General features: G+C 37.3%; 1 protein-coding gene across 3 annotated transcripts; it reads left to right on the forward strand.

The window, feature by feature from the left end:
* The first annotated feature begins 4894 nt into the window (after nucleotides 1–4894).
* PLCXD2 (phosphatidylinositol specific phospholipase C X domain containing 2) lies at nucleotides 4895–25445 on the forward strand. Of its 3 annotated transcripts, none has more exons than XM_007423802.4 (5): nucleotides 4895–5374; nucleotides 14682–15142; nucleotides 17263–17504; nucleotides 20477–20641; nucleotides 20736–25445. In XM_007423802.4, the coding sequence occupies exons 1-4, from the start codon at nucleotides 5287–5289 to the stop codon at nucleotides 20625–20627; spliced, it is 942 nt and encodes a 313-aa protein (XP_007423864.1). In that variant the 5' UTR covers nucleotides 4895–5286; the 3' UTR covers nucleotides 20628–20641; nucleotides 20736–25445. The 3 variants fall into 3 exon arrangements, with proteins under 3 accessions (XP_007423864.1, XP_088000633.1, XP_025019596.1); XM_088144507.1 differs by having other exon boundaries at nucleotides 20477–20564; nucleotides 20736–25444; XM_025163828.2 differs by having other exon boundaries at nucleotides 20477–25445.
* Nucleotides 25446–65124: the final 39679 nt, after the last annotated feature.

Here is a 65124-nt window from a genome sequence, read left to right on the forward strand (position 1 = left end):
TTGATAAAGTACATGCATCCTTTAGTTCTGCAGAGAGTGGGCTTTTGTCCAAAGCATTGTGTCTGTCTATTAGTAAACTCTATTATCAGGTTACTGAGTTGGGAATGCAAGAGGATTTTCTGGAAGTGACTATGAAACTATGTGGTAATCCTATGATGAAAAAGGTTACGAGTATCAAATAAAGCCACCAGAGAATTCTCTGGATATTTCAGAATGTGGAATTTTCTAAATGCTTCCATAAATATAATGTAGCTTTGCTGCAGTGGCAAGAAAATGAGTGGGATTATACTTCATGTTATGCCATGGTTCATGCTTTGTTGAATTAAATATAATCAATACGTTCACACATGTTAAGCCATTAAGAAAGGATTAAAACCACATTGGCTGAGTTCATATAACACATTTTGCCAAAACCATGACCATGTTTTGATTGAGTATGTACTGTGAAGTGGGCCCATATCAGAAAGTATTTAAGCAAGATGTTGGTTCCTAGTCACAACATTATTTCATCTGCAGAACTTCAATCCTGACAGTTTTCAAATCTTCAAAGCAATATTGGGTACCACCCAAAAATCCATGTCCCTCCTTCCTTCCTTCCTTCCTTCCTTCCTTCCTTCCTTCCTTCCTTCCTTCCTTCCTTCCTTCCTTCCTTCCTCCCTCCCTCCCTCCCTCCCTCCCTCCCTCCCTCCCTCCCTTCCTTCCTTCCTTCCTTCCTTCCTTCCTTCCTTCCTTCCTTCCTTCCTTCCTTCCTTCCTTCCTTCCTTCCAATGGTTGGAAGAAAGCTAGAATATTGTCTCCAGTTCGCCTAAACTTAGCTGTGACTGAAGTCCACTGAAACTTACAGAACATATTGATTGCAATTAACTTTTATTGCTTTTAATGAAATATTACAGAATCATAGAGTTGGAACCTGCTCAGTGCAAGATCTACTACGGCATCTCTGACAAATGACCATCCAGCTTTTGGGTGTAGAACTCTTGTGAAGGACATTTTAGCACTTCATATGGCGGCCTGTTCCACTGGCTGACAGCTTATACTGTCAGGAAGCTCCTCCTGATGTCTACCCTGAAAAACTTTCCTTATAAATTCAACCCACTGGTTCTTATCCCACCCTCTGGGGCAATAAAGAATTCCACTCCTTCTGTGTGACAACACTTCAGATATTTGAAGCTGTAACTCATAGTTTCACATCTCATTATACTGAATGGCAAACTTATCTACCTCTAAACAGAGATACATATGATTGCACTATTAGACACACCAAACTTTAGTGGATTTAAAGCCTTAATGGTAGTGGTTGTCTTAGTGACTGTAGAAAAACATAAATTTATCTTTTGAAAGTGATACTCAGGACTTGGAATAACAAGAACCAATAATTCTGAAGGCTAGACCTTTATAACATAACATGCATACATAACATGCATAAAACTCCTAAATAGAAGGGAAAGCAGCACAATCTCGTTATCTGTCATATTTACAGTATGTTCTGCCAATTCTAAAAGCTCAAGACGGCATACACAGCCCCATCTCATTTTTTTTCACCAAATTGACCCAATGGGGTGGGTGGGGCTGAAAAAGAACTCGTGTCAACCCCTGAGCTTCCATGCTGAGGGTGGACTGATACCTGGTTTCTCCGATCTAACACCTTCACCAGCTCACCACACTGGCTCTGCAACTGAATGTATGTGTTCTGCTTGATTACAGCCTCAAAAAAGAAGGCACAATCAAGTGTACCAGTTCAATATTCATTTCGAAGCAGACTTGCAACTAAATTCGTCTGCTAACAAAACTTCAAAGCTCTGCCATTTAGAATATGGCTTTAGAGTAATTATAGTAGCCCCTATCTGAGCTACTTTCCAGGAAAAAAAAAGAGGTGGGGGAGGAAAGAGTTAAGGCTGAAAATGACTAGGATAGTTGAAATCAAATTATTGGAAAAATATTTTTTTAAAAAAAGTGGTTCCCTTCACTGCCAAAAAAATTTACATAACATCTTATCACCTTTCAGAATATACTTTTGACTGCTAACTCCTAAATGGATTTCACGTACAGAATTTGTTGTGAAACAACTACCTTATAAATTCACATATAAGCCCATCCGCATATAACCCATCCACGAAATTGCACCCAAAGTATCAGGAAAAACAGAATTGGTTCTGGAAAACAACATTTACGAACCTGTTTTTCATGTATCTCATATTCTCCGGCAGCAGCAGAATTGTGTGTCTCCTTTGCTCTACTAATAACTTTTAGCTTGAAAGCTGCATCATATGATAACCGTTGGCAATTTCCAGACATGGTGATTTCCTACCTACCAGAAATGTGTGCAGCAAAAGATGGGAAACTGCAAACTTTCATATATTCATTGAAAGCCTGCGATTTTTTCAAAAAAATCTGAGCTGTGGTCTGCGGATAAGCAGAACCCAGTTTGGGGGGTGTATTTTGGAGCCAAAAATTCTTGGTTCATACGCAAGTATATATGGTAATCCATATACAATCAATGGTGCCCTGGAGCTGGACCTTCAGACCATAGTTCTGGTTCTGCAATTTATTCTACTCCTTTTCCTGCCCCACCCAGTTGGAAAGTGGCAGGTGACAGGCAGTTGCAGACTGAGCAGTGGCAAACACTAGACAACCAAGGAATGTCACCGTATTATTCACCTCTTATTTTAAGTATTTTTCAATCAAGGACTGGCAAACTTGCTCTTTTCCCTTAAAACATAATACTTCCATGCAAACACACACACAGCCTGATTATTTTAAGCAGCATGGAACATATGCTAAGTAGTATTCACAGCAGAAAAAAAAAATCACGCACATAGCTACACCACTAGGAAAATATACTGTATAGACAGTTCAATTGCTAGCAAATTATAATTTTAGACATATTATGGGCATTCTTGTATTTTTCTACAGAAACAATTCTCTGTCACCAGTCCAGGATGCTGCAGGAATAGAACACTTAAAGCAACATCCTAGGATTCTAAGAAAACATTTTAATAACTTATAAACAAGCATGTGTAGAAATAATGCTGTGGCACTTTGATAATTGTGGCTTTTGTAGATTAGAACCAGTTTCATTAAATATTATGTATATGTATGAATATTTGGATTGAGCTTTCTAGATTTCTGCCTTCTCGTTTGCAAATGATGTTTTCATTATTATTATTCAAAGAAATCAGTAAGAGCATCTCCACTCAAGAGTTTTGTATTGCTCTGGAACTAGCTTTAGATTTGGCTATGTGCATAATGTCAGCTTACATGAAAAGCTTAAGTGTTTTTTTCTGTCTCCGCTACAGTTTATTTTGAAGAGGACCAAAGTGATTTTTTTTTTCTTTTCAACATTGCAGCTCAGTTGACTTGGTGGATCATTTTTTCCTCCACTAGCAGGAATTCTTAGCTCATCCCCCTGCTTCTCAGAGCTTAGGATGAAGGCAACCTCCCCTAGCACCTACTCTCCTGTTCATTTAGAAAAGTGCTTTTCAAACTTGGCAACTTTAAGTTGTGTGGACTTCAACTCCCAGAATTCCCCAGCCAGCCATTCCCAGCTGGGGAATTCTGGGAGTTGAAGTCCACACATCTTAAAGTTGCCAAGTTTGAACACTGATGTAGAATCGATGTCATCTCCTCCAGCCTCCAGATCTGTTTGAACTACTGAGGAAAGTGCCTGGTTGCAAAGCTGCTGGCTGCTCCCCCATTCTCTGTTACACTTCCCAAGTGCTGTGGAATGCTTCAGAGGATAGGTCGCGTGACAACAGGAAGGCTCAGCCGCTTAGCAATCACTCAGATATTTGGATGGTGGACAAAAGCATGCAGTATGAACACCAGCCACGGGGTGGAATGTCAGCAATTCATTTTACTTCTGTTTTGGGCGGCAGGATGGCCAGGCTATGTTTTCTAGTTCCAGGAGCTTGGCTGAATGCTGCTTTATTTTTTCCAGCCCCACAGAATATTGGAAGGAAATTAGATAAAGGGGCTTAGGACTCCACCGGTCTATACATCAGCAGGAAAACTCTCCAAAAACTGAACCGAGGGGGACCACGTTTAGGAGGGTGGGAGAAACTCGCAAAAGGCTACCATAGACTAATAACTTTTCATTTACCATCTATTCCTTGGAATACGTTCTTTAATTAAGAACACTGTTTTCTTGTAATTTAATTAGTATTTATTCTTGTTTCTGTTGTCAGCTGCCCAGAGTCGCTCTTTGAGTGAGATGGGCGGTGACTAAATCTGAAATATAAAGAAATAAAAGAAACAGAAGAAAGATTGAGTTTGAAAAATGGTCCTGTCTGGTTGGGGCTGGGGAGAAAAACGTTCCAGAAAACATCTCCCCGGTGCATCCCTTGTTCCATTCCAGCCCGCTCCTCCTTGCTTCCTTCCCCCTTGCCTCTCCTGTCCGAGAGGGTTGGGAAGAATCCCCAACGCCGAACTCAGCCGCTTTCCCCCCCTTGTTTGTACTCTCCAGAGGTCAGCTGGGGAGAGCGCAAACTGGTTCACGGTATTCTCTGCAGCTCCCAGGATCTTGTGGCTAACAGAAGAGAGCGCGATCGCGGGCCAGCTCCAAACTGCTTTGGAGGGATGGAGTCAAACAGTGCCAGCGTGGACGCGGCTCCAAATCATGATTTAACAATTTCGATTTTCAGGACTTGCTGTTTTTAAAACGTCACATTCCGATGAACCACTCTACACTCGTGTTTAGGTCAGAAAACTATCATTAATCGACAGTGGCGGCTATCTTATCATTTTGGACCATTCTCCGTCTTACAAGCGTGTGGCACAAAACCAACTTCAGAGTTTCCGGAGGAATCAAGCACGCAGACGTTGAGAGCTCAGCCGGCTCAGCTGCCCGCCAGGCAAAACCGCCGCCCGCCGCTGCTGTCACGAAAGCACTGACCAATCCCGGCGCCCGGGTCTGGAGGTGCGCGCTGGACCCGCGGCTGTTTCGTGAGGCGAGAGGGCGGCCGGGAGGGGCTCCTGGCGGCCTGGCGGCTCTTCCCGCCGCCGGTGTCCTCATCAGCCCCCTTTGCCTTCCCCAGAGGGAGGCAGGGGACTTTAAGAGCCCAGGCAGGCGCGGCGTGGTTTAGCTTCCGCGGCAGGGCGGGGGCGCGGCAGCCGCTCTCCCGGCTTGGCGAGTTTCCCGGAGGATGGGCGAAGAGGAGCCGCTGCCGGCAGTTGCTCCAACGCGCTGCAGCTAGGAGTGCGAGCCGCCGCGGACGGGAGAGGCACTGCTTGGCGGATCCGCGCAGCCCGCGGCGTTTCCGGAGCCGGAGCCGGAGCTGAAGGCGACGAATGGAAGCCCAACGCAGCAACGCAGACTGGATGGGCTCCCTGCCGCCCGTCCTCAGCGCCCTGCCGCTTTCCAGGCTGGCCATCCCAGGTAATTGACGACCGAACGGACCTCGCCTGCCTTTGCTCCCTGGAAGGCGCCTGGCAAGCCCGCGTTTGGGGGAGGCTGCACATCTGGCGGGCGCACCCTACATCACCCGAATACTGAATATGCTTGGCAGTTTCTGGCAAAAATTTAGCAAACAGCACCTCCCTCAAGAGAATACCCTCCAGCTGTGCTGGACTGCAATACCCATGATGGACAGGGCCTATAGGAATTGGAGTCTGATACATCTGGAGGACAACACATTGAGGAAGAAGGCCAACTGAGTTTAAGAATGAGGAAACCAGGGAATTCTGGGAGTTGTAGTTTGAACACATCTGGAGGGGAGGAGGTTACAATATTTATGTGAACGTAAGTCCCACTGATCTCAGTGAGATCCAGAAGTCAGGATGAGGGGTTGGGCAGGTTAAAGACCTAGTTATTATCTTGAATTTTGGGCATTTTTACACTTAATAAAAAATAATTAAATAATTGGAAAATTAAATGCCATTAGTGATTTGCATCTATAAAATGGGTGTCTTTGAAACAGAGTACAGTAGTTAAAACATTTTACAAATATTTCTTTCCTTGATAAAATAAGAGTATATGCATTTTATATATCATTAATAGTCTCTGGTATACAAAGATTATAGGATACAGCAGGGGCATTTAAGATGCTTTCCCCCAGAATAAAGAAGTTGATAAATTTCATTGAATGAATGAATGAAAATGTTTATTACAGTCAAAGGACCCAAGAACAAACATAATAACAAAGAAAGAAAACAGCATACATTTTGACATTTTATAGAAAACAAATAATTCAGGAATCTAAACAGGACAGCCAGAAATTTGGCTACAGCCAGAGTCACATTAGGCCTAAAGCTGGACAACAGAAAATATTCATATACATGGTTTAAATGCCCTGGTTGAAAAATAAAGATGATATTTAATTTATTTTTCCCAAATTTAGAAACCAGCAAAAAGATCAAGTTTCACTGTCATGTTTAATCACTGAATATAGCAAGCTGCCTTATTCTGATTTCCTAGCCCAAAAGAGGAGGTGCTCAAGAATGAAGGTGGGGGGGGGGGGGGCTTTTTCATACAAAACCGTTTCACTACCAAGTGATGGTGTTTCCTAATTTTTTCTATGATTATGAAGTTTTGTCTCTAGTACTTTATATTGGGATAAAGGCAGCAATTAATTGAGACCTCAGTATGAATTTTTTAGAAATGGATTGGTTTCGTTCAGACAATAATCTCCTTTTGCTCCAATTTGTGTAGGACAAGTTCCTCCCTGATTATGCAACACATTTCTTTTGCCTGTTAGATCACGAGATGGACATATGCAGGCATAATTTGAACAAAGCACAAACATTCAGACCTGAACAGCATAGTAAATATACCAAATAAAACCTGTCAATGGACTATTAACCCTTAATCTACCCTAAAACAGCTTATAAATGTTTTTAAGGAAACAGTAAATTTATCTTGCAGTTACACTGTCCATAGGATGTTTCAGAATGATACACAAAAAGAACAAGACTGGGGAAATTGAAATACTAGTTTCAAAAAAGAATTCTAGGTCTTAGTTCTAATTTACCAGAATCCAGTGATCCAAATTACTCTTTCTTATATAAATAAACCAGGACTGGGGAACACATAGATCTCTAGATAATGATGTGCCACAACTCCCAAGAGCCCCAACCAAGTGAGAGAGCTTTGGAACTGTAAATAAGCAACATCTGGAAATAGTCAATTTAGTGACTTCATAGACTTAAATTTCTGATTAATGCTACCCTATTGAATGACTGATTTGGTAAAGATGTCAGTAGGATTTGACCGTAGGATAGTTATCCTTTATGGGGTATCCCAGTCTCTGTTGCCTTTTTTTGTGCCTGGTGTACAATGCATAAAACATTCTTTTCATCTCATTCTTACTTAGCTGTATTAGCTAGCTGATTAAAACATAAGCTATTCACTAAGTGAATATTCTTTACTGTCATACCAGTTAAAATTAGGATGTCTTTTATACATGATTATGCTGGAGACACAATGCTGATATATTCACATATTTGTAGATAGTGGAAAGTTTCTCAGCTCAATGATTAAAACTCATGTTTTGCATGAATAAGGGCCCAGGTTCAATCTGCATCTTCAACTAAAAAATAGCTGGCACATGGTGATCTTTTACTTGTTGTGTTTTTCATTTGCACTTAACAAAGATAGCAAGCCTGGAACAGATCTCTACTTGGGACAACAAGCATTTCTTTCTAATTGGAGTACAGATAATATTGGGGCTGATTGATTGATTTTACTGGATCCCAAGGAACATCAAGAAAAAAATGTTGGTTATTTCAGGGGCCTTCTGGACAAAAGTTTTGTCCATTGCATCCAAAGTCTGCTAATTGGGAGTCTGTTAAATCTAGGCTTTACTGTATTTAAATATTCAGTTACATATAGATATTATTAAAGATGGAAAATACATTTTCTACGTCTTAAAATAAATAGATGTGGTTTTATAAAGCTATAAAGAAGTATGGTTAACCAGGATAAAGTATTCAGTAACACTTGTAGCTTTTTGGCGAAAGCTGATCATTAGCTGAGGTCAAACAACATTTCCACATTAGATGAGATTGAGAGTATATAATTGCAGATATAAGGTTATTATTTAGGAGGGCTGACCTTTACTTAGCAATAACCATAGCTGACTTCAACTAATCTCAGAATACCAGACTAGATGAATCATTTGTTCTTCTTTACGCCCAGTCACCTTAAACAACTGGAAAATCCATAGCTGGCACATGGTGATCTTTTACTTGTTGTGTTTTTCATTTGCACTTAACAAAGAAAATGTCTCTGTTAGCAGAACCAGCCCTTTGGTCTTGCTGCTAAAGATATAAACTAGGAAATGTGCTAGTGAGTCATAACAGTAGCTAATGCAAATGCTTTGGCTCAAAAGTCCCATTTCAAGTATTTTTGATAAAGAATGGGGCTAGAGTGTATTACTGCTAAAAGTAATCTGTATTGTTACTATAGAAAGTCTACACTACAGAGAGTGGAGAGAGAGAAAAGATTGCTTTTAATTAACATATCAGCTTCTCCAGATATAAATCCTATTATTTTATTTTTCTCCCGAAGCCTTCTCATTTGAAATGGAATGTAAAGCTATTTTTTCTGCAGAATTTCAAGAAAGAGTATTTATCTTTATCACATATTCCAAGGATCTCATCATTCTAGTTCATGTGGCTATAAAGTCATGCAGACTGTTAGAGAAAGCTGCACATGGATGAAACGGATAAAATGAGTATTAAGAGACTGTATATAGAATAAGCCAATTAGAATAAACCCTTCTGTTTCACTCCTATAAGCATCTACTTATATTTAATAACTACCACAACACAAGAAGAATATTTAAGTACTTGACACCAATTAATAAAAGTAATGCAAATTTTAACCATTGCAAGTCAAACATCTTACTGAAAAGCTATTGCTCCAAAATAACTCAGCTGACAATGAAGCATTTTAATGAAGGCAGAATTTACTGAATTTTGTGTTTCTCTTTTTCAAAAGAGATATTTCTTAGGCAGAGCTGAAAGTGGATATGGCTTGTTATTGGTTTATGCTTATATTGTACCTAGTCATGTGTGGTGGCTTTATACATAATAAGCAAAGTTCAGATGAGTTGTATACTAATAATACTCATCAGAGTAAAGTGCCTTAATAAGATAAGATAACATCTATACTAGTAAAACTCTCATGTCTGTAACCTTCAGCTGGGTGAAATTATGCATCATAGGGGAACAATTTTTGAACCAAGGTACCTCAAATGGGCTAACTTACAGAATGTGTCCAAAATCCAGGATCCATTACTCCCATGGGATTGAAATTTGTGGGTGCTTCAGCACTGCTGTGCTGCTGTGCCATGGTGGTCAGTCCAGGTCATGTGATTGCCATGGGCATACCCCCGACCTCTTTCACACCTTCCTCTGTCCCGTGCACCCAATCAGCTGGCGGCAAGGCCCAACAGGGGAGTGGTGATTGGATGCTTTGGAAACGAGGAAGAAATTTGAAATCTCTTAATAGCTGTGGGCATTGAGGGAATGATGAGGGAATGACTTGGATGCCTGCTGGCAAGGTAGGGCTGGCTGGGGGGGCACCATTGGCCATTGGGTGAACGTTCTTCCTCCCTCAAGGGAGGGGGCCCTTGGGGACATGCTGGAATGGGGACCATGGGTGCAGTATTCCTCATGGTCTGTGGCTTCACCCATTGAAGTGGCAGGCAGTTCTGCAGGTCAGTTGAGGAAGAGGAGAAGCCTTTACTGGGGCTCTCCAAAGGGTTGTGAGGGGAGGGCAAATGGTGCAAGCCTATATTATATGAAGGGAGGGAGGAAGGAAGGGAGAGAGGAAGATTTCTGATGCTCCCTGCCAGCTTCCCACAAGCAGAATCAATGGGGAAGCCGTCAGGAAGTTGCAAGTCTCTCACTCTCCCACTGCTTTTTTGCTCTTGGTCATTCTGTTTCTCTGTTTAGGTAAGGAAATATCTCTGAAATGATGACCCAATGGGTCACAGGTTGTCTAGTAGCATCTAAATTGTCCACGTTCAAACTATCAAAGGGATGAAATTGATAGGACACTACAATCTGTTTTAAAAGTTATTGGAAAACCCCAACACTTGGCTTTTTAAAGAGTAATTTGTCTATCTATTTCAAATTCAGATGTAATTTTTGAAGATATTTAAAGGACTCAAAATAGGCCAACTGTATGAAGTATATCCATTGCTGGTAAATAATGTTTTTAATAAGCAGTACCTCTTTTTAAAAAAATGTATTTTATTAACAAATCCAATGGTAGAAAGCATGCATAAAATATAAATACAAATTCTCCCATCCCATATTCTCTATGTACTCTTTTCTTCCTTTAGTTAGGAACAATAGTCCTTATTGGTTGTTCTGTGCCACTAACCTAAAGGGAGGCTGATGGTATCCACTACTTTGCCTTTTTTTCCCCTTTTCTTCTAGTAAGGGTAGTATACTAATTATATATGTAATTCTATATATTTTTAAGAAACACTGTACACATGTGTTCTTCACATTACATCATGCAGATTTATTTCTGTTTTGAGTCCATTATAATTTACTTCACGTGCTGTAGTTTACCTTGCCTGTGATGCCATAGGAAATTACATTAGGGCATAATATACTTATATAATTGAATGTGACTAAACTGCATATTAATTTCTGTTGAATGTTAAGAATGAATCATAGTACATGTGGAAGATATCTATCAAATGTTAATTACTTTGCTATATGATAGTTATGTATCATTTGCTTGCTCATAGATACATTTTTGTGTAGTGTTGGTACAACGAAAAAGTTGAAATATTGTGACAGTTGGCTTCCTTGGTACCCCAAATTACAGAATATCAATAGCAAACTGAAGGCAAGGAAAAGGAAAAGCTGATATGTTATATTGGTTTCAGTTTTACCGTTTTGTGAATATTTTTAGCTTGATGGACTGATTAATTGTGAAATATTGTGCTTTGACACTTATAAAATGAGAGTTCCCATGAATTTTCAGTTTCCAAGAAATGCATTCTTTTCTAAAGCACATTTTTTAAAGTGTTATTTCTGTCATAGCCACGATAAAGAGAGTTGATGGCCATGCACCAGTGGCAGGGCCACTACCCCCTGCTGTGCTAATTGTGCACTGCACAAGAGAGCCACACAAGGGAGAGCACCAGTTGCAACTTTAAAAAAAATACTCAAAAGCTGCATGGCACAGTTATATAGAAAGAGACTGTCTGAGAAAGAGATACAATATTTTAAATGCTAAAAAAAATGGTTGGGGGTGGGGGGTGCCACCAACAACCCTGACTGGTTGTATGCAAAACATTTCAAATGTTTTTATTATTTTATTTATTTTATTTTACGTGTGCAGTGCCCCATTTCATGTTCAAAACATTTATTTTCAAGGGTGAAACATTTCTGTCACATTCAAAATAGGCAGTTTCAATCATCCTGAAAGTGTTCCAAGGTCAGACAGCTGTTTCAAGTTTGAAAAATCCTGCTTTGTGCTCAAAATACCCCCCACACAAAATGATTAAAACAGCCCATTTTGAATGTGGATCAGACTATGATGAACTTCTTCCACTACACTTTAAACTGAAATAAATATTTTTAAAGTTGTCTTAAATATGTTAATTTTTGTTGTTCAAAAAAAATACTAGTAAGCTGATTCCATAGCTTAGAAATTGGCTCATTTGTTTAATTTTTTGTACAAGTTTTAAAAGAATTGGTAGCAACACAGACTTCAGTTCTTACTTCTTTCCCTTGACAAAATTGCCCATTGCTTTCTTGATTTTAGCCAGTGACAGCCTATCAAAGATCTTCTTATAACAGATCCTTTCATCTCAAGAACTTTTGATGAGGAATGTTGCCAAATGCCTTTGAAAATCCTGGTAAAGAGCGTGGATAAGGATCACCCCCATCCACATGCCCATAGAAACCTTAAAAAATCTCCCAAAGGTTGGTGAGGAAGGGCTTCCCAAGGCAGAATCTACGCTGATTGTTCTTCAGCAAGGCCTGTTCCTCTCTCTGCCTAGCTCCATCCCACCTGACCCCACCCTCCGGCACCTTTGATTACTGTTTCTATCAGTTTCTTTGGAACAAATATGAAAATGATTGGCCTATAATTTCCTGTACCTTCCCCAGAGTTCCTTTTTAACATTTGGCTCTGCATTAGCTACCATTTCCTGACTCTGGCTGGAGTGACAAGTTACTTATTTTGGCTTAGAGTCAGCAATTACATCTTTGACTTTTTAAAGAACTCTTGAATAGATGCTGTCAGGACCCAGCCATTCATTATTGAGAAACGCCTTCTCATGTTACCTAAGTTTGCTTTAGTTCTTTCAGATCTCATCCTTAGAAGGTTAATACAGACTGTTTTTTTTAATTCCCTTTTTCCAATGTAACTATGTTGAGCTTTGCTGCCATTTTCCCCCTGGCAAATATGTTAAATACAATAACATAATGATCATTTTTGTTTCCTATTGGTTCCACGACAGTTACATTGCGCACCAGATTTAGGATTTCTTTCTGGCTGATTCCTGGACCAACAGTTCTAAGGCACAATTATTTAAGCATCTAGAAATGTGGTTTCTTTGTTATAGTCTAAGTCTTAATCTCCCCAGTCTATGTGAAGATTATTGAAGTCCTGCATTATTACTAAATCTTCCCCTTTGAATGTCCTCCTGATTTATTTCTTAAGATCTCCCTCAGTACTTTGATAGTATATACCTATCTCTAATTTATATTTGAGGCTAGATAATGTCACACATAATTATTCTATGGAGGGATCTGGTCTTTCAATGTTTTCTAGTATGCTAGATTTTATATCCTCCTTGATGTATAAAGCAACATCTCCACCAGTGAACTGTTCCTTGTTCTTTCTATAAGGTTTATATTGAAGATTACTGTAACCCGCTGATTCTTTCCATTCCACTGGGTTTCTGTTAATACCTACCATATAATTCACAAATACTCTAATTCCCCCATCTTGCCTTAGAGACTACTAGCACTGGTATAGAAACACCTGTACTCCATTGCTCATTTTGGTTGCATAAACACAACAGAGCTTTAACAAAAACACTTAAGTGAACTGAAATGTAGTCTTTAGAAATAGAAGTAAAATTGCAAATAAGTATTACGGTTCACTGCTATCATAAATAGGAGTCTTGTTAAAAAAAAGGAGAAAAAAACATCCAGTCTCTTTTGTTATTTTTCTCATTTTCTGTCTTCCTCTATAGTAATCAGTCACAAATTATAGATGAATCTGAAAGCTGTGTTATCACAGGTAGTCCTTGCTTAATGACAATAGGGACTGGAAAATTGGTTGTTAAGTGGGGTGGTTGTTAAGCGAATCGGACTCAATTTTATGACCTTTTCTGTGGTGATTAAGTGAATAACTGTGGTTGTTAAGTAAATCATGCAGTCGTTAAGCAAATGTAGCTTCTCCCATTGACTTTGCTTGATGGACACCCCCTGGGAAGGTCGCAAATGGCAATCATATGACTCTGGAACACTGCAACCGTCATGTGCAAGCTGGTTGCCAAGCACCCAGATTGCGATCACATGATTGCAGGGGTGCTGGGACAGTTGTAACTTTGGGCACCGATCATAAGTCACTTTTTAAAGCACCCTGGTAACTTCAAATGGTCACTAAACAAATGGTTGTTCAGTGAGGACTATCTGTACTTCATTTATTTGCCAACTGCATCAATTATTTTGGTGTTCTAACAGAGATCTATGCTGCCCAGAAAACAAGTAACACCTTCCTCTTTGTTTTTCTGTTAAACCACTAGATGAATCTAAAACATGTATGAAATTATGACTTTCTGAAACTGTGGTAATATTGAATCTGAATGTTCATTAATTCATCAATTCAACAAGATCTTTTACCATTACACCCTTAAAAAGGTTATATCCTGGCAGCAAATAACAAGGTTAACAAACAACTCTGTATGTGAAATTATTCTTTATGGTGATATGATGAAGATGATGAAGATGATGATGATGATGCCACCCAATGATCTTAGGGCACTGGTCTGTCTTCATCCTTTTTTTTTTTGCACAGAAGTGACAGTTTATTGAAATAAAATTGCAAATTAATTATCCTCCAGAGATGTTGCTTGGTATTTCCCTTATTTAACTATATTATGTGATTCTAAAGAAATATTGTTTAGTAATGAATGAAGCCGTAATTGCTAGGATTTAAAGGTTTGCCCTACTAGCCAAATGCATGCAATCTATGAAATTGCATTCCTGTTGGTTTCATTAGTATACCTGGCAAATTGAACAATTTACATATACTTGAATATAATACTAAAAATGGCATTTTGGTGATACAGTATAAATTGTAATAATAAACTACTTCTGGTATAGTATTGTAGTGTTTCTTTGCAAATACTTTGTAAAAGAGGTTTTTAAACGATCAGTGTGTACGTGTTCATGCATGTGTGTAATGATTCTAATTACTGCTGATATTCGTCAAATATGCCCCACTGATATCTGATTTGTACAGAGTTTGAGTATCCAGATAGGTTCAAGATTTGTAATAAGCCAGTTCAGAGATTTAAATTCAATCTCCAAATGCATGGGAGTGTGACATAGCTCTATTTGCTAAGTTTTGAGCCAAATTTATGTTAGGCTTTCTTCATTTGATCTTGACAGTGTGGCAGATTTTTTTTAGAATTTAGCTGGACAAAGTCCCTGAAAAAGGAAGATTTGTAAGAATAATAAATTGCCTTTCTCCAATATAGGTTCACATGACTCCTTCAGCTACTGGGTGGATGAGAAATCTCCTGTGGGACCAGATCAAGCCACAGCAGTTAAGCGGTTAGCTAGAATTTCTTTGATAAAAAAGCTGATGAAGAAATGGTCAGTAACACAAAGTCTGACATTCAAGGAGCAGCTTGACAGTGGAATCCGCTATTTTGATCTCCGTGTATCTTCCAAACCAGGAGAAGCTGGACAGGAAATCTACTTCATACATGGCTTGTTTGGAACCAGAGTATGGGATGGACTTGTGGAGATAAACACCTTCCTAGCCCATCATTCTAAAGAAGTAATCTTCCTGGATTTCAATCATTTCTATGCTATGGATAGCAACCATCACATGTACCTTATCAGCAGGATTCAAGAAATATTTGGATCAAAACTCTGCACAAAAGAATGTGTAGAAAATGTGACACTGCAAAATCTTTGGGAAAAGCAACAGCAGGTAGAGGATTTTTTCCCTATTTAATTAGATCTGAATTTCTGTAATTCAAACTATCATTAAGTGGCTTTTGGGAAAGCATCTTCAGAGGTCATAGGATTCAATGGATTCCTGACTCTGAAGTCAATGTTTGGAGGAAGAAATCTGAAATTGGTGCAGATACTAGTTTTCTAGGATCTAGAAACTCACTGGGCTATCTTACTTGCATCTTAGCATAGAATGTCTCTGTAACACTTCTTCCATTCTATAATATCTGTGAGCTCTTGTCTTTCTGGTACAGCTGAACTCCTTTTCAGGTAAATGTTTAACTGAGTAGAAATTACCTTGACTCTGCCCATCACCGTGTATTAACATTTTTTTAAAATTCTGGTGACTTGAATGAAAATTGATTTTTCTCATGGTAAAACTAATAGAAAATTCTTCTCTATATCAGCCCTACAGGGTAGACCAAATCAATAAAAAGACCACTGGAAGAAGTATAGTTTATTGAAATAGGCTATAATGACAGAATCTTACAAGCCTGATTGTGCTTTACCTCCCCTCCCTCTTATATCCCAATGAATCAGGGAAGAGCCTGACTGAATCTCTTCTAAATACTACCTTGTTTCCCAGGCCTTAAGAAATGTTTCAGCCTTCTTTGCTTATATAATGGTTCTTGCTTATTTCCCTCAAGGGATCTTCTTAATTCTCTACATTCTAGCTAAACACAGACCACCTTCTAAGAATTGCTTGTCTATCTGTCTTAGCAATCAGTTTGAAATGGATCCATTTTCAATCCTGCTTCCCTAATACCTCATAAAAGCTACATCACCACAATGTTATTGTCTTTCCTATGAACTATGTGTCTCACCCAATTCTGCTACACTTTCTGTTCCTCCTAGATTATCCTAGCCTTAATTTCTCCAATTATTTTAGTTCTGTGAGGTAGTTCCTGGATTGATCCTTCCTCCTGTATTAATACATTCTGAACAAATAAGGATCTCCAGAGGCTTGGTCATCTGCGCCACCTCTTTCTCACCTTTAGCCATGTCGATAGCTTTGTTCAGCTATCTTTCAAAAAGAAATCAGACAAACAGCAGGATATGTCAAAGTTGCCCCCCTGGTGGCAGTATTTGAATATAGATGCTGGTGGTAGAAGTTTATTTATTCAGTTTGATGCTGCCCAACTCCAAATGACAATACACCAACACAATATAAAAACAATTTTATAAAACAATCAACAGAACCAGACTTGGACAAAAAGAAAAAAGAAAAAGAGAAAGGTGGTGAATCTGGCAAACCTCAACAAGTTAGAAATTTGCGGGATTTGCTTCTAATGTGATGTATTGATTCATATTTATAACCAAGTGTCTTATTTATGGGGGATCATTCAACAAACATCCCAGCCACATATAGGCATAGCCTTGTTGTGTGACTGCCTTTATGTTCCTGAAAAAGAAGAAAGGGATACCCAAATGGGGGGAAACCTATATTTAAATAAAGTGTTTACAAGGCCCTAAAGCATAGAAGATGTTATTGTTTCTCCCCTTGTGGATTTAAAAGGAGAGTTAGTGGAATCTAATGGCAAGAAGTGGAAGAAATAATGAGAACCTTAATGTAACCCCCACCTATTGCATGAGATCTCAGCAGATAGGTGATATTCTTTCCCTTCATTTCCCTTAATCTATGATGAAGCTAACTCTGCTTGCTAGTATAGGTATAGGTATATGAAGGCAGATAGCGCTGTCTGATTATTCGTGGACTAAAATGGAACAGAGTGGCAACTCATGCAATCCAAGTCAGTATCACTTTGTTTCAAATATAATAGGATTACTGTATATAGCAAGTTTTATTAAGTACTGAAAGCCCTTCAAATTACTTCCACAATTTTTACAACAACCATGCAACATTTACTAGATGATAGTGGTACTCACCAGGTTGTGAGTTTCTCTAGTAACACTTGACCTGAAATTGCCCAGACTTTACTTTTACCCACTTCTGTGCTGTCTCAAAGACAATCTTTTCCATATTGTTATGCTCCTTGCCCATTGTTTATAAAGTAATTTTAGAGAATAATATGAATCTAAATGAATTTAGCCCAGGAAGAGATTTCAATTGCTTTATTTCTACCTCTGTTTTTTCAGGCTCTTGTTTTCTACCATCATCCTATCTGTGAAATATACCCCTTTCTGTGGTCAGGGAATAAAATGCCAGCACCCTGGGCAAACACAACCAATGTACATAAACTACTGCAGTTCTTGGAGACCACCCTGAACGAGCGAGCAAAATATGGAACTTTCCATGTTTCTCAAGCTATTCTCACACCAAGAGTCAAAACTGTCGCAAGGCATCTCAGCCGTGGTCTGAAAAACACTCTTGTTCACAGGTAAGTGTCTGCTTAAGTTTTCTGTAGGTCTTGATTAGTTTGCAGACTTTGCTAGACAATGCATATAGTGATACCCATGAAGCATTTCCTAGATCTCCTGTCCAATTGTTGACAATTAACTAAATAAATTGACCTACCTTGTAAAGTCATTAAGAATACAATCCTTTGGTTCCTGGGGGATCGTTGTAAGGGCCATAAGGAACTGTTCCCTGGACATGCCTGCAAATTGAGGTTGGGCAGAGAAAATATGCCACCTGTTTTCCTCTTCCATTAGAACCAATTAAAAGAAACCAAGGGGAAAAAAAAGGACAGGGAAAAATGACTGATTTTCATTCTTAAATTTCAGAAGAATATGTTAGAACAATCTCCTTTTGTACCCCTCAAGGAAAATGGTGGCTGGATAGAAAGGAAAAGCTGATAAATGTATTCCAGGTTAGGAGCTATAGCTATCAGTCATAAAACCAACTTCAACTCCCCACGCATAAGCATTAACCTTATATGGAAAACTTTAAAACTATATCATTTCCAAAGCTAAATGGCGTTCCTTGAAATCACAATTCAGAAGGCCTAGACTTTCTTTGGAGCAGTTCAAAACTCTCTTGTTTTGTTCTGAATGAATTCTTAATACCTTTTATTGCCCAGTTCATACCTGTTTTTGGTATATCCTACTTTTTAAGCTGTTTGGGTAATTATGTCTCTAATTATTTCTATAAAATAAGTAAATTCAAATAATTTTGTGTCAACTTTGTTAGAATTCACACATTATCACATTGCTTCACTGTCCAAGCTAACATCAGTTAATGGTTTTGTTTGGTTTTGATATAGCAAGATATACTGTATATACTTAGCCATACTGGTTTATAGGCAATCTATGCTTTCCAGATATTCTGGACCAGTTCCCATCACCCAAGGCAGCATGATCGATAATAAGGGAATGAGGGAGTTATATTTCAGAACATTTGGCCTGGTCTTTAGCTCATGGCTGGGTGAGTCAACAAAATCCACCCCTGAAGCAAGATTATTACATATAAAGCCCAAATAAGTAATAATCTTTAATTTTAGTCTGAAGATATCTTGATAAATTAATAGTAACAAGGTTCTGTTTTCCTCAATTACAATACTACTTAATCAGTAGTCTATTAACACTTTAATCTCTCATAACTTTCAACATATTGAAGTACTGGATGTGTCAATTACAGTAATATAGTAAGTAACTTGCTACAACTATAGTAGATAGAAAAATAGTCTAATCAGTCAATCAACTTGATTTAGTCTAATGACCATGTCAGGAAAAATAATCTAAACAGTGGCAATACACAGGATGCTCAAAGAAACCTATCTTCCCCTCCATCAAAATTAATCATCCATTGTTATAACAATCTCAAACTTCTATTTTTGAAAAACAGTTGTTATACAATGATAAGCCACTAGATGGTGATGAATCACTTTCCCTTTCTTCTAATAACCAAATGCATTGTATCTTTATTTTAATTACAAAAATAAACAGTACAATTATGGATAGCATTCCAGATCATGTGATACAGAAATGTTAAATCAGCAAAAAGTAGACAAACCAACCAAGTATAATTTATTTTGCTTGTGGTGCCTCATTCCTATTCTAAGGTGAATTGCTGATATAAAACGTGACTGTAAATGCAAGCTAAATAGATATATAACGAATGAGGCAATGTTTATTTTCCTTGAAAGAGGTTTCTAGATAAACGAGTGAATTAAAAAGGTTTGTTGTTCTTTGCATATCAGTTATATCTCTAGTGACTTGCTTCTCAAATCCAAACACTTGAAAGCAAAAATTCACTTACAGCATTCATTTATTTATTTATATTTATTTATATTTCAAATTTAGATACCGCCCATCTCACAAAAAGTGAGGTGCTGTAGCACCATTTCTCATTTTATTCTAGGGAAGTTCTGAAATAATAACTTAAAAAACAGGCAGGAAAACAACTTATTTAAATTAGACCACCTGCTTAAATGTTTGCCTAGAACCTTTATCTCTCACTAAAGCACAATGTAGTCTTTTAAAAAACCTATTGTTAAACTATTACCTGGCATAGTGTGTGAACTAGATCACAGGTTCACAGTATTTATTTTGAATGTTTAAATGCTACTGGGAAGATGTAGTGATTTTCCTGTAATGCTAAGAATATTAGATGGCATATCAACATCAAAAAGTCGATTTTAGAATTTTAGACTGAATGTAAAAATAAGGCACAAAATAATGTTGATAAACAACGTGATCTGTCCTTAATGTCCAGATATTTTCTGAGTCTATAACTAGAAATATAAGTATTGTTTATCTACTTGCAATTATGTGGTCCTAAAATCCTATTTATGGAAAATATATAGAGCGTGTTGTAATGCATTTGTTAATTTCTGTCCCTCTTCTTGAGCCTGTAATGTATGAGGTCCTCAGATGTGGCATACTTTTGCTGTTTTTTTTTTAAACGTTAAATTTACATGGTTTGTAATCGTTAAGAAATTACTATCACTCTTGTTTTCCAAAGTGGCATCCTTTGTTTCAGTATTTTGTTCTAAAGAAACTCACTGTTCACAAAATGATAGTTCTATAAAGGAAGAGCTTTTACCAGACGTGAAATGAATTTATTTCAACCAGTTCCCTCAGGCCATCTTTCACACTGTTCTGGAATAACGCCCCCCAGTCTCAATTCATTGTTTTTTGGGGGGGGGACTGCAGGTAGAAGATGAGATATTTTTAAAGTCCAAGATACTGTGCTCTAGGAAGAGAATTCTGAATCCAAGACAATTTAATTCGTCAAAAAGTTTTGTTTGTAAAGTACAATATGTAATACAAACATTTTTCTTATTTCCAAGAAGTATCGTAGATTATCATGTAGACATTATATTTATATATATATATAATACATTATTATATATAGGATAAGGTGTGTCTCCTATATCTGTGATGTAACATTTTCCTTTATTTTCCATAGAAATCTTCCTTTGATTCTGAACTGGGTGAAATCACAGAAACCAGGAATCATGGGTGTTAACATCATCACTTCAGACTTTGTGGAACAGGTAGACTTTGCAGCTACCATAATTGAATTAAATGATCTCCTCTTAGAAGATAAAAAATCCTGATATTTTAAAAAAAGGTATTTAACCAAAGGTGGGGCTCCTTTGGGGGTACTTCATTTATATCAAATTACTCTATTTCAACCCTCCAAACAATTTTTCTGTTTGACACAGTATGAAGACAAAATACTTACATTCATCTCAAGGCATAGATCTAAACTGTCCAGTTTAGCACGTCTTTCTCTGCTGTACATATGAACGTTCTGCCTGCCTCTGGGAAATACAGGATGTGATTCTGGCTGGCCAACTGGAGGCTCAATGCTACAACACATGGAAATAATTAGCAGAGGCCTCTCCATAGACTTGCTGAGTGTGTACATCCTGCATATCATGAAACCCGGAACTCTGGCTCTAAGGATAATAATGAATTATAAGCTTGAATTCACCAGATCAGCCAACAGTTTACCTCTCTTGGCTACATCAGTTAGAAATATGTGCTGTGCTTGTTTCATTACTCCTGTACTGTGTATATCATGCTACCTCGGTCACTTTTTAGGGATACACTATTTCTATTGTTTGCTGTGATCTTTGGTAAATACAGTAATGTGTGTGAATTTCTAGTGTTAATTATGTATTTAGATCTCCCTTTTTTACTTGATCTTGCATTTTAATTCATTATTTTCAGAAGCTAAGCCTAAGTGGATAGAAAGAGGATAATAATTCCTTATTTTAAATGCAACACTATTTGTTTTGTGGATTTTTTTTTTTTTTAAGTCCTAGATTTAGAATCACTTCTGAGAAGTAAGAGGCTCATACCACCTAACGCTATCCCTTTCTGGCATAATTCACTTCTAACATATTGGAATTTGCACAAAAGAACGTAAACAGGAAATGGCACTCTAGGGTACAAAGTATCTGCCATTTTGTAGAATTTATTAATGGAATAATTTTTAAATTGTAAACCAGTATTTATGTATTTATTTTTGTAAAAAAATGTATGACATCCTATTTAATCAGTTCTGGGCAGTACACACTAAAAGCTGCCAGGATGCCATGCAAAGTTGTTATTGCTGCAGTTTCATACACATTTTTTCCCTGAGAAAAAGTCCTATTAAATTCTGTGGAACATGTCAGAGTAGATATTCCAGAGACTATAGCCTACACTAATGGAAGTGTGTCATTCTATGCAGTTCTGTCATCTTTCAGCTAGTCCTCTTTAAGAAAAGGCAGTCCGCTGGATAAATAGGAACCCAGCAAATAATAATTTTGTCTCTTGATCATGGACTTTTCCTACAGAGTTTATGTACATTTTGCATTCCAGCATAGTATGTGTATTCTGTTAGCATTGCTCATGGTAAATAATTGTAATATTGACCTTTAATAGACAAAAGCAACTTAACCTATTGTGTACTCCCAGACAGAATACAAGAAAGACTGTTAGGCAGCTAGTTCAAGAGTGCCAAGATTTTTATAGGCCAGAAGAATCAATGACACCTCTCCAATATTTGCCAGCACTGCTACTTTAATTTTTGTGCTATTTTATATAAAAGGTTCTAGAAGGAGCATTTATGGTTCCTTCTATAAACTTCTAAGTACCTGTCTGGAAATTTCTCATAAAGCATTCATAATAGTTTGTGTTGTTAACTTGCACTGAATGATTTTAATGAAACTTCAGGAAAGAAAAGATTTGCTGAAAGAAAATACAAGTCCAAGCCTCAAGCAAGCAAATGTTCTTCAAAAATCTAAGTTGCATATCAGATGTTCTGAGTATCCAGTCTATTTCAGGGGTCATTTCAGCCACAGCAGCTATGAACAAAAAATGAAGGTAGTATTTGCATATCACTGTAAAGGACTGACTTATACAGTTCTATACAGGGCTTGGACTTTATTTATTTATTTATTTAGTCATTATTTATTTATTAAATATATAGGTTACCTCAATCAGTATGACACTGGGCAACTTACAAGTTTCAGCAATGAAAAACAATAAAAAAACCCCTCAATATATAATTCAAAAGGAAGTCTGGAGGAGAATAGCAATCAATCAAACAAGCAAAACATCCTACTAGGGGTAGGGGTTAGGGTTACCCTAGTTAACCCTAACCCTAACCCACCATTCTAATCCATGGCCTGGGGATAAAGCCAGGTTTTGCCTAAACAAGGACAGAATGTTTATTACTGTTACTACCTGAAGATGAAATCAGGGTGTCAACAGTAAATGTCCTGGTTTAAGTTCTTCTGGTGGCGGGGTGAGAGGGAAGGAGTTCCCCTCAGTTTCTGCTGTATATTTATTTGAATAGAATTATTTCCTGTTATATTATGGTAACAGCATTTTACTGTCTTTCTTTTGTTTTCAGTTTAAGACTTTGCTTTCAAATGGAAGTTTGGGCATAACAGAACAATGAAAATAGGTAGTGGTTTTTGCCATTGGCATTAAGAAAAGAATTGTGGTGGTCTCAGATGTATGCCCTTCAGGAGCCTCCATTATCATATGAGGGAGGGAATTCTCACTATAAAGCTCAGATTTGTTTGCATCCTCAAGATCCTTATCCAAACCTGTGCTACTTTAGCCTGTAACTTGTACTATTCATGGCACAATTCAGAATCTGACAAGAGTTTCCCTTCTTTCAATTTGACATATACACTTATAATAATCTGATGGGCTGAAATCACTTTCATAGAGCATCTTCTATCAGAATCACTTGATGTTTGGTTATTATTAAACATTGATTAATATTTAATCAAAAGTAAATAAATTAATATTTAATTAAGTTGTTGTATTAAGCAGGTGCTTTTGGTGACTGTTGGCATAGCAGCTGTACTGGAGAGGCTTTGTGTGCGTGATGAAAGACAATTTGATTCCGTATCTGAAAAGGGATACAGATTAATAAGGCCAGTTATGTCAGAATTTTTGTAAGCATTTTCCACTGTTAATTTATTTTTATGTTAATTATTTATAGCAGCTCTAAATCATTATATTTATATTCTTTTAGAGTATAGGACCTTCTTAAGGGCACTGAAAAGCTGGTGGGGCTGCACCCACATCTGTCAACCATTTTGCAGCTCAGTGCTTGCTTTTACGAACTTTGCGCATGATTTGCAGACATTTGGCCTGTTCTGGCATGATTAGTTCCATTATGATCTGAAAGTCTCACAAAACACTATGGCTGTCAAATAGCAAACCTGGTTTATGGTCACATAATATCTATACCCAAACAATAATGGCTTAACATGGTAGGGTGGTTTACAGACTTGCTGTGATTATTCCTGTGTTGTTACAACACTGAGGTGGTTTGAGCTGCCTTTTTCAGATTTTTCTTGATTTTTTTAGATTATGGTTTTTGTTATATTGGTACTGGGATTTTTTTTTGGTCAGGTAAAGATGGGGTTTCTTCGTATGGGGATTTCTTTCATTTATTTAGCATCTCTAAAGCAGGCTGTATACAGATTTTGGTATAAATAAATAAATAAACATGCTGGGCCACAAATTGCCTTACACAATTTCACCTAATGTAACACGTGGAGCAATCTCAACCTTTAAGTCTTCTCTGCATACTTCTCCACAGAAAACCATTTCGGGGAACAGTAGTGTTGGACTTTGCCCATTGAGGAAGTGTAAATACTGTGTTATAAGAACTCCAACCTCACTCATTCAAACATTCATGAGGCTGGGCGTTATCGTCCTTCTCCAGTTGGCTCTAATGTCTAGCTGGCTAGCCAGTAATCAATTTTATTTCTCTGAAATCAGTCAAATAATGAAACAGTATCTTGCTTATATTTTTGTACTTTGTAATTCTTGTTTTTCAGTTATACAATTTCTGTTATTTTATCTGCAGTGATTGTTAATAGCAGTGTACTGTTCTTCGTCTACTTAAAGCTCAGCCATTTCAGATCATTATGCAATGTAAAATAGCCAACTTATGCAACACTGGAATTTTTTGGTAATGGTTTTTCTTATCTTTATTATTATATCTATATTTAAATACTATATGATTCTCCCAATTGTCAAGAAGGAACTAACTAATCTTCAGAACTATTTGTGTTTATTAAGGAGGATAAATAGAAAATAAAGAGACCTTTTCTTTTGTATTTACAATTCTGTCCTCTAAATCACAATTAAGACTGATATTTTGGTTGCATTAATAATTAAAAGTGATAGAGTTATGAGATTAGGTGGCACATAAATGGTTGCAAATTAATAAAAAGGAATAAAGTATTAGAATGTTATGTATATTTTCTTTAAATATCTGTTATCTGGTTTTATATGAGATCTGGAAGAACTCCGTTTTCTTGCTTTTTTATAGACTTTGATTAATTTTTATCCCTAACAGTGTATACATTTCAACTTTTCCTTTAGAATGCCAGTTTTACTATACATGTTTTATTGCAATTCTTTTGAGTGTTCTAAAATCAGAATACCTCATTTATTTGTGCACATAACTTCTGGAGTATTTTTTGTTTTTCACATTTATTTAGTGCTTTGTTTCTAATCCTGAAAAGTCTAGATGTAATTGTGCAATCTGAATGAACACTATAGAATTACTGTACTCATAATAAAAGAATGTTGATGTGTAGTACATTATAGCTTGTTTTAGATTCTTTGCTTTTATTTTGAACAAAGCGATTACAAAAATATACAAACTTCCTTTGGTGATTTTTTTCAATATTGGTTTAAAAGGAGTTTTTTAAACAAATGGAAACATGTTCAGATGCAATAGATAGCTGTGTTTTTTTTTCAAAATTTCACACAATTGTCATTTCCATTTAGAAGATGGCTCACTCATCCTTTCTTTTAAATTACTCAAAATTTGAAAGTTTGGATCTTTATTTTTGAACTATTTGAAATATTTGTATTCCTGAGTGATAGCAGGTAAATCAAGTACACAGAGCATGTAATAGTACTTACTCTTCTGTCCTCTTCATAACCACTGCATTAAAACTCAGATCTAGAACCTCTTTTGTTGTTGTTTGTGAGTGACAAATGAGTAAAACAGAATAGGGACAGATCTCTTAACGAGACAGCACTTCCAACATTTTACCTTTGAGAGGATTAGGTGTGCTATCTAGAAAAATCCAAACTAGTAGAAGTTCATACTACTTCTGACTTTATTAGTAGTCCTGTGTGAAATGAGAATGCTGTCTTCAAGCCTTTCAGTTAGTCATCCCTGCCTTGGTCATCTCATGATTGGGTTACGGTAATGCACTCTACATGGGCTGCTCCTGAAGATCACTGAGAAACTTTAGCTTATCTAGAACGTTATGGGGCAGGCAGTGATAGAGGAGTTGCATTATGGTCATGTGACCCCACTGCTCTGTGAGCTGCACCAGTTGGCTTCCAGGTGCAATACAAAATGCTGGTTATCACCTATAAAGCCCTTCATGGCATAAGGCCTAACTCTTTTACCTCCTATTGTTTCTGCCCATCTCGTGATATCAAGCAGACTGGGTCCTATCAAAGTATTATCTTATGAGACCCAGGAAGCATGTCTTATCTGTTGTGGTGCCTATTCTCTGGAATGGCAACACCCCTGAGATTCATACAGCTCCCACCCTAACGACGTTCCCAAAAAATCATTCAAAACGTGGTGGTTTTTCCAGCCTTGTGGAATCCCTATAAGTCTAGCTTTCTTAATGGTTTTTTTTTTTAATTGGCCTTCTAGTTGGCTATGATCTTTTTATATGAATTGTTTTCCCTTTTTTTTTTTTTTTTTACACGTAAGCTGCCAGGGCACTGAGTTAAGTGGCCTTAATTAAATTAAATAAACAAATACCCTTTTAGCTCGATGAACCTCTTAGCTCCAAGCTAATGTTTGATCATATGATCAAACAAGGATTGTTCTGGATTTTACCCTACAGGAAATAACTACCTTTAATAAAAAATCTTTTACCTATTTATTTCTGTATGCATAGGTTGTCTTTTACATGCATTTTGTGTGTGTATTCATTTATTTATTGTAGGCACATGACTTTGTAGTCCAGGATAGGCAATGTTATTGATTCATGATCTAGGCTTGCTTTCCTACCATTTAAGTTTCAAGTTTTAAGGTTCCAAAGCAATATAATCCTTTGATTTTTCTATTACTTACTCTGGAGAATAGCATTTAAGAAAAAGAATATTCAGAGCAGTTCAAAGTACTATTGATTTGTGCAACCATTCATTCATCTTATAAAAGATCTTTTGACAAAAGTGATAAGACTGTTGCTTCACAACAGCCACATTCCTGAATAACCATGACAGAATATTTGCTTCTTATGGAACATATGCATCACAAAGCCCTTAACTGAAAACCTGTTCAGGGTTTTCTTGAAAGAAAGCCAACTGTGACCTTGGAATGTTTGCCAGTTGTTGTTGAACATATTTTACCCTAAAGCTAAGGGAAACATTTGAACCTGTAGAGTTAAATAAATGTTACATTTCGTTCAACATTCTGTCTAGTTTAAATTCAGATGAAGGGTAGTTATTCACTTGAAACAAGTCTATCCATTGGAAACTAAAGGAGACAACAGTATGACATGCATTTATATTGGTAGACTTACAGATTCAAACTTGCAAGCGAGCATTTCATGTTCAGGATAATCCACTAGTTAAGGTATTTCAATGAACCTTGTCTAGGAGCAATTTCAACTGGATTAGGCATCAAATCCACAGTAAATATTTGTGTGTGTTTTTTATGTATTTATTTCTGTTGCCTTGTAACAACAGAATGTGGTCTTTAAAAAAAAAGTGATTAAATAAAAATTAGTCACTTAAAAATCAGACAGTTGATGAATAAGTCTTAAAGGTTAATTATCAGTACAATCCTTAATCAGCAGTTAAAATTCAAGGAAAAGAAACTGGCTGACACAGAGTCAGATAAGAGACACTAATCCTGACTGCACATTTATGTACCTCCTATATAGGGTGTGCCTATGCACCTCACATAGGGTGTGCCTCTGCTACAATGAGTCATGAAATCCACAGGAGCAGAATACAAAACTGCCTTGGTCCAGGTCTCACATGAGTCATCCCAGCTAAATACTATTAGCATTGGACATATTTGTAGTTTTTCATGATCCAAGGCCGGAGGGCCTTTTACTCTCATACCCAAAATACCTCAATGTAGTGACCTGGGGCAAATAGCTCATAATGATAAACACAGCATTCTAAATGTTTTTCAAATGCAGACAACTTCATTTGGTCCACAGCTAATAATTATGAAGATTACAGTAAATTTAGGAGACTGAACTTCTTCCCCTGCTTCAGTCCTCAGGAAAATCCTCCCTCTAAAATAGCATTTGCATAAGGAGGAAGTCTTCTCTTGGTGCCAGAGTAAAGATATATTCTGCCTCCACTTCTATTGTGATCTCAGCCATTTCTGAATTTCCAGTTCATGCCATTTGTATCTATAAGTTACATGTTAAATTTAAAAATACTTTTAACATGAACTGCAGTTTTTCCCTCATTGAATATTTACTGGAAGTAAGATCCACTGAAAGTATCCAGGTTTTAAATTCCAGCGTTCCATTTATCCCTAGCTTTTCAGCAAAATGAGAAAAAAAAAGTTTAAGTAGCTTGACATTTTTAAAGATATTATTACAAAGCCCAATGCAATCAAAGCTTTTTATTTTGAAAAAAGCATTTATATTCCTAATATATCTATAGTTAAGAACTAGGATGATCACTCTTGCAGTCTTTTATTAGTTTCGTTCCTGGCACAAAACCAAACTCTCAACTGCATTTTTAATAGTTTAAAATGTAGAAAGCTTTCTCTTCTTTGCCTAAACTATTTACAAAATGACAACATTTCACCTCAGGCTGAGTTTGTTGATAAGTAACACGGTAAGCCTAAACAGAATAAAATGTATAAGAGATTTCCAAAAAAGAGAGACCCCATAACAGTATGTCACAGATGTCTGGAATCCAGATCAGCTTTAGTGTAAATCTTATTTACAACATTTACTTAATCATTGGTGCTATGCAAGTGAAAATATGCTACCGGAAGTTACTCTAAATCAGTGTTTCTCAACCTTGGCAGCTTTAAGATGTGCGGACTTCAACTCCCAGAATTCCCCAGCCAGCTGGCTGGGGAATTCTGGGAGTTGAAGTCCGCACATCTTAAAGCTGCCAAGGTTGAGAAACACTGCTCTAAATAGTGGTGGTTCTATAAAAGAAAAACACACACAAACAAAAATTGACATCAGACAAATACACTCAGTGAGTAGGCTACATCAGGAAATTTACACTTAGCAGGACAATTTGCTTTAATAATAATAATAATAATAATAATAATAATAATAATAATAATAATAATAGTACTGGAAAAACTGTTACCACATAAGTAAGTTAGAGAAAGACAATGCAAAGGCTCCATACATTATGAGAAGTTGTAAATATAGGTTTGGCCTTTGTTCATTTAAATCTGTGTTTTTCAAACTTGCCCATTTTAAGATGTGTGGACTTCAACTCCCAGGATTCCCTAGCCAGCAGTGGCTGGGGAACCCTGGGAGGTGAAGTCCACACATCTTAAAGTTGCCAAGTTCGAAAAAAAACACTGGTTTAAATCATCCTAACACTTACAGTAAAGCAGACTGGATTTCAATAAATCTGCTCATTCCTTATAGTCCTTAATTGTTCATGTCTGGCTACAAGTAGTCTATGGCAGCCTTCCTGGCAACTTTCATTTAATCATGCTAGCTGGGAACTATGGGAGTTCTGTAATATGAAGGACATCAAGTGGAGAAGATTGGTCTCTGATAGTCAGTGAGTTATGAATACATGGTTGAATCATTTGGAAGCAATTTTCCCCACTATTTTCCCAAGTCTCTTGTGAATAGCTCGATATAGTTTCTTATATGCCTGTTTGCAGGCCTGTGTAACCACTAGTGATGCTTCTGGTTTTCAGACAAGCATATATCCTAACCCTAATTTAGAGAGGTCAAAGATTGAACCTGAGTTGTTTTAGGATTGTTTTTCTCATGCATAGCATAATTCAACCACAACAACAGTTTTTCCATTAAGTTTAAGAAACATAGTAAAATGAATCCTGCAAAAGAATTTGGAAGAAGAGAGCCAAAAAACGATCTAGGCACATCCAGGTCTCTCCATTCTCCTTGGCATTAGCATGTTATGGGTAACTTATCTTGTTTTTCTCAAAAAGCACTGAATACTGATATTACCAATAGGCTGTTGTAACTGGCTGAAAGAAATCTTCCACCATAATTTGCCACTGCTATGTTATTCACCTGCTACATCCATTAAACTATCTTTGCGCTTAAAGGCATATGCTTCTAGCTTCTCATGATCTCAGGCTGCAACAGATTCAGTAATTTTCTGCTCAGCATTAAACATATATTGACAGTTTATTAGAAATGTCTTTTGTCTGAGTTAGGGAGAAGGTCCATTTCAGAAGGGTCTTTTCTACAAAATAATCATGTTCTCTTGATGCCCTTTCTCTTTGAGTGAAAAAGTTTTTTTCCCAAAAAACATGTGTAAACAAATATCTATAGACCACTTATGGGTATGCCTTCTTCTGATAGCTGAGCTTAGAGTAAAACATTTCTTTTGTTTTCTCCTTGGCCAGGCTGAATGACTGCTCTTATATTATTATTTGACTTTGTTCACACTCATAACTGTCCCAGAAGGTACATCTGGACATAATTGAAGCATAGGATTTGAGCCATCAGTTGGACATTTATCAGTTGAGGAGTGAAGGTTGGAAGGAAGGGACATCTGGACACACTTTAAATAATATAAACTGAACCCTCAAAGCAACAGGCTATCATATGGGATACAGATAATGGGTCAAAGCTGCCTTTATCTTTGCATCTAAATGAAGGTTTATATCCTTACTGAACAGGGTCTCAGCATTCTGGATTTAATTAAAAAGGAAAGGAGTTTTTTATTATACTGCACAGGCTTGAGGGCACCATTTACCCACTACACACAGGCTCTTGTAGTTTAAATATAGCACCTAGAAAATTATGCCTGTAGAAGGAAGGGCATTTAAGCTTTGAATATAAGTTAAGCTTACATGAAATTTCAAAGGTGAAAAAATGGTCTGCATTTTAAGCTGAGTGATTCCTACTTAACACCAATAATTTTTGAACCTTCTCAAATACCTTCAACAACTATTGTTAGAGCTATACTTTCCAATTTCTTTGTCAACACTATGTACCAATTTGGTTTTGTAAAGTATCTAACAGTACACACAATTATTTAAAGTTTGTTTCTTTGAAATCGCACAGACTGTGCAGTGACAGATAGAGTAGATTTTAGAAGTGTAAAGGGAGGATGAGAAGTCTGCCAAACCTTTGCACATTCATAGCTTTGCAGAACACTCTTCAAATCCTGCAATCCCTGTTCACAGCCATTTTTCTCCTAGCTGAACTTCTTTGGACTCCCAGCACACAATTAATACATTACATAAACATTATACTCTATATGGGTGGTAGATTCAGCCCAAGCATTTATTCACTTTATTCATCAAAGGAGCAGGTCCTATGAGCCAGACAGTTTTACACATATTTTTGACTTTATCAGAAAAGTGGTAATCCATCTTCTACCAGTCTTTGCCAAGGAATACCAATATAACTGCTTCAGCAGAACGTTAAGGTCAGCATAACATTCATTCATTCATTCATTCATTCATTCATTCATTCATTCATTCATTCATTCATTCATTCATTCATTTGATATAGCCACCCATCTCAAACTCATGACTCTGGGCAGCTTACAGTTAAAACATAAACAATACCAAAAAAACAATAAAATAAAATAAGGCAACCATACAAGCAATACAAAATGCTAAAACAATTAAAAACAGTTAAAAACATATACTACAGTCACTGGCAGAGCACAGTTATTGAAGAACAGTACAGCCATTTTATGGGCTCTGCAACACTCTCTGATCCCCAGGCTAGGTGGCAAAGCCACGTCTTCAGGCCCTTCCAGAAGGCCATCAAGGTTAAGGCCAGCCTGATCTTGAGGGAAATGATGTTTGATAGGGTGAGTACAGCAGCAGAAAAGGCCTTCCTCCTGGGTCCCATCAGATGACACTCTCTAGTGGACAGAATCTGCAAGAGGCCTCTTCTGCTGGACCTGATGGAATGGGTAGATGTCTCTGGGGAGAGGTGGTCCCTCAAATAACCTGGCTCCATGCCATGTAGTGCTTTATAGCTTATCACCAGCACCTTGAATTGGACCTGGAAGCAAACTGGTAACCATCACAGCTCATGAAGCAGAGGTATAATGTGCACAGATCTAGGTATGCACATAACTGCATGCACTGCTGCATTTTGAACCAACTGAAGCTTCTGAACACTCTTCAAGGGCAGCCCCATGTAGAACGCATTTCAGTAATCCAAATGGGAGGTGACCAGGTCATAAGTGATTGAGTGTAGAGCCTCCTGATCCAGGAATGGGTGCAACTGGCACACAACTCAAAGCTGTGCAAAGGCCCTCCCAGCTTTGACTGCTACGTGTTCTTCAAGCAGGAGTCATGAGTCGAGAAGGACCCCCACATTGCACACCAGATCTATCTGAGGAAGTGCAATCCCATCCAGAACCAAAGATGGTAAATTCCTAGATTCAGGGGGCCCCAAAACCCAAAGCCATTCAGTGTTGACGGGGTTGAGCCAAAGCCTGTCATTCACTATCTGTAATGGATGCCATGAACAGGGAAGATTCTGGAATGGAACTTCAAGGTTGTCAAGAGGGGGTTAGGGTTAGGGTTAGGGCAAGCACCTCCTCAACCTGCAGCAAGAGTGTGGGAAGACGAAGAGGATGAGGCTGGCACCTCCCTAGAGTCTCACGGGTTATAGCCACTAGCTGCTTTAGCATAGGTTTAGTCTGGCGAGATTTTGTCTATTAGGTGTGAGCTAATAAAGGAACCGAACTGTACTGGATTGCCTCAGTGCTGTTCTTGGGCTGAACCTGACACTATCCAAACCCCTATGGCCTCCAGACACCAAGATAGAACATTGGCAGCATTGCTTACTTCAGCAGGGGCAGAGGTATTTGACTGGGTATCATTAGCATCTGATGATACATCACTGCATGGCTATGGATGACTTCACCTAGTGGCTTCATGTAGATGTTAAACAGGAGTGAAGAGAGTACTGAATGGCAGTCCACAATTTAGGGGCCGAGAGTGAGACCTCTTGCCTTCAGTCAATACCGACTGGAACCGGCACTGAGGAAGGAAGAGAACCAGCTCAATACAGTGCTACTCACTTCCAACTCCCACAGCTGGCCCAGAAGGATACCATGGCTGCTGGTATCGAAGGCCGCTGAAAGGTCAAGAAGAGCAAGGAAGGATGCATTATCCTCATCCCACTCTTGCCAGAGGTCATCAAAAAGCGCGACCAATGCTGTCTCAGTCCCATACTCAGACCTGGAACCTGACTGAGAGCATTTCAGATAATCTGCTTCATCCAGGACCTTTTGAAGCTGTTGCACAACCACCTTCTCAACAATCTTCCCTAAAAAGGGAAGATTGGGATACTGGTCGAAAACTGTTCAGCATGGTTGGGTCCAGCAATGGCTTCTTGAGGAGAGTGTGAACCAACACCTCTTTAAGGAGCATTGGCACCACTCACTCTGTCAGAGAAGAATTTACCACCACTGAAATCAATCACGTCACCTCCCTGGAAGCTTTCGCCAGCCAGGAAAGGCATGGATCTAATAAACAGGTGGCCAACCTCACAGTCATAAGGATCCTGTCCACTTCCTCAGGCCCAACAGATTCAAACTCCTCCCAGATAACACACCAAGACTGTGCCCCAGGCATCTCCACAGGACCTGAACCAAAGCTGGCATCCAGCTGGGAACAAATTTGATTTTGTCTGACAGTTGCTCTGCAAACCCCTCTGTGCAGCCCTTGGATGTGTATCCCAGAATCCTCTCTGCCCAAAAGGGCTCTGGTCACAACGCCTTGCTGCCACAAGGTAGATCTCAATAGTGGCTCTCACCCATGTTTGGTTGAGTTCATTCTTTGTTCTCTGCCAGTGGTGGTCCATGCATCTCTTAATTCACTTATCTCCCTCAGCTCTTCTGTAAAGCAGAGCGAATGGTGGGATCCACAAAAGGAGAGAGAGGCCACATGGGCATGATCCGATCCAGGGTTTCAGTTGGATCATGCAGCAGACCCTCAGGAATACCCCTACCTCCCTTTGAAACCCACCAGGGTCCTTCAGTTGCCAGGGGTGGATGAATCAAATAAGTCCTGCCATCCTGGGAGGGGGCACCCCTTGTCTCCCACCATGCCTCTCCATACCCATCACCACTGGGATATTTTGACCTGCCCCAAGCTCTCCCACCCAACATCTCACCATCACCCAGCCCATATCCTCCAGTGCTCAAGACAGGGGATCTCCATTTCATGATACTCTAACCTCCATTCCAAGGGAGGGGTGAGGAATCCAACAAACCACCTCCCATTCCCATTCAGCAGCCAACAATCCACACAGTCCACCCCACCAGGCCTTTCTCAGTGGCCAGTCAGGCAAGCTCACCACCCATCCAAACCACACCACCTCCTCCACACTACCGCCCATCCAGCTATCACCTAAAGGGAGGGGAGCTACTCTTACACAAGGACAAGAAATCCCACATCCATCACTTCTGCACAGTTGTAAGCCACCTGGATGATAAGCCTTGCAGCAGCATCAAGGACAACTGTAAAATGGTCGCCATGCTGTCCTTTTCCAGCATAGGTAGGTAGGAAGACAAGATTGTCACCAAACAGCCACAGAGGGATCCACAGCAGCATTGAGGCTAAAGCACTTTCTGCCACTAGTCCCCTACCAACTTATAACTGATAACCAGTTGGGAACATCTTCCCCAGTCTAAAATTACAGTCTGAATTGCAATCTGGGTATCTCTGAACTTTCCTTGTGTTATTACAACAAAGACATCTGTTTCAAAACTCCATGATCTTCATCAGCTGCTGCTGCCACTAGGATTTTTACCAGCATTATCTTAACTGTGTTTGCTTAAAAGTTGTCTGCTGCTTTTCAGTTTGTTTGTTTGTTTAAACAACTAGTGAGCAAGGCAGAAGGATACCATCAGAGGCTAGCAGCATCTTCAGATACATAACAAAAGCCCTTTTAAAGCTAAAAATAACTCCTGGAAGAATTTGGAGTAATTCTAAATCAAGTTTGTGTTTCTTAAATTTTTGTTTTGCCTTATTTGGACATGTAAAATAGAATCCAGAAGTCTGTGTCTGTCTCTGTCTGTGTGGTTTGATTCTTGGGATAAAGGAGGAATCTTTTATGCTGCAGATACATTGCTAAATATGGATTGCATTAATAACAAATGAATCAGTTTGCTGGCACAGCCAAGCCAAATTTCTCCATCACAGCCTAAGTTATAACATGCAGAATGCTATATGTAACTATTACCCATAGAGCTTTCTACACAGAACAGAAAGATGTTAGTAGGAATGCAAGATCTGTGCTTTATGAAACTTCTCCTAAAATTATTATAACAGAGAAATCCAGCTAAACAGATATGTCCTGTGAACTTTTGCTAGATTGCTTTCAATATAATTTCTGTCACATGATTTTATAGGAGAAAAATATGAAATATGAAAATATGAATTGTAATGAACCTTTAAGTGTAAAATATTTAAACTAGAAAAACAATATGTGCAGTGTCTCTCATTTCTTCTATGGTCCTCACCTCCCCATCCAGAATGAGTGAAGCCTACCCCCCCCCCACCAGAAGAGTTATCTTTTGTATTTTGGAAGTTTGGAAAATTTTAACAGGCAAAATTATTGATTTATTAGATGTATCAATCAATTTTGTGGCCAGTCTGCATTTTAGAAGACCATATAGGGAACATATATTTTGCACATACATTTGTATGTGCAAAAGAAGGTGTAAAATATAACCATATAGGTAAAAGCATACATTAAACCAATGTGAAATGGACACATCGTGCTATGCTATTCATGTTTATCCTAATGCTGGTATTTGCTCCTGTAGGACAGATCCAACAATTATTGCTGAATGAACTTTTCTCTTTACCTATTGGCTTCTCCTCCTCACTGGCTGTAGAATTGGTGTGCTACAACAGAAGAAAATCCCATGATGCAATTCAATGGAATTTATTCCCAGGAAAGTGTACATAAGATTGTAGTCTTATATACATACATTGTTTCTTAGAAGATAAGATCTGCTGGGTTCCATACGTCTTATGCAGTGTTGTTCAAACTTGGCCACTTTAAGATGAGTGGACTTCAACTCCCAGAATTGCCCAGCCAGCCATGCTGGCTGGGGAATTCTGGGAGTTGAAGTCCACTCATCTTAAAATGGCCAAGTTTGGACAACACTGGTCTTATGGTAGCAACCTTACACTAAACATACTCTCTGTGATAGAAATACCATTGAAAATCATGAGTATACATGCATATAATCTAAGGAAAGAGAAGCAGAATATATTATCCATATAATATTGATTATCCACAACTGTTCTAGAAGGTATAGTAATTGTTTATTAGTATTTTATAATTTTTTTCATTATTCGTTATCAAGGCAGTGCATAGAACAAATTGAAAAGTAAATGCATTCTAAAAAGCTATAAAAACAATAATTAAAAAGCCAGGATAATTAAAAGGCAATGTTAAAAAGACATGTCTCAATACTTTTAATGAAAAGTAATATTTTGTGTGTATATGGAGAGGTGTTTGGTAGCACAAGGTTCCTCAAACCACAAAGCCAAATCTTCATACATGCTTAGTGATGTTATCCCAGAAATGGTGCCATGATGTATTTGTACCCCAACATCTGATGCTAGTCTGTAAGTTGCAGCACTTGCATGATGAAGTTGTCACACACATTTTGTCATTATTTCTCCCCACGCTCTGTGGATGGATGCCCGTGGGGATGTTAATTATAATTTGGTGTGTTAGCTATACAGTGGTACCTCTAGTTACAAACTTAACCCGTTCCGTGACTCTGGTTGCAACTCGAGTTGGCCTCAAGCGGAGGTAAAGTTTCCCATAAGGTTCAATGTAAATACGGTTAATCTGTTCCACCCTCCGAATTTGGACGCACCATGAGGCAAATTTCCCCATAAGGTTCAATGTAAATACAGCTAAACAGTTCTGAAACATATGCATTTTATTTTTAAACCTCAAAAACCTTCCAAATGCCACAAAAACCTTCCAAACGCCACAAAACATACCACAAGCCTCACCGAACGTCTTCTTGCTAACGCGATCTCGCCCACAGGAAGCCGTGACCGTGTGGCAGCAGGGAAAATGGCCGTGGATCCAGTTCGTAAGGAGAGGTGGAGTTCGCAAGTAGAGGTAATTTTTTGGGGCCGGAGCTGGTCGTATCTTTAAAAATTCGTAAGGAGGGGCGTTCGTAACTAGAGGTACCACTGTATTTTTATTGCTAGTCACCTTGAGCACAATTTTCACAACTGAATTATAAAATAAATAAATGCACTTCTATGATAAAAGAAGCAGTTCTGTGTTCATCAGACTGGATTCTATATTATATTTTCTTCACATTTTTTCTTGTACTCATTTTTGAACAAAATATAGCACAAAAGTCTGTCAAGAGTGAGCCTATCAGATAAGTGCAGTGTGGACTGCATTATCTTTTCAGCTCAAATAGTTAATAAAACCTTTTGCTCTGAAAAATCCATTTTACACTATAATCACCCTCCTCTCCCTAACCCCCCCCCCCAATAAGCACATTTCCTATTGGCAGAAGGCTACAGTAGCATGTCTTCTGATGCCAGGTTTCCAAATATGTTTTTTTTTTACTGTGGTAGGAAAACTTCAATGCTTACTTAGCTGCAAGTTTATAAGGTATGCAGAAGGGCACAGCTTATTTACAGAAACAGGTGGAGTGTATGTATGCATGAATGTCTTTTTATTGAGCTCTTTCCTTTGATAGATTTACACACAGATCGTAGGTTTACTTTTAGGTTCTATTGATGTATTCTTGCTGGAGTAAAAGCTATGAAGGCCAAAGGAAAATAAACATAAACCTTTGCGCAAATGCATCAGCATGCTTCTATCCAATGCTGGTTGTAATAAAAGTTTTCCCAGCAAAACTAGATAACCATTATCCAGGATGGCAAAGTCTCCATTGAGATGAGCTCATTTCTGATAACTTCATGGATATACTAATTTAATTTTCTTGGTAGAATACAGAAGTTTGTTTCCCAGTGTAAGCCTATTCTCTTAAAACACCCTATGAGCTCTCATCCAAGTACAACTCAATTCTGAACTAACTTACTTTGAGCCCAAACAAGGTTGGTCAGTTGCTTCCAACTGGTGAAACACTTCTAAGTAACGTCGGAATTATTTCTATATTATGTTGCCAATATTTCACTCCGTCTCTGTTATGTGCTGGCATCCCCTTCCAATATTTCTTTGTTTGCTCAATACATTTTTCTGCTAAAAACTTTCTGGTGAGTTTCATAAACTTTTAACTCAATAGGGTGTGTTTTTTTGGCAAGAATATGGAAGTGGTTTGCCACTGATTTCTACAGGAATGTTCCTTTCAACTACCTAGTGTGCCAAGTCCTGTGGCATAGAATCTGCATTGCTATCATACTTATCTTTGTCCCATCAATATGGAATGGAACAACGTAAATGGATGGCCTAAGATTTTCTGGACAATAAGGACCTATAAGGATTGGAAGTGTTAACAAAGATGCCATGTCTCCAAAAGTACTTTTCAGGTATGGAGAATGCAGGGCTGGAAAAGGTTATTTTAGTTCAATTTATGAGAATTTGAATGGAGGGGAATTCTGTGCAAGACAGCAAAGGGACTGAACTAATTGTGTACAACTTTTCTTGGGCAGTCCCAGCCATTGAACCTCATATGGGAACTAGACTGCAGAAAAGTTGGAGCCACATGAAAAATGTTTTTAAATGCCTAAGAACATAAAATTCATAATAAACATTAATATTATTATTTTTAACTACTTAACTGTTAAATTTTTACAAAGACACTTATAGTCAATCCTATCCTTTTACATCCAATTAATTATCAGTTGATATGTTATGAGTATGTGAACAAAACTATTCCATTTTTTCATGCACATAATCTTCTATACATATTCAAACTCCTATGCTTCTATCTCGTATTTTGAACTGTGATTGGATAGATGTATTGTTTGACCACATTGCATAAAATTCTAGAGTTACCTCATTGGCTGCCTGCTTATATATTTTGCAAACAGATCAACTATGCTCCGTTCAAATTCTCATAAATTGAACTAAAATAACCTTTTCCAGCCTGCATTCTCCATACCTGAAAAGTACAGTTTCCATACTGACATCTCTGCCTGGGATTATGGAAGTTGAGGCCCATAGCCCTGGCAGATAACATGAAGATTGTTCAAAAACCTTGGCCATCATTCTAGTTTTTGATAGGAAGTTTGAAATTATCTATTAATTTTTGGGTGGGTACCATTGGCATTCTTAGCGTCTGAGAATATTAGCCAGACTTCCTCTATCAAACTCAATATGCCCACACATTGAGATGGTATGAGACAATGCTTGATTTCAGTTCTGGAATGCTGAAGCATACCATCCAACCCACTCCTACTCTATGTTTGTTTGGAGAACACTCATGTAGACCAAAGGGCCATTCCCTGCCTCTGATAACCATGCAGGCTAATTGTTTCTGTCTAAAATATTTATGGGACAGAATGCACCTTCCTTTCAAATCTGATTTTTGATGAGAGAAACAAAAGAGTGAATTGTTGGATAGTGAAATAGTATTGCATGTCTGTGCATAGCCCAGAGGATATTATAGAGGGCTAATTCAATGTTCCTTTATAATAACACTGAGGAGGCTTTAAAATATTTATTAACAGAATACTGGATCTGGTATGCAAAAGACCTAACATGAATACCCTTATTTATCTCCCTCTGGTATCTTGCAAAGTGGAGATTCAGTGCTTTAAGGCTGCAATTCTCTATTTAAAGGAGTCTGAGATAAAAACCTTTTGTCTTTTTTCCCCTGTTAAAGGAGTTACAGTTTTAGCCCTGTTTTCTGGAGGCTATCACTGATATTTTGGTGTTAGTCCATGGACTGTAGTGGCAGGCAAAGATCTGATCTTGCTTGACAGGCTTTCCACTGAGACTTCGGGAACTGTAAGCCATACATGAGTGGCAAAAACAATTCTGTAAATAAGTGGCAGAATGGCCAATTTAATTTTCTATTTGAATATCATGCAGAAATGCCCATGATACAATTTAAAATGATCATGGAACCATCACTCAGTGATAAATCACAAGCCTTGCATGCAGAATATCCCAGAACTGGGTACAATCTGATGCTAATGAAAAACAAAACAAAACCCTTGTGTACATGCAAAAAGACATAAATATATAATGTAATTAAAAGTTTTTGTGCCTAAAACATTCACTTACAAAGAATGCTGCCTATGCATCTCTGAGTTATTCATTCTTCTGGCCTCATCGCCTTCCAGAATGGGCAAATTCTTGCATTTTCACAGATGAAACTAGCAGAATGATCTGCTAACAGAATCTTGACTTCTTCCAATCAGAAAGCATGTTCTGATCAATGATTCATGCAGAATTACAATGGATAGCCTCTGTTCAATGGGTCATTCTTACTCTGACTCCCTAGTTTTTAGCCCTGCGCACACTTGGAAAATGATTTAGAAGTGTTTTTGACTTTGCACAAACAAGCACTACTCTTTTATTAACACAGCCTCTTGTTTTTGAGGCTTCTGAATGACCATGAAAACATGGTGCGGCTACTTTAAGAATTGTATTCACTTAAAACAGTTGGATTCTTTTTTAAGCCCCTGTGAGAGCCTGAAAAAAGAGAGGCTGTTTAATGGGTAAAAAAGGTTGTCTTTTTTGCAAACCATGAAGTGCTTCTTCCAAACAATTTTTAAACTATGCTCCTCAGGCCTACTATTTCTAAGCTCATCTAGTTTATTTAATTTAAAGGAAAACATCTTATTACTATAAAATTAAACTATTAAAATATTAGTTTAAAAATACAAATTTCCCCAGTGCAACAGTCATCTAAAGCCAAGTTAAATCAGTTAAATTAGTCTCAACATAAAGTTTAGACTTTTAACACACAGTGAGGTCTCTAGCCAGAAACAGATTCTCTGCTCCTTGTATAAATCACTGGATAATTTAAACATCAGCTAAATCTCTCAGCTAAAAACAGCTAAAACAAACAGGTTTTCAAGGCCATTGTAAAAACCAAACTGGCCAAGCCATTTATACCATATATCCCTTGTGAAAGAGTTCTACAAGAATGGTGTCAATCCATATTTCTAGAAAGTAATTGACAATCTAATCAGCGTTTCTCAACCTTGGCAATTTTCAGATGGGTGGACTTCAACTCCTAGAATTCCCCAGCCAGCACCTCCAATTCTGGGAGTTGAAGTCCACCCATCTGAAAATTGCCACGGTTGAGAAACCCTGATCTAATTTGTCTGCCTATTTGGGTCTAGGACTAGGGAACCCAAGGTTCAAATCCATGCTCTGCCATGAAAACCCAGCTGGTGGTTTTAGTCCATTTCTCAGTGCCACATACTTCACAGAGCTGTTGTGGAGGAAGCAGTAAATGCAAAATACATGAACGTACTTTTAGGTCCTGGAGAAGGGTTGGGATTGAAATCTAGTGAACACAGGATAAGCAGGCAAGTTTAACACTATATATTTAACATTGCAGACCTAAAGGGATAAATTCTGATATCCTTATTTAAAATATACAATATAAAAACACACAAACAGAAAAGAAAAATCCTAACATAGGTTGAACATTAGTCAGTGGAATCCAACAAAGCTAGAAAACTGCTAGCAATAGATCTCAGAATGAAAGAGGAGTATTGCCTTCTTACATGAAATGTTGGAAGTTTTAGGATTCTTCAGATGTATTGGTTCTTTAGGCTCACCCCCTGCCCAATCTCCCCATGTTTTCTTTTCAACCTTCCCAATGTTGAGGTTTCCAACAGCAAAACAAACCAAACTTGGAAGTTCTGGGAAAAGCAGGATAGAGAATTCCGCATTCCAGATGTCATAGATGTTCACTGAAATGACAGCAAAAACAACTATCAGTCTAAGCAATATCCTATTTCTATTTCCAAAAAGCTGCCTAGTTTCTTGCAAGAGATGCACTGCTTATAATTGCCTGTTAACCCATGCTTTCCTTAATTTGATTTTTTTGCAATCAAGCAAATTTTGAATATATTTTTTCTACAACACGTCTTCATGATAATTCATTTAGCTGTAGCCTGGAAATCAGCAATGTAATGTTAAGTGTATCGTTTGGGATTTATGATGAATTACAGTTGGTCTTTGCTTTCTTTTGCAATTCCAACCTCCCATATGCAGACTGGAAGTAAATGCTTTGGGCTTTAACTCAGAAAAAATCCTGCTTAGCAAGGTAACATTGAAGAACTAGTTGCCTTAAAAAGCACCAGGGAGACATTTGAAGTAGTACAGTGTCTATAATTCCTATCAATTCCTGAATATGGTATACAATCTTCAAGTAATGGCACTGGGGATTTCTCCACTGATCCAAAGGATTAGGTTGCTGAAGTTTTTCTTGATTGATGCTGTAGTCTACAGAAATCCTGGAGCCATAATAACTGTTTTGGAGTGGACTAGTAGACGGAATTATACTTCTCAGGCTTGAGAAGGGGCATATTGTTCAGGAGAGCCCTGTGTAATCTCAATTTGTGTACCAAATGCTTATTTCAATGCCAGTCTTCAGATATCTAAATGCCTTGCATGGTTCACATGCATAGAAATATTTTTTCCTCAAGGGAAAGACACACTGTGAACTTTGATATGAATAGAAACATATCTGAAAACAGAATGTTTTATTCCTTTTGAAAAGATAATATTAGTTCTGTTATAGTCCTTTGTTGGTAAAGCTAAAAAAATAACCTTGAGTATGCATACATGTAAAACTCATAAGAATGCACCATATTTAATTGTTAAGCATATTTCATTTCCTAAGCAAAACATTCTAGGGATTTAAACATCAAATCTAGCTTCTTTTCATGTTTCCTATTTTTTTTTTCTTCCAGACCTGGGCTCTGATTCAAGAAAAGCATACCATTCATATCTCCTTTTCCTTTCCTTTTTTTTTTTCATAAACAAAAAATAAAGCTCTACAGACATAGCATGTTACTTTTGAAACAGTACTAAGTACTTTCTACAGCAGCTAGCAATGCAAGGTATTTCTAACCTGCCACTCTTTGTAATCCTCACTCCTTCAAAAGCAGTTTGACGATAATTGCAATATTTTCACTTCTTACAACCTTAGAATGCTAAAAATAAAATTAAAAGGAGCAAAGAATATCAATCAGGAAGTGTGTGCCCCAAGCTGACATGGACCTAGATTAATAAAAATCTCTTCATCTCCTGTGGTTTTCCTTGGTTTTCTTGTATGGCACGTACGCTAAGCATCTGCAACTTGAACCCATGGTGGAAGGATGGATTAAATAGTATTCATCTTTTGATCACAGAATGTTGGCTTTCATAGCCACTATTGTTGAAATGACTTCTGAGTAATGTCATGTGAGACAATGAATACAATCTCTCCCCCCCCCCCCCCGAATCTATGTAATCCTTTTTATACATTGGCATAACTGGTGAAAACTAGTCAGCACATTTATCATTCAAATATAGGGTGTGAAAACTGTGAGAACCAGCTGGGGGAAGAGGAGTTCAGTTGATGTCAGAAGAGACAGCCCAGCCCAGATGTACAAGCTGTGAGAAGGAAACGTTTCAAAGAGATTCCACCTTAATTGGCTGACTACAAATCTGCCTGGGAATTTACCCTTACAGATTTTGTTTTTACCCTGACTAGGATTAAATATGCCTTTCCAAAATCTTTATGGTTCTTGCTTATCGGGTTGTCAATTATGTGGGGCTTGATACATGGTGGTTAAGACATTAGATAATTTTCTGATTTGTTGACTTCAGAGATGGAACATTATGCCTTACTAGGAAAAGCAATAGTTAATCTCCTCAGAAAGAATGGCTTTCCTTATATCCTCCATATTCTGTAAACTGAGGGTAATGTATAGAGAAGGAGAAATAAAAAATCAGGTTGCTCCTAATAACATCCAAGCAGATGCTCTCTCTTCAACTCTCCACTGCATAATAAACTCTACCAATTTTGAAGCCCAAGGTCTTATGCAAACAGCAAACAAAGAATTAAGTTAGGACAAATGCATTGATTTCAATTGAAATTCTGAGTGATTTCTTTCCTTTCCTTGTTTTTCCCTTCTCCCAATAAATTCTTTTCTGTATCTAGAGATTTGGTTTCATTGGTTTTAAAAAGGGAATTTTCCATGATTTGGCTTCATTGGTTTAAAATGGGAACACTTTCCCATGTGAAAAATGGCATACTTCACAGCTACCTTTTGTGATTTCAGGATGTTCACAAGATTTTTTTAAGTTCTGCATTTTTTTACTTTGGGCAGGAAGATTTAAAGCATTGTTCTGCTTTGTCTTACACAGAACTGAAGAGAGATATCCTTGGAAAGGCTAGGAACTGATAGCTAGACAGGCTAGGACTGTTAGGAGCTGAACATGTGTAAAACTCTTTGGGCTCCAGAACAAACTTCTTAGATGGGCAAAAAGTTAGAGTTCTGTATGTTTCTCTGTTCCCATCTAAGAATTATCCAGATTTTTGCAGCCCAGATATGGCATGCCTATTCTCTTTCCTCTGATTCCTTCATATGCAGGAAGAGGAGGAGAGTGAGAAGACAGCAGCCAGCAAGCGTTATGGGGAAAACTGTTAGAAGCAACAGAAGTTTTACTTCTACTGCATGTGGTTGCTACTGAGCAATGGCTGACCAGGAAGAGCAAGAGAGGAGAAGACACAGTAGCAACATTAATGGCAGCTCTTCCATTACTTACTCCTTTCTTCTACAGCACTCTTCCACTAAGTCTCCTATTGAGATCCTGTGCTTGGGCTAAAAAAATCCAGATGACCACAGACACAACAGCCCACATATGATAGTCCTACCATGCCTAATCAGGTATGTGGGACCCATGGGGCAAGGAGAAGCCAGTCAGGGGGAACCTGGCAGCCCCTCTGTGCCTTAGGGTCTAATAACAGCTGCCTTCCTGCCTTCACTATATTTATACTGCTGGGCATTTTTCTGGTCACATGTAAAGCCAAACCAACCAAACCTAGTTCTTCTGTGAGGGCAGGGGGTGCAAAAGTGTCAAGCAACCTTTCCTCTTGAAAGACCTGGTGGATTGGCCAAAGCCCAGGAGCCCAAAACAGGGTGAGCCAAAAGTCCCTGCAGATAGGAAAACTCACATGCAAGCTCCACAAAGCCACAATGCTTTGAAGAAAGGACTGGTTTTAAATTACAGTTGAATCAGTAATATATTACCTCAGTTGACAAATGTAGAAGACAGCATATTTCACAAGTAAGAAACAGATTCTGGAGCAATAGAAAGATTCTGTGTGAAGTTACTGTCCATTAGTCTATGTCAGAGTACAAGAGTCACTTTCAAGAGGAACTTATCAAAAGTTGCAGTGTGTGAACCTAAATCTTTCTGTGCACATTCCAGGGCAAATTGGATAAACAAAATTTTAGCTGGAAGTGGGTTGCCCAGAGTTTTAGCAGTCTATAATTTCCTTTTTTGCACCCACCTCAAAAGTCATGCTAACCAAGTCACATTATTTTGGCAACACAGTTGCCAGAAAGCAAAAGCATGGTTTTCTGCCACTTTGTGGGAAATACATGAAAACAATAGTGTGTGAGCCCTTAAAATAGGATTAACAGATTTCATTTAAAAGTGACCTCCAACTATCCTTCCCTGAGTGCTGCTACTTAGCATCCTTGCCTGACCATAACACTCTTTCCATCTGCCAAAATTGTACAGTTTTTGGCCAGCATGAGTTTTTCCATCTTGTCCTAAACAGTCTCATAATTGTGGTTTGATACAAAGACATAGACAATTCCTTTTTTTGAAGTAAAAACTTTTGTAATGTATTTCAGCATATCTTTTTCAGGATGCATGGAAAAAATGACAGAAGGTAAAAGAAATTCCCATGCTCCCTTTTATCCTTTAAGTGCCTTCTTTTTACCTTTAAGGGCGCCACCTTTCAGGATTCCAGGATGAGACAACCCTTTCAGAAAGAAAACTCTGGGAAGATGCAACAGATTGGCTGTGATGACACAGGGTACCTTCAACAACAAAGATGCTCCAGTGGCAGTGGAACATCCAAGAAATGTCATATGAACCCTCATGAAATGGTCTAGACCAGTGTTTCTAAACTTGGCAACTTTAAGATGTGTGGACTTCCAGAATTCCTCAGCCAGCATACTAAAGTTGCTAAGGCTGAGAAACATGGATCTAGAGGGCTGGCAGTCACGGGAGAAGCCCAAGGTGCTGGTACTTGAAGGTATTTGAAAGATAACTGGCATTTAGATAAGAGGCCCAGAACTTTAGCCACCATCAGCTCTGAAAAAAAAAGTCTAAATTATTAACTGTAGGAATAAGAGAATAATGTAAGGCTAAGAATAAGAAATAAGGTATTACATAGACCAAGTGGTATAAGTCACATAATAAAGTAGACTTAAGTTAAAACCTTTATTGTATAATCTTTCATACTAAAACAAACAGACAAAAAACAAAATGAAACAAAAAACCCAAATTCCTCTGGTTACACAATCTGAAACCTACATTAGGATGAAATAAGTGTATTTCCTGGTATTGTTGTCTTGTTTACTTATTTCTTGGCTTCTAATTCCGGCATTCAACCTCATATAAATAATGCTTCAGCCAAAGCCATCTGGCCTGAAGAAACTCTAACATAGCATTTGATTCTTGGAAAAGTAGGGGAAAAAAACGCCCTGAAGTAAAGCACGTGTAGGAGGTCACTGGTTCGATCCTTGGCATCTTCAGGTGGGCTGGAAAAATTCATATTTGAACCCTTAAAGAACTGTTTCTAGTCAGCATCAACATATGGGATTAAGCAGACCAATACAGTGAGTTATTCACAGGCAGCTTCCTGTATTTTTATATCATGCAAACTTGGAAGTCTACATATCTCTGATTTTGTGCCAACAAATATTTCATGGCCAAAAGCATTTTGGCTCTATCATTTGCAATGCAACATTGCAATGCAACAGAACTGATCCAGGCAATGAGCAGTTACATCAGGTGCCAACACCAAATTGCTTTTTTAACAGAGAAGATCTGAAGAGCTTCTATGTGATTGATACAGGTCTTTACAACAAAGCAGTCATGCTGGTAATTCTGAAATAGAATTTCTGTGTGATAAGTGAACAAATATTTCATTGAAATGCAGGCCAGTCATGTTTCCCTTGGTTAACATTCCCACCCAGAATATCACATCATCATCAAAAGGAACCAGTGGTTGAACCGGGGATGGAATGCTCATATCATCATTTGAAATGTCCCTGACTGCTTGGAGAGAATCACAGAGCGGTTAGAAAGGAAATAATGTCTGTCAGTGAAGACTTAATAAATTACTCTGTAAGCGCCATTCCAAATTTATCTGCAGACTAAGAGGGACAAAACAATATCTACCTCTGGCTATTTGCCTAGTGGACAAAAGCCTGCTACGTGCAGGGATTCAATCTCCAATGCCACATTCTCATTCATTCTTATACTATATCTCCATATGATCAAATTACTTTTTCTATACAATAATGTGACATTAATTCATACTTTTCTGACATATGCTTTAGAATTTTCATTCAAAATTAAATGTTCATGCTTGCATTCATCAACTCCACTCTACAAAATCAGGCCATCTTAATTCAGGCCTATTACATTCTTTCTTTTGTACAAAAACAAACATATCATTTCTTCTTTTTGTAATTTCATTTATTAATTCATGTTCTTTACTATATGTTCCTCTTACATTACTGGTTATAATCTTCTATATGCCATGTTCATCATCATATGGGTCCACAGATACTGATTTTTACTGTCCATTTTCACTTTGGTCAATCAAGGCTTTCACATAATGCTTTCTTAATAATAAAGTTTCTTATTTTTTAAGTGCTGACAGGAATCAGGAACTGTCTGAGGGACCGCCTCTCCCCAATTTTATCTGCCCATCCCACCAGATCCAGCAGAGAGGGCATGTTGCAGGTTCTGTCACCTAGGGAAATACATTTGCCAGGCCCCAGACAGCGGGCCTTTTCTGCTGTGGCGCCTGCGCTGTGGAATCTTCTCCCCCTTGAGGTGAGACTGGCCTCATCATTGCTGAGCTTCCGGAGGTCCCTTAAGACTTGTGATGCCAGCAAGCCTGGAGACTCCAGGGGAGGGGGGAATTAGTGAGGTGGCTCCCTTATTTTTAACTTCTTTTTATTCTTAGTTTTATTTTGTTTTATATATTTTTAATGTATTTTCCTGTCTTTAGCTTTGTTGTACACCATCCAGAGATGGGTGACTATATAAACTGATTTAATAAACAAACAAACAAATAGATAGATAGATACATAAATCAACTAAGACCTATGAACTTCCTTTTAATGGATTCTTATGCGTAGTTTTAGGCTAGGAGCTTAACTATACCTTATATTGTTATTATTTATTTATTTTTTATTTAATATTTCCACTCAGGCATTCAAACCTAACAACAATAAAAAACCCAGCTAAGATTAAACAACAATTTAAAAAACCAACTACAGACTAAAAATCAACTCAAGTAAAAAAATATTAAAAGTACATCAAGAAATAATAAAATCATTCTTAAACATACCATAGTACTTTTGTAGCTGGTATATAACTTATTCCTCACCAAGTGTTAATACTTTTCCCTCATATGTTAATAGTGGGGATAAGCATTATCTCTGGGAAGGTAGATTACCAAAACCCCAAGTACATATAAACATTAAAAAAGATAAAAAACTGAAACATACAAACATCAAGTGCCTGCGAACCCTATCTTCAGTTACAGTGCACCCACCTAGTTTGTCAGGTGGAATCTTTGAAGCCTGTGAGGAACAAAGTTGACTGAATCTCTAGTGTGAGGAGGTTTCAGAGTGGGGGCAACTACTGAAAATACTCGCTTCTGAGGCCCCATCTGGTGATGGTACTTCCATTCCAATCATTCAGAGACTGTCCAGAAAGATAGTACAGTTGATGGTATCAAAAGCTAACTGAGAGACCAAGGAGGACCAAGAGGGCTACATTCCCCTGATTCTAGTTTCTCAGTAGATCATCCAGAAGTATGACTAATGAAGTTTCCATTATGTATCCTGGTCCGAACTTGACAGCCAACTGTCTAAATAATCTGCTTCCTCTAGGGGATTCTGCAGTTCCATGGTCACCACCTTCTCCACAATGTTTCCTAAAAAAGGAAGGCCAGATACAGATCTAAAGTTGTTCAAAACAGATTGAGCAACAATTTCTTGGGCACCACAGGCTCCTTCAGAGAGGGCAGAAAACCCCCTTCACTTAATAAAGTAAAGGTCAGGAAACAAGAATTTCACTGAAACAGCAGGCTTCAGTGGCATCTGTAGCAAAACATGATGATGTAAAAATAGCAATACACATGCAGTGACATCATCACAAAAATCCCACCTTGATGTACTTGTATCCTGACATCTGAAACAAGTACATGTCATGGCACATGTTTCTTCATTCCCCCACATGGTAGGCATGGTGATACTTCTGCATTTTCTGCTTAATCTCCAAGAAAAGCGATTGGAGAATTGTGAGGTTTATATTGTCACTCTTCAGATTATCATACTTTTACATATATTCATGCTCTGATTCATCTACTCAGGGCTAGGCTATCATCAGACACTGTGTTCTGATGTGTTCACAGTTTGTGTAACAACATGCCCTTCTGAGAAATGAAGACAGACTTTTTTTTTTTGCTGCTTTTATAATGCAAAATAGTATAGTTCATGAGTCCACCTATGCAAATCTTCTGTCTCCAACAGCAACAAACACTTTCTGTGAAACAGGAAGGCCCATCCCACTATTGTATTTACAGGATAGGCAAATCAATTTTCCTCCCAGGGTCTGGGTGATCTACTTATACCATGAAGCATGAAATATAATTATGGTTATTCGAGGCTAGAACTGAAGGGTGTGGATGATTAGGATTAGGATTTAGTCTAAAATGGAAGGAAAACCCCAGGAAAGAAGAGACAGGAAACAGGCATTGTGATTTCAATGAGCCATAACAAAACTTTGCTAGTATCTTATATTCCTACTAGCTTTTCCCAGAACCAAAATGCTTCTTAATTTTATTTTGCTTACTACCTTCTGCTTCCACAGTGGCTTACTCTGCTTTTCTGCCTCCTTGCAGATGGAGGCAGATTCACTTTAGTTTCACAACATCCCATATTATCATGAAATACATAGCAATCTGATCACCCACCATTCATGGCTGCTTCTTTCATTTCTGATGCTTTTTGGGAAAGAGTGGAAGCAGAAATCCAGGACAATGCATTCAAGAGTTCAACTGTGGAATCCATGGTGCTCTCTGAGATTGGTTGTTTGCTTGCAGATGTTTCATTACCTGACTAGGTAACATGGTCAGTGCGAGAGATAACAGTTACCTTCTTCAAACTGTTTTGCAGACTTCTGGCTATAGTTTCTAAAAAAAATCATTTTGAAATTAGGTAAGAAAACTGTTTGCAGTTGCCAAGTCATTGACCACAATATCTATTAGTTAGCTCTTTCCACCATTCCTTTCTTTGAATATCTATGACATCTCTATGACACTCATAGATTTGGGATACATTCAGACTACAAACCATAAACCATGAAAATAACAGCTGTTTCTGAAATAATAAGAAAACAGAATTGCATGCAATGCAATTGATGTTCTATATTGGCAAAGGCTAACTTGATGTTTAAGACTGGATTCACCATTCATCAAAGTTCATAGTAAACCTTAATAGCCAGTTGCCCAACAGAACAATTGAACAAAGCAAGCAGAAATAGCTGAATAGAAAATAAAATATAAAAGTACAAACACATCTTGACATAATTTAATGTAATGATTATATCCACTGAAAGACTGCAATATATTCCTTTGACTCTCCAAATAATAAAGATATAGGTAATAGAGAAAGGGCTGTAACATGTGCTTTGCATACAAATAGTTCCAGATTTAATTCCTGGCCTCTGCAATTAAAAAGATGAGGCAGCAGGTGATGGAAACAGACTGGAAAAAGCCACTGCTAGTCAAAATAGACAAAAGAAAAAGCCTGCTCCATGTAAGGCAGATGGCAGACTGAAAGTTTCATTTTTAATTAGTACAATTTTAACATGTATGCCAGGCTTTCTTATACTGTGGGCTCAGCACCTCTCGGGTGTGTGTGTCTGAGAGAGAGAGAGAGAGAGAGAGAGAGAGAGAGAGAGAGAGAGAGAGAGAGAGAGAGAGAGAGAGCGAGCGAGAGAGAGAGAGAGAGAGAGAGAGAGAGAGAGAGAGAGAGAGAGAGAGAGTGAGAGAGAGAGAGGGAGAGAGAGAGAGAGAGAGAGAGAGAGAGAGAGAGAGAGAGAGAGAGAGAGAGAGAGCGAGAGAGCGAGCGCAAACAATGTAAAGGCTGGTCACTTTTTTTTTTTTAAATAACTGATTAGGCTTGTACAGGCAAAGTAGAGCATTGTCAAAACTTGCTCAGGATGTTATTGTTTATTTTTTCTATATAAGCCTGCAATGGGCAGTTGCTGTATTGCAAGGAATTCCTGCAATTTATAGATTAACGTTTCATTATTAAATGTGCTATATTTAGTTCTTGCCCAACCCTAACATCAATGAAATCATTTGTTTGATTCATGGGGGATCACAACCATATACTCACCATTTTATGAAGTTGCAGTACTGCTAAGTTTGGAAATCACTGATATATGCTTCATTCCACGAGGAAATATCACCCAATATTCCTACACAAACAAAAATTGATTTCTTTGGATATTTCTTTGAATATTTTCTTCAGTGACTTTTCTCCTTTCAAATTAGAAGTTACCTGTGATCACTACATAAATCTATTTGTGACAGATTGTAGAGTATCTATTTTTATAGACACTCTTTCTGTGCCTTGTTGGAATATAGTAACAGTCACTATCTCTTTAGTTCTCTCTGTACAACTTGTGATCCACTAAACTACACAATAAGCCGGGGACTGTATACTACTAGCCAAATGCTCAACAAACCATCTATACTGCAAACCAGTTTACAAAGCTGAAAAAGAATCAAGGTTATTTGTATAGCTAATAGATCATATATTAAGCTTGGTGAGTTCCAAACTAAAACTTCACAGTACAATTTGGATATCATAGAATTGTAGAGGTTGGACAAAAACTGAAGCTTCAGAACTTTTATGAAAGTCCTGTGGAATTTCTTTGCCAATGACAGGATGTATGGTTTCAAGTATGTGTAGTTGGCCATAAAACCTCAGACACCAAACCACACATTTTTAGCATTAAACCCACTGAGCTAATGAAAATGTAAATATGGGCAAAAGTTTTGGATAGTACTAAGGAAAAAGAATTGCAAAGATTGGACAACTGAATGGGAAGGTTTCTGTTACAGTTGCAAACTAACAAATATGTGATCTAGGGCTTCAGCCACTATACTGGCAGAAACACGTCCACAACACGTACTATTTCTAGCTAAACAAAATATAAGCCAAGAGAATCTCTTTGGGTCAAAAGTTGGTAAGAGTAGGTCCTTCAGACTGTATGTGTATGACCTTGCAATGCCTTCAGTGATAAATCTCTTATTCAGGCATCATCACCAATTTAACTGGGGACAACAGGCCTGTTTATCTTTTAGTTGCAAAGCTGCTGTCTGCATGACTTCAGATAATAAATCTGTTTGAATGGGGAGGAGAGAAAAAAAGTTCCTTTAGAACAACTGGTTATTAACTTCAACCATCCTAGAAGGCTTAATCATACGCTATGTACAAAAGGACAGCTGTGGTTTGAACAGGAACAGCTAACAGGGAAAATAGCTTTCTGTGTTTGCATATTAACCAAAATCTTCCAAACAGCATTTGTGGATATTAGGGTCACTAGATTTCGGTCAGTAAATTTTGTCATGAAACATAAGCTGCTTTTAAAGGGGACAAGTGTTCAATATTGACATAGTTTGATTTACATATTCATACTTCTGTGCGCTTTGTAACATACTCTAAATATATACCTACATAAATGAGAGATTTGTCAGGTCAGCCTCAAGGAACTCAATTCAAAATATTAGAAATTTTGTAATTAATTGGTTTATTTAAAAAAAAGTATTTTGGAGATTGTTAGAAGAATTCTTAGTTACTGACATTGCAGATGTTTTCCTGTGACACATGTACAAAATGCATTAATGCATAAGTGCATGGCCAAGACATACCTCCTTTATATCTTAAGCCACCAATGATAATAGAAAAATACTAGTACTAGGCAATCTAATATTAGTCTCCCAAGGAGCTGTTATCATTTGTTCCGTAGCTTATCTATTAAAAAAAAAAACTTAAAATGAGAATAATTGTATCATTCCCTTCCTCTAAAATTAAAAGGGAAGTATTTTAAGATAAATATGAATGGTTGAATTCAAATTACAAATTACTGGATCTATTAAAGCATCTAAAATAGAATATACCATGGACTACACTGATGAATCTATTCCTCTGCAGCTTCTGGCAGATGCTGTAAAAAGGCCTTAACAAGAAAGTCCCCTGGACATCTCATATAACTAACCGAAATAAGGAAGTTAGGGGGGAAATGTAATGGGCTTTGCTTTAATCTTTGCCACTACAAATACACACACAAACTGTTTTACAGTGAATTAAACCACTGATTTAGTAGCATGCATACTTTTCATGAAATTCACTTTACATCTAAGAGGTAGATAGTGAATCTAAGAGTCTAAGGGAAAATTATAAAGACATTGACATTTGCTGTCTGATTGCCAATCTCTGTCTTGCTTTTGTCACCTCTATTTTAAGTCATTGCAGTTACCTGATTGATTTTCTACGTACTAGGGAAAAGGAGGAAAACATTGCTTCAAGACTGGCACAATTAAAAATTATGAATGATACGGGCTTATATTCTCACTCATGAGTTGAGGATGAGATAAAGGCAATGTCATGGGTCACAGAAGGAAAAAGATGTTGCCAGCAAGTTTGTGCAATGGTTAGATTACATAATACATTGTAATAAAAACAAGACACAAAACAATAATTCATGAAAGCTGAAGACTTTCCAAGTTGAAAATAACTGATAAAAAACACAAACCTACCATACTGGACTGCCCCTCTGCTTCATCATGTACAGCCATAGATTTGATCTCAAGCAGCCCTATTTAATTTGGGATTCTGCCCAAACCAAAGCATGTCTCTAATGGAAATGCATTAATAACTATACTGCATTATTTGTATACTGATTATGATTAATTATGTGCCATCAAGTTATTGCTGACTCTTAGTGACCACACAGATAGATTTTCTCCATGACAATCTATCCCTAACCTGATCTTTTAGGGCTTCCAACAATGTACTCATCACCACTGTAACTGAGTCCATCCACCTTGCTGCTGGTTATCCCCTTCTTCTCTTTCCTTCCACCTTCCCAGTATTAAAGCCTTCTCTAGAGATCTAGGTCTTCACATAATGTGTCCAAAGTAGGATAATTTGAGCCTGGTCATTTGTGCCTTGAGTGAGAGCTCTGGATTGATTTGGTCAATGATCCATTTGTTTGTTTTCCTGGTTGTCTGTGGTATTCTCAGGATACTAGATTTATTATAATTTATTTTTAAAAGTCTTGTCTGTTCACCAGATCTCTAAGATGACTTCAAATAAAACAATACATTGTAATAAAACCAAGACACAAAACAATAATTCATGAAAATAAACATGAAAGGATGAAAAGACAATAGCTGCAAAAATCAACTGAAGAACAACAAAAACCTGCTGAAAATCAGGCACAGGCAAACCTCCTTATGCAGGCTGTTCCAAATTCTGAGTACTATAATTAAGAAATTTGTACCTCAAATGTCTACCTGCCTACCTGTGGGTGGGTGCAGGAGGACATGCTATTTTATTTATATAAATGCTTTCAACCCACATCCTTTTTTAGGCTCATGTAAAAAAATATCAGAGAGTTTATAATAAAATAAGCATTGCAAATTTTATACATAAGCAAACTAGACATTAAACTTAAAAAAATTAATTTACTGAAAGCAAATAAATGTTTACAATATAAGTAACACTCAAATCCAATCAAATCTTTATTATAGTCATAGACCAGCATAAGGAGGGTGGGGTACAGTCAATTAAAAATCATAGAAGATACATCAGAGTCTAAAAACATTATGAAAAGCTAGAAGATATCAAAGCAGAAAGTATATATAAAAGTCTATAAGTGTGATGGAATGGAATTATGAAGACCACACTCAGGGAGGGAAACATCCTCTTTTGTCTCCTGAAGGAAGAGATAAGAGGATGAGGCTGGCACCTCCCTGAGGAATTCACTCTGTTTTCACTGGCTGACTGTGGGAACTAAGTTTCAGTCTGGGAAGATTCTTGCTAGAGGTCGCAGCTAATAAACATTGCTGAACTGAATCTGCATGGTCTCCTGGAGTTCCTTGGGCTAGGCCTGACATCAAGAATCTAAAAGAAGGGGTAGGAGCATTAGATGGGGGTAGGGGAGCATGAAAGGTTTGTATGTGGAAGACTCTATCACATTACAGAGCACTCTAGTATGACAAACTAGATGCTCGTTAAGTTTAGTTATGGCACAGGTGATGAATTTTAATCACTGCTATGCAGAACCTGGGAATATTATACGTTGTAGCAGGGTTGGTATCTGAAAGCAGCAGGGAGGTGTAGAATTGTCCTGTGCGCCCTGGGTATTTATGCAGTAATGAGATGAGGCTAATACAAGAAGCAAAAATGATCTGCCATCTAGAGAATCAGAAAAAATTGTTACATGTTCAGAAGTTAAAGTTTCTAAAAGAAAGTGGGTTTTAATTGTCTGTAGGCTCTAATTGTTGTGCAAGGAAGTTCCACAAACATAGTGCAACAGAAGAGGACTAAATAGTCTGGAAATACAGATTACAGTAATCAGTGTTAAATATCTCCCCAAATTCTTTCATCTTGGATTAGTCTACTCCACACATTCTAAAAGATCCATTTTTGCTTTAAGCCTCCTCTCTTCTGTTCTATAAACATATATATTTACTGGGAAATAATTAAGTGGTTTCCATTCTTTGTGGCAGATGACTCATCCTCTCCAGCTGAGTTTCGGGGAGGTCTGAGTATCACTTCCAATGATGTTATGTGGGCTCATTTCTGAATTTTTAGGTTTCTCCTCTTATAAGCTTATCAACAAGGCATTTTCCCTATATACCTTGACCCACATAGTGTCCTAAGGACTACAAATCAGATTATGCTCATACCATACTTTGCTTCCTGAGATGGCAAATCTGTGTATGGGATGTTCTGTTTCCAGTTATGGGGATATGTATGAATCATAAGGAGAAAAAATGAATCCACTGTGTGCAGGGGTGCATGTTAAGGTAAAAAAAAAGAAACCTTGCTGATATCAGGTTATATCCAAAGCTTCTTTGCCTTTGATGAAAACAACCTTCCTCTGATGATACATACCTTCCTCCAGGACAGAAATATCTTTCCATTGGCGGAGGTGGGGGGACTCCTCTTGTGGCAGAGAAAAGGAATAACCCATTTTTTATTTTCTATGGGTGGACTGTATAACTATTGAGACACATCATATACTCCTTCTTCAACCTGCTTAGTATACTCAAAGCAAGACCTTTAAGCCAACACCTAGGCATTTGTGGAAGGGAATCAAGTGATGAAATCATGATGTTGCGAGGCAAACAAATACCAAAAAAAAAAAAAAAGTTTGCATTATATCAAATGACATACATTTCATCACTTGAGTATCATTGTTAGAAACAGATGCTTATGAGTGCAGGCCTACCACACTGAGTTTTGTCACATCATAATCTGCTGTGCTTGCAAGCCATTGCTAATGGAGAGAGAGCTTTCTTTGCTCCCATCTCACATTGCACATAACTTTCTGGAGCTTAACTCCTTGTTCCCAACAGACACCTATATTGTATGTGGCAGCTGAATTTAATATGCATTTTAGGCAGGGCTGATGAACAATGCTGTTGCATTTGTGAAGCAGTAGGCAGAATCTGTAAAGAGAAGCTTGTTTAATAAAGAAGCATATTCTTCACTGTAACATCTACAATATCTCATTCAGCTTCAGGCTGAGGAATTAGACAAGGCTTTATTCTGGTCAAGTTCTCAGAGCAGAATTTCCCAAGTAATTTTTTCTGGTAAAATTCTCAGCTGCAGCAACTAGTGAATAAACCAGAATCCAACTGGATCTCTAGTGCAATATTCTGAACATCTAAACATCCACCTTTTCCAATCTGGTATACACCAGATACATTGGAATTATAATTTAAATAATTCCCTGGTGGCAAGGAATAATTGAGTTATAATCCCAACAGACCTGGAAACTGCAAATTTAGTGAAGATAAGTCAGTCTCTAAACTTTCAGATAGGGATCATGCCAGAATTGTGTCTGTGACTTGCATGAAACTGCCCTGCAAGCCTGTGGAGGAGGAAATAAGATATGGTGGTTCTCTGTCCACATGTAGTTTGTGCTTTTCCTTAAACAGATGCCTAGCCAGCCAAGTTAAAAGGATAGCAGAACTGCTAAAACCAGTGACCATGTGGTTGCATAAGACCTATAGTGTTATAAAGATTGTTATTCATATTAAATAAAGTTATTTTCAAAAAGTTGTCAGGATCTTAAAAAGACTGATTATAAGTCTACATCAGGATCGACCAATTCAGACTTTTGGTAGAAAAAAAGCCTACTCATAAAACTTCCTAACAAATCAAGAAGTTAAGAGTATTATTCAAATATTCTTCTTGTCCATAATGATCCCTTTGTTTCTGGTAATCTGTTTTTTATCAGCAGTCCTAAGTACAAAAAAATAGGAATTATCTTATGGTTCTCTTTATTCCCAACCATCCTGAGCACATCAGCCAAGAGCCATTGATTCTTTTGTGATCTTCATTCAAACTCCTATTAAAGCTTTTCTGTCTGTTAAATGGTTGGTAAAAGATTAACAAAGAATGCATTAAAATTTTATCAATTTTTTTGTATTTTATTTTTCTATTGAAGATTTTTTATAAGTAAAAAACAAATCGAAGGAAGGAAGGAAGGAAGGAAGGAAGGAAGGAAGGAAGGAAGGAAGGAAGGAAGGAAGGAGTGCAAAGGAAAAAAAAAAGAGAAACAACTAAACAAACTAAAATAGATGACTTCCTACCTTTTTTTCAAAAGATATTAACAAACCCATCATCTTCCCTCCCTCTTAACTATTCCAGAAATCCCTTCAGTCCCTTAATTAATTCTCATCCTTTTCAATTATTAAATCCATTAATTTTATCCATGTTTTCATGAGATATTGACCTTGGAATAAACCTTAGGTCATGTTGGACTGATAATAGGATAGTTATCCTTAAACAGCTAATTATAAATACTTTAGGTTTACAAGAAGAATAAAGTTTGCTGCAAACATCTGAATTGCAACACAATCACTTAAAGTATTTAAGATATAGTTGGACCTAATATACTGGTTGCCATGGAAACCCTTAGCATTTTGAATGCATTAAAGGAAGTTTTTAGAGGTTAAACTGACAATTCTGTTTTACTGACAATTTAAAAAATTAATATGAACAATATACAATAGAATACGTAATAGAAAATTGGAATTTGTGTTACTAAAAAGTTAACTGTCTCAAGTTTAAAGAACTGTTAAATATGTTTCTGGTTCTTTTTTAAACTCACTTTGTTGACTTTTTTTACTTAAAATCCATTTTTATTTCATACCAATGTTTAATATTCTGATAAAACACTTGCTGAATCAAAGATTATTACTATATAATATATGGCTCAGACTTTATTCTGAATTTCCATAGGAGTTTGTTCTGTTACTAGTGATTTTGGTGGTAAAGCAGAGACCCTAGAATTTTTAGAATAATGGTATTTAAGCTCTCTAGCCAAGTGTAACTATCCATTCCCCTTTAATTCTATTTTAAAATGAAAATATTGTGGATGAGAGAGGATTTCCTAATAAAGTTTCTGTTTAACCTTTCTATTGTTGCTTCAGTACTAGTTTTTCTGGAAAAAAAAAACATTTTCTTGGTTCCTTCTGGATGAGATTGTACTGGATTTTGTCTAACAGAAGTTTGAAGTGTTTTTACCTTCTTTAATTTTGGATCTAAAAATGAAGACTGTAGAGGTTTGTGTGTGTGTGTGTGTGTGTGTGTGTATAATATACTCATAATCAACTCAAAAGATAATATTTTTGTGTGTTTGTCTTTTTTTTGAAACTGTTAAAATATAAGCACTTTTGTTCTGTTTATTTTCTTATCTTTCTGAGTCCACCATTTTTACAACACTTCAGCTTTCCTTGATCCTCACAGCAGCCCAGTCATGAAAACCTGACATAAAAGCACTGGTATGGTTCAAGATGTCAGTCTTCTCACCCAAGATCTCAGAGATGAGTTTACCACAACTTTGCAGTATATAGTACCACAATGATATGAAATTAAGGGCATTTTTAAAAAGTTTATATAGCACCAAGGAGAATGCACAATGATACTCAGTGGGGAGGAACACATTTTCATGCAGGAACTACCACAGAAACCAGCCAAACAGTGCTGGTTCATTTTAACTAATAGCTCAAAATGGACAACTGCCACCTTAGCTGCTGGCCAATAATAGTCTACAATATTAGGAGAAGAAGCCATTAAAGTAACAAGTTAGTGGTCATCACATAGGCCAAAGGAAGGCTTCTATAATCCACTTTAATTGCTTCAATTGATTTGTTTTGCTTCTCTCTCCTCCTGTACTTAAGTTGTAAGTACTTTACTTTACTTTAGCCCCCCAATTTCATATCAGATGGATTACAGAGGATGAAAGCTAGGGATGTGTATAGCTTTTGTTCAACCTGTTCAATAGGCGTAAGGTCCACAATACAAATCAGAAAGCTCAGTTATGATTAAATAGACCTAGAGCAGAATAGCTGTAAGAAAATTAAGAAAGAAACAGAAAAGGGAAGAAGTGGGTCATACGGAACAATTAGACTAAGCAAACAAAGAGAAAGAAGCTTATAGTATTGTGTGAATGTATTTTCCAGGGAATACAGGTTTCTTGGGTCAAAAGCCTCTCTCTTTTAAAATCATAACACGATCAAAAACTTTCTCACACATTTAATAGGATCCTTGTTCTATATCCCTTCACTTTGTTCTAATAGTTTCAAAACTGTAACATATGCTTATTTTGTGTGCTTAAGGAAGGGAACATGTCCACGGATGATTTATCATTTGAAATGATTCTTCTCTGCCCTGCCCTCTGGCAGAAACAAAATAAGTCAGGAAGAAATACTTGAACTAAGAGTACAATAAGAAATATTTTGCAGCTTGTTGGAGTTCTCTAATTCTTGTAGTTGTTATTGAAAACTGCAAGACATCTGAGCTGTTTATTGCTGTGTTTTGGCCTATTCTGCAAATGCTGATACTGGAGAAAATTGGAAGTTAAGAGGATCTTGCCCCAATCTGATTTAGATAGGTATAAAAGAAAAGAAGTCGTATCCATTGGCTGTTCTAGGTAATCACAAAAATATATGACAGCAGTTTATTGAGGAAAGACATGTTGATTTTTTAGTCTTTACTAATTTAAGGTGAAGAATTAAAAAATCTGCTGTGATACCAAATGCAATCTATTAATAATCTTGAAGCAGGAATATAGTGTATATATGTATTTATTCTAATGTTAATTATTCATTTTATGGGCTATTCCCTATTTACATTGTAATATAAGCTGATCTAATATTTAATCTTACAGCATGTGCTTTTCTTCTAGGTATGACATACATCCATTGGTTATATATCAACTGAAACATAAACAAACTGTGTATTTTAAATAATTCTATGATTTTAGCTGTTTTTCTAAATTTACATCATTGTGTCCAATTTACTCTATATCCTTAAAAGGCTGACAATACTTTTCATGTAAAGTTGATTCAAGAAAAATAAGTGTCCTGATAAACAGGGAGATTAAATAAATAAATGAAGCTTTGTAATTTCCAAGTTAATTTGCTTACAAACATAAACATTATGCTTCCCCCCCCCCCTTTCTCTAAACAGAATTCAACAAAAAGCACATAGCAGGAATCAGAACCTGATGGGATTCAATGGATTTAGTTAGCAGGAAGAAATGTTAACAGATCCAGTACAGTTTATAAGTGTAAGAGTTAATGGTATATTAATCCAGCTTTAATAGATTTAAGCACAATAAACATGTTAAACTGACATCCTATTGAAGATGATAACCCAGGGTTCCTCAACCTTGGCAACTTTAAGACATGTGGGCTTCAACTCCCAGAATTCCCCAACCAGCATATGCTGGCTGGGGAATTCTGAGAGTTGAAGTCCACACGTCTTAAAGTTGCTAAGGTTGAGAAACCCTGTGATAATCTATAGAATTTCTACAAACCACCATTTTCATTCCTTAATTCCACAAAAGCAACTTGGAGCTGATCTCCCAACCCCTGCTCCCCTCCTAAAATCACATTCACTTCTGCTGACCTTGAAATACTGAGAAGGGAGACAGAGAGAGATCACTATGATCCAATCAGTTTCCTTTCCAGCTGATTGGCCCAGGAATGCAAAAATAGCATCCAATCAGTTTTCCACCCCTTGAATTGCCATAGCTCCTGGAGTAACAACACCCTCCTTAAAACCCCCATAAAAGAACAATGAAACAAATTGCCATTCCCCTTCCATATTTTCAGTACATGTTCTGGTTATTTGTCAGCTATTTACAGATATAAATGGAACTTACCCAGTTGCAAAGACAGCGCTCCTTTTATTTCTATTTAAAAGCCATGGAGAGATGTGAAAGGATTGCAAGCCAACCTTTTTGTAACCAGATGTTTTTTGCAATAGCTTTAATCATGGCTGTTGGTTGCTGAAGAGGTAGGGGAATGCAGCTAGAATTGTTCTGAGCTGTAGTGGTTTGCAGGTCCTTTCAATTCCTCCCAATAGTCCAGGCTGAATAAGAAGGGATGAAACTGACAAGAGTTTTGCCTGTTTTATCCTTCTCTAGTCAGTGCCAACTTGAAATAAATACTCTAGAGTACATGCTAAACTGCAATTTGACTGATGGAGGGGGAGAGGGGTACAAAGTAGTGGTTGGTTTGACTTCAGGTCAGGAGGCAAGATAAAGCAAGAGTTCCCACCAATGGGAAATTCCTTCACCCAGAAGCTTAACATTTCAAAACATCCCAAAGAAAATGTTATTTCACTGCTATTACAAACATACCACTGCTGAGGTGGAAATAAATCAATTAGCTTCCAAGCACTGATGATTTCATGCAATCATAAAGGTCCATAGCTGCTTTCAAACTGATGCTGAATCCTCATGTGGAGATGTTCCATTATTATCACATTTACCTACCATTAAGGTAAAACCCACATTATTGAATAAAAAGAAATCAGACAAAAGGAAAAGTGGAAAGCTATGTAATAAAACTTAGAATATTTACAATACATGAGATAATTTTTGTACATATATACACAGTTTGTAAATTTAGCAAATCCTTTGGGTTTTGCTGCTTTCTAGAAGAGGCTGAAGTCCATGGCTGGAGAGGCAAATAGTACATCTTCGGAATTGTATGGTTTGGATATAGATCCATGAAAGATCTCAACTCAGAAGGAACATTATGCTGAGAACTCTTTGAAGTTGCCCTCTTTAGAAACCTCCACTTTTGTGTGTGTGTGTGTGTGTGTGTGCGTTACTGAGAAATAAGAGAATCTTAGATTGAGAAGAGCATGACCTAAGATTTGGATGGCATGGTTTTTTATGATACAATAAAGTTAAGCTTAATGTAGATTTTAAAAATCATTATGTCAGAAGTCCCATATTGAGCATATGGAACAGATATAAACCCAGTCTATGTCCGAAAGCACCTTTGTGGATCTCAGTACAAGAACATTTTATAGAAAAGAAACAGCAGGCAAAGAAAAATGGTTTAACTTACTGAGAGTTGTTAGAATAAGAACATGGAGAATATAAGATGAAGTCAAAAGAACAATTGACAGCAAAGGGATTTAGGTTCCAATGTTTTTCATATGTACAGAGAGAAAGATTTGAAGTAGACAAAAGGGCATTTGGAATTGAACAACATAAGATAAAATTTGAAACTGAATTATGTACAAATAATGAACATGCAATTGCTAAAATGTATAAGCTTTTACTGAAATTTGAAACAGAAGAAGAAGTTAAAGAGTGTATGATAAAATGGGCTAAGAACTTTGGTTATAATATACAGATGGATCAATGGGAAAATATGTGGCTGAAAGGACTGAAATTCACATTATGTTATAATTTAAAAGAGAATTTCTACAAAATGATACACTATTGGTACATGACACCAGAAAAACTTTCTAGAATGTATAAAAGTACTTCAATTCTATGTTGGAAATGTGGAAAACATGAAGGATCATTTTATCATGCTTGGTAGATTCGTAAAAAGGCTAGAAAATTCACAATGATACAAAGAATTTTAAAGATTAATATTCAACTGAAACCAGAATTTTTCCTGCTATGACAAATGGACAGACAACTAGAAAAGATTTATGGACAATAGTTTTTGTACATGCTAATTGTAGAGAGATTATTATATGCACAAAGATAGAAAGACTCTGAAAGACCTACAATGGAGGGATGGTTGGTGAAGATGACAGAATTTGCAAAGATGGCAAAATTGACTTGTTTGATTAGGGAAAAGAGAATAACTACATTTGTTAGTGACTTTATGGATTTTTGGTGAAAACAGAAAAAATGAACTTGTGATTTATGGGTTTGATGATTAGAAAGGGTAGAATATGGAAAGAAAGAAGCCATGATGTAACCTTACAGAGAAAGGATAAAATATAAATGCATTTATAACTGCTGTAAAGAAGATTGGAAGCCACTTTTTATATTTATTTTCCTCTTTCTCTTTCTCTTTTTGTCTTTTTTTAAAATTTCTTTTCTATTTACTCATCACTTTTCTTTTACTTTACTTTCTCTTCTCTTTAAATTGTATTGTTTTTCTTTAAATTTGTATTGTTTTTATTTTGTAAAAAAATTCTTTAATAATTTTTTTTTAAAAGAAACCTCATTTTTGAGGGCTCTCAGCTTCAGACTATGACACAAAGTTAATTATATAGAGAAGGGTCCAAATTTTCAAGTAGGTGTATTCACAACAAGCCCTTAAGCTTATCCAAAGTTCTTAACTGCCCCTGTTCCTTGAACATGTCAGTCTAAGCAGCAAAGTTTGAAGAGAATCCTGCTCATATTTTCTTGAATATTAGCAGCAGAAATCTTGTACTGTTGGTAGCTCTGACAATGCAAAGTTCCTGATCTTATGGAGATGTCTACTTCCTTCAACCAACTGGAAGCCTCCTTCAGACCTTGACACTATCACTCAGAGTATGGAAAAAACATGGGTTGCCTTATGCATAATTCATACCCTTTTTAGACTGAACACAACAAGGCTTCTACCATATACTGTCACTTTCTGAACTATTTTTCATGATTTATAAAAATGCATCATAGGCTGCTCATATCCCTATCATAAGCCTTTAACTGAATGACCATTCCTACTATAGGAGTCTATTTACTTTTTCTTAATTTTCCTTGCTTCTCCTGCTCTTGACTTCCTGTGATGTTCCAGGTGATCATCAAACGTTCATCAGATTTTTGGAAGATTTTTGGGAAAAGAAACTCCTAGGAATTTAAGACTCAAACTATTTTGTCTTAAAAAGATTTAATTAATTTTTAAAACATTTTAATGGAAACAAATAAAAGGAGGCAAGATCATTTCAAGACCCTAAATCTAGAGAAATTCTTCCATTTGCTGAAGATGCACCCAAGATTTGCCCATGCTTGAATGATGAAATCCATACAGTGTAGGAGTTTGCTCTTGTATATGTACACATTGTGGGTGTTAAAATAACAGTTATAACTGCAAATAAGAACACATTACATTTATTTAATGTCTCATTTTCCTCATGTGCATCTAGAAAACAGCTGACAGTTAGAGGCAGGAAAACAACCTTAAATAGCCCAGTAGTTGTCTATTCTTCCCATGCTTTTAAGTGATCCTATGTGAAAATGTGCTTCCTGAAGGTGCACCAAGCATCCAGATGTGGGAAACATTAATTATAGAGACTCTGACTTCATGCCTCAGTGAAACCTGTCTTTACTCCATGAGCCGGATTTCCCTTCTTATTGCACATACTTTATAAATAGCACTTTACCATAGGAATTATTCCTATTAATATAACAGAGAGACTACTGAACTAAAAATACATATAATAAACATGGAACCCTACCTGGCAACTGGAATCAAACCTTGCAACTCAATGTTTCTCTCACTGTTGCAGGCTGCAATTAGAACTCTTCCTTTCATACACTCTGCTTCCTGTAGGTGCATTCAGAGTGTCCCCAACAGCTTTTCAGCAGTTTTGTTAACTGAACTATTACATGCATTAAGAACATT

Source organism: Python bivittatus, unplaced genomic scaffold (genome assembly GCF_059951505.1).
Source record: "Python bivittatus isolate LINGU-HERP-01145 unplaced genomic scaffold, Pbiv_v1 ctg000350_np1212, whole genome shotgun sequence".
In the NCBI taxonomy this organism is placed as follows: Eukaryota; Metazoa; Chordata; class Lepidosauria; order Squamata; family Pythonidae; genus Python; species Python bivittatus.

Excerpts from the sequence above, each read along its gene's own strand:
- PLCXD2 (XM_088144507.1), top strand. The coding sequence starts at position 5,287 with ATGGAAGCCCAACGCAGCAACGCAGACTGGATGGGCTCCCTGCCGCCC. Across the intron at positions 5,375-14,681 it reads TTCCAGGCTGGCCATCCCAG|GTTCACATGACTCCTTCAGC; the intron begins GTAATTGACGAC and ends TCTCCAATATAG. Across the intron at positions 17,505-20,476 it reads AAAAACACTCTTGTTCACAG|AAATCTTCCTTTGATTCTGA; the intron begins GTAAGTGTCTGC and ends TATTTTCCATAG.